Source organism: Cibotium barometz, chromosome 3, assembly GCF_041138505.1.
Source record: "Cibotium barometz isolate CiBa-2024 chromosome 3, ASM4113850v1, whole genome shotgun sequence".
NCBI lineage: Eukaryota > Viridiplantae > Streptophyta > Polypodiopsida > Cyatheales > Cibotiaceae > Cibotium > Cibotium barometz.
The window spans coordinates 61,770,893-61,842,981 of record NC_141048.1 but is presented as its reverse complement, the minus strand read 5'-3'; positions in this window follow the sequence as shown (position 1 = coordinate 61,842,981).

Genomic DNA, 72,089 nt, shown 5'->3' with positions numbered 1-72,089 from the left:
CCAAAGTTTTATAAGTGTGTCTTGCACCTTTTGAAGTAGTCGATAGTGCTTTGAAAATAGTCCAAACTTCTATACAAGTGCTAGAGAAAAAACTTTCAGCAAGCTCAAGTTCGAAGTACTTCGCAAGCAATCATTGTGTCAATAACACAAGTCCCAGGTACTTCACCCTAGGTGAAAAAAAATTCTAAGTTTTTTTTAATGAAATTTTAAAGTAGTCCAAAGTATTTACAAGTAGGAAAAAAAACTTTGCTAGTAGTCTACAGCACTGTGAAGTTATTAACATGATTTCACTTGTACTATAGATTACTTGCAAAAACTACTTTATAGGCCAAAGTACAAAAGAGGTCTTAGAAAGCTCTAAAACACTCTCTAAAGAACTTTTAGGATACTTAAAGTACTTTACAAAACAATTGCCTGCACTTTCTAAAGCAGTTTAGAGTAGTCCACAAAGAACTTTTAGGATACTTAAAGTTCCATACAAGTAGTCCACAAAGAACTTTTAGGATACTTAAAGTACTTTACAAAACAATTGCTTGCACTTTCTAAAGCAGTTTAGAGTAATTTGCAAACAGACCATAAGTAGTCCAAAAACTACTTTGCAAGTAGTTTATAGTACTTTCAAAAGTACTTTGTAGTTAATTTAAAAGTAGTTTACAGATAATTCAAAACTAGTTTACAATTAATTCAGAAGTAGTTTATAGTACTTTTTAAAAGTAGTTTATAGTACTTTCAAAAGTAGTTTACAATACTTTAAAAAGTAGTTTGCAGTAGTATGAAGCACTTATACCTAATTGTAAATTTTTTTGTCTGGCAAGTGGAGTTTTTAAAAAGATTTCAAGACCAGCAATCACATTTATAGATATCTTTGAGAAGTTTTGAGGGGTTGAAGCCTTTCTTTGTGCGAAAACTAAAAGATCATTATACTTGATGTTGTATTGCTTATGTGCAAATGATGTTTTTAAGAGATGCATTCAATCACATGTGCCATCAATCATTTGGGCTTCATAGCCCTTTTTGTACATGTAGGTGTCTGGTATGTAGCCTAGAGGCAGGTCCCACTTTATGTCGAGCTGCTTAGTATACACATCATAGTATGATAGATCTTTGGGAGTCAGTACTTTGTCCAAAGCCAACATCTTTAGAGTTCCCATGTGAAGTCTTGTTTGCTAGGAGAGTGCAATGATTATGACACAAGTAGGCTTACGCTGTGTCCTAATGAAGTGTGCAATGATGATTTGCAGCTTTCATTCAAGGTCTTTGAAGACATTGATTCAGGACACTGTGATGAAGAAGTAAACAATAAGAAACGAAAGGATCTTGTAGTCAGATATTTGAAAGGCAAGGATTTCATATCCTTGTTTTAGAAGCAAATTACTTCTTTCACCAAGAACAACTTCATAGTCAGGTGGTAGGCTCAACAATTTAAAAATTATTTGTTAAAGTTTCCAAATGACATGGTGGCCTTTGTAATTGACTTTGCAGAGAACTATTCATTCAAAGAACAAAATGAAATATAGTCAATGTATTGGTATTCTTCTCAAGTCACTATTTTGGTTCACATCACATATGTTTGCAAGGTGTCCAATGAAGTGCAGAAGGCTATACACTTCTATATTTCTGATGACAAGACCCATGATTCTTTATTTGTCTAGCACTGCTTGCTCTTACATGTAGGGTGGCTCAACCAACAAAATCTTACGCCAAAGAGACATTGGGTTTGGTCAGATGGATTTGCTTCCCAATTCAAAGCAAAGCGACCTTTTTACTTTGTTGCAAGGCACTTCCAGATGACAAGAGTAGAGATGATGTGGAATTTTTTTACCTCAGACCATGGAAAGGGCGAGCATGATGGAACTGGAGTAGTCATCAAGCGAACACTAACACATGAACAATTTAAGCTGAATGGGTGGCACCTGAAGTGCGCGAAAGATGTGGTTGCCTTCCTAAGACACAATTTTTGTGGTGCAGACAACACAGGAGTTCACATGATCTTTTGGGAAATCAAGGAGAGTAATGCACAAAGAGAAAAGAAGTGGGATTGTAAGCGTGTGATCAGTTCACGGTCAATGCATTGTGTGAATGGATACTCGGTCACACTGATAAGTGTGCCTTGAGATGCAGACAACTCACTTGCTTCGGCGATTCATGTATGCTGCAATGTTGGAGAAGATGTAGCAATCCAGCATATGTAGATGCCTGGGAAGGAATATCGTCAAATTGTTACCCTGGCCGTTGATTATTTAAATAAAGATTAGAGTGATGAAGAGGTTGATAATAACCCTATGTATGTAGGTCACCATGATGCTTTAAGTAATGCTTTATGTGTAGGAGATAACTTTGCCACCAACCCTATAGAGAAAAACGCTGATTTCTACATCCTCAAATGCTCCATGACAAAGTACAAAACAATGAGAGCATGTGAAGATGGGTGGGGTAACTATTATGAGTAGGTTAACAGTCAAAAGGACCTGTACTACATCCCAAAAAATCAACCTCTTGTACTCTTACCATTAGGGAAAAAGGGAGCTCATTTTGGGGCCTTTTACGGTTTGGAAAAATAAGCTCTCAACCAATGAACAGAGGGCCAACGTAACGTTGGAAATTCACAAAAATAAAAGAAAATAGATAAAAGAAACAATATTTTATGTAGGTACAAGCGTGCTACATTAATGTGGAGATTGGTTTTTTATTCTCACAAGATCTTTGGACATGAAGATAGAATCTAGTCTGACATTTTCTCTGACAAGGGCCTTCCCACTTTCACCTCCCTTTGAACTTTGAATTGTTGTGCTGCCTTTCCTTTGAAAGGTCTACCATTCTACACCACTGCCTCATTGTGCAGCAACCTCTTCTTTTCCAAAACTGCTCCCTTGATCCTGTTTAGCTTAGAGTAAGATGTTTCTTGTCAACTATCTGTCTGCCCACTTTCTCTTTCTTGAAACTTCACTTTGTTATCTTGTTTACATTACTTTGCTGTGGTTACAGATTCACAAGGTATCCATGGTGAATAAAAACTATGGTCGTTCTTGTGGAAGACGCTCTGTGGATGATAATGCTATGAAGGCAGAATTATACCACACATCCTTACCCCGTCGACCTGCTTCTTCTATTTCTTCGGTAGAGAATTCAAGTACAGTCAAAACGGAAGGAACTTGGGAAAGGTTTACTGTTTCAAAGGAAGCATGGGTGCTCATGCAACCTAGTAAAAGAAAGAGACCCCAGACAAAAAACATTTTCTTGGCATCATGGAAGGGAAGAGTACGAGATTTTAAAATCACCAGAGGAAAGATATCGGTGAAAGAAGTTTTGATTCAGCATGTGTACATGCATAAAGAACTTGTCTTGCGAGACTATCCAAATGATCTTCCGCAACACAGGCCTAATTGTATATTTTTCTATTGTGGTTTTGTTCTTTATGAGGTGCATGGATTTTTAAGACAAAGCTTTCTTTCTTTGCTTATTGATATTCTTGTGTTATTTTATTTCAGATTTATACCCTTCATCGTATGAGACATGGCAAAACATCGATTGTATTCTGGGATTTATAGATGTTTTGCATGGATCGATAGGAGAACAACAATACGAAGGTCGATGTGCAACAGAGCTAGCTCAATCCGGTATATTTTTTATTGATCATTTTTATTAGTTGCTGGACAATGCAAACACACATGGTGTGTTAAGAAAACAAGACCTTCCAGCATGGAATTCAGTGGATTGGCCTCTTCCACATTTTAGTGTTACAGAGGCATATAGAGCCAAGCTTTTCAAAGAAGTACAGAAAGCTCTGAGGCCCAATATTGCCACAAGGATAATAAAAATTTCTTTATGCATGCCTCTCACAATTTTTGTAGACTTGTTTAATACCTTTCCAGTGAAGGTTTCAAAAACAATATTCACAGTTAAAGCAACAAGTCTGGCATGCATGCCACAATTTTTGGATAAAGGTTGGGATAAGAAGACATGTAGTTCAGTGTTTTGTGAGGTTGTCCAACCTTCTATGCAACTGAAGTACATGGTTGCATCACAAAATTTCATTTTTTCTTTTTATTATAAGCGCAGTCGAATGCTAGGTACAAAACTAGTCCCAATGGATCAAGATGAAGATTCTTTTGGTGCAGAAAATAAACTTCTTGATATTGATGTTGTTGAGAATGGTGATGTGCTAGTCAATATCACATTAAGACAATGTTTCTCCCTAGCTCAATTGCGCAATGACATTCTATTTGAGACAGAAGGTTCTATTTCAAAGGACTTTTTATTTATCTACAACAATAAGAAGGTATACCATGTGACTTATCCTAGTCTCATTAAGCACTGCTCATAGTTTACTTTACCCTATTGTTTCATATTGCTTTTTTGCAGGTGCTCAAAAGAAGAGAGAGATCAATAAAATGCAAAGACATTGAAAATTTGAAAATTGAGATAACACAGACTCCATAAACAAAGGTATTATATTCAGAAATGTAAAATTCTGTACAGAAGTGTTTAATTATATATGTAGAACATATTCTTGACAACAATTTTCTATCTACAGGCTGATCTAGAGGCTGCTCTACATGGTCCAAGCTCACCGTATCATCTTTATTTGGAGAATCTACTTTTTGTTGCTCCATCCTGTCGTGTGTAGTCTCTTGGTGCTGCTCCATTGTCTCCTCTACTGCCCCTGGAGCATCTGTTTGCTGCTGCTCCATCATTTCCTCAATAACATCAGCAGCAGCAGCAGGTCCTTGTTCTTGTGGCTTCTCCTCATCAGCACTAGGTCCTTGTTCTTGTGGCACCACATCTACATCATCTGTGTCATCAAGATGTATGACACCTTCTCGGACTTTAGAGCTCTCACCCAACTCGATAGTAGCTGGTACAATAGGTTTGGGGAAGGCATACTTCAAAAACTTCCAAATTATATCAGCTCTGAAACTATACACATAGCTCGAGTTGAAGCTATCTTCTCTCATCTGCAATGAGATATGATGATTTAGAACACTTTGTACCAATATCAAATTTTTTGAAGCTAAATGAAAATTATTTTTTCTTACAAGCTCTGGCTGTCCTATCTCAAAATAGCTTGAAAGTATATATTTGGCACTAATCAGCACTCTCCAGCCACAGCTACTTGAATCATCTTGTTGTGGTGTCTGGATAGTTGGAAAGATATGTTAGAAACTGTTAATGTCTGAACAAAATAAAATTATTCAACAAGTTCAAAGGCATAGCATGAAATAGACATCAGTAGAGGGAACAACTTTCTACCTCTAAATCTATTGGCTCTATTGAATCCAAAAGATTGACATTAGGAGGACACTGATCCAATGCATCTAGAAGTCTTCTAATACAACTATAATACATATATTTCAGTTAGTGTGCATTAAATCCAAATAATAAAGTTTAAAGTTAAAAATAGCACACAAACCACTTACAATTTAACCTCTCTGTGTGTGTTTCTAAGAGAGTTGAATAAAAAGCATTGCTTCTGCTGGATGTCAATAGAAGCAAAGCTCCAGTGGTCACTGCATAAGGAAAAAAGCATTAAGAAATCAAAGGCTACAAGAGTACTCAATCTTGAAGGAAAATCCCAAAAGAAGCAGCCACACACATACTTGTTATGGTATGGAAGTAGCAAAATATCAACATGATCAAAATCAGAGTGTCTGAACCAATTGGAAATATCCATAGGAGTTTCCTTTGGATCTCTTAACTTGAAGGAAATTGTAGGATCAATAATATAAACTGTATGCTGTACAGCATGGTTCAGCCAGCTTCTCATCATGTTACATTGGACAAAACAATAATTAAGGTAAGGTATAAGGGAGGAGGTACAATAAGGATTATTTTGCAAACAAATGTAAAATAAAAGACACTTACTAGAGCATTGCAAGAATGATAGTATCTGAGCAATACTCATTCTTATGAGCCAATGCTGCCATGCATGCTTTTGTCAAGTCAAAATTATTCTCTGAAAAATCATCTTCAATATGGACAACTATGTTAGGGCCCAGCTCCTGCAACCTTCTCTGTATCTGTAGCTCCATCTGTACAGTCTCCACATCTATAGCAGATTTGGATTCTTTTATTTGCTGCTTCAGTGACTCCTCATAAGCACCTTTCCCTCTAGTGCTTTCCCTCTAGTGCTTCAGTGACTCCTTCACCTTGTCTGCCTTCAATTTCCTTGTAGGTGGAATTAATAATATGTCTCTCATTTTAATGTCCTGCCATTCCACAGGATGGACCAGCTTGTCATACCTCCATCTCACTCTGGATAATGTGTTGAAGTCCTTGGCCATCAGAGTTACCCTGTGAGCATGGGCTACAAGCATTGCATCTTCAAAGTACTTCTCCAAGTAATCCTCTGCCATTTCCTGTAAGGAAAGAATGGCAGTCCTGTTCCACCTGAAACCAAGGTGCCAGCTATCACAAATTTCTCTCACTAGCCTCTGAAAAGGTGCCTTGGGGATTGCAAAGCCTATAGCTTTTTGTTGTTTCCTGATCTCCTTTAGCACACCTGCAGAATGTTTTAACCTCTTGGACTTTTGCTGCAGCATGCTCATTGGCTTCCCCTTCCTGCCATGTGCAACTCTTCCTTTTGGAGGCACACTAGATTCCTTGACATCAGCCCCAGCTGCTGCTGCTGCAAGCCCTGGCCCCTTGCCAGACCTCCTTGCAGTTGCCTTAGTTCTTGCCATCACTCTGAAAAGGTCCATACAAAGCAATAGAAAAAGATTAGAACCATGGAGAACATGGAATGATAAAAGAAGGTGATGACAAATTGGATAAAGCAAAATTGAATAATTTGTAACAAAACGCGATTATGATGATTTGAAATTTCTAACAGCTCATAATCGCGTTTTTCTGCAAATACTTGAAACAACATGCTATTGCATCCCTACAATGAATTCTCTGTCTTTTCAACTATAAACAATATGTATTGAGTTTATGCAAGAACTATGCAGCCTTGAATAGCCTAGAAAGTTACAAAATCACAATGAAATGGGTGGATGAAGAAGCATTTTCAAATTTGCAACAAAATGCGATTTGGGCTGTTTGAGATTTCTAAAGCCCTCTCCTCGCGTTTTGCTGCAAATTCTAGAGATAGCATACTTCAGCATGCCTTTAGTCATTTCAGTGTGTATGCAGCTTGGTGCAACATGGATTGAGCCTATGGACATCAAGAAGTGATCAAGCTCTCATTCAACAGGCCCAAATAAAAAGTCTTCCTGCTTCTACATGCAGTGGAGAAAATCTAAAAAATGCATATAATATTTATCATAATATCTAACCTACATCACATCAATCAGTTCCTTACCCTAATATACTATTAAACAAGAAGAGAAGGAAATAGATTGTCTTACTAACCTGGAAGCTATCTGCAAGTGTGCTGTGCTGATGATGAGTATCCTGTGCTGGGGATGAACCTCTGCTGCTGGTCTGGATGCTGATGGTGTAGAGTAGGGAGGTAGAGATGCAAGAGAACTGAGTTAGGAGAGTAGATTATTACAAAATACAAATAAAGGAGTTATTAAATACCACACGTGTGAAATATAGTCGTTTTTTAACACGTGTGGATCCCACCCAGATCTTTTGGAATTTGAAATTTGTGGGTCACTTTTTGCCTTGGAAATTGTGCCAATCATGATTTCATAATTAGATCCATTAACACTTTTCCCTCCCCGTCTTCCATCCCTGCCAGCACCCTCCCATCATCCTTTTCTTTCCCACTTTGATCACTTTCTACCCAACACACTCCATCCACTCTGCAACCTGTCTGAAGACTACTACCATTACCAGATCTCCAGGTTACCAGTGCTACAGCTCAAGTTTGGAAGAGAGCAGGAGAATCTCCAGGGCTACTCCAACAGTATGGAAGAGGAAAAGAAAGGTCAGAGATCTATACCCTTTCCAATGTTTTCTGATATATATTTCTTTCATCTGTAGAATTCTTGAATCTCAGTGCCTAGAAATCTAGCAGATCACCCTAGGATTTGATTAGAGATGGATATGAATAGGATTTAGAATTTTGCAACAAAATGCGATTATAGTGCTTTACATTTTCCAAATGCTCCAAATCGCGTTTTCCTGCAAATTCTGATATTTGTTTTAGTTTTTATTTTTTCCTCCTTCTTTTGCTCTCTTTTGCCCTGGGGAATTCCTCCTGGTATCATTTACTGTCTTGAACATTGTGAGATATCCCTAGCATTTGATTGGAGATGGATGTCAATAGAAATTTAGAATTTGCAACAAAATGCGAGGAGAGCACTTGACATTTTTCAAATGGATCTGCATCGCGTTTTGTTGCAAATTCTTGTGTCCCTTTTGGTTTTTACTGTTTCCTCATTGTTCTGCTTTCTATGTCCATGGGGATGTCTTTCTTGATGATGAGAAAGGTTTTTGCTTTGGAACAGTTGATTCTCAGGCCCCTCCTTTCAAGAGGAAGCTGGACTTTTCTGCTGCTATACTCAGACCACAGCAATCACCAGGTGATTCATGTGTGCTTATGAAGAGAGTTGTTTGGTGATATCCTATACATTATCTGATTGCATATGTGAGCATATAGAATTCATGTTATATAAATTTTGGTTCAGGCAAAAGCAAGAGACTAGAGCAGAAAGGTGAGTCTTCCCTTTCAAAACAAAAGGAACCAGAAGAGGACAAATCTCCAGATTTGCTCCTATTTGACTTTCTTCACAAGTGCAAGGCTCAGAGGAACTTCCACATATACCACAGTATTTTCAACAGGGAGTTCACTATGAGCTCTCTTTTGGACCATCACAGAGATTTCTTGTCAGACCATTGGGATACCTTCAAACAACTGATAGAGGCAGGAAGGATTGTGGAAGGTGAAAAGGTTTTTGTGCATTTAAATCATATTGTCTCCATTGACAGGCTGAGGTACCATGTGAATAGAAGGTTTGACAGCCTGCCTGAGGAATATAAATTCAGCTGTAACTTGCACACCAGAAAGTGTAGAGTGCTTGAGGAAAACATGGCATTCCTTATGTACATTGTCTTTCAACAGCAATCTCTAGAAGAGCAAGGGCAGGAGACTGAAGAAGAAGATATATCTGTAGTGGAGGTAAAAGAGGATATTCCTATGGCAATAGATATGGCAGAGCAAGAAGAAGATATCAACCTCGAGGATGAGGGGCTGCAAGTGGCTGCTCTTGACCTTGTTCAACTGAGGACTGAAACTCTTAGGGCAGCACAGCCAGTTGAAGATTTTGATGTTCAGAGCAGCAACTATGCAGTGCCCATGCTTCCAGGTGTCTTGATTGGTGGTAAAGATTATGTTTTCCTCCATGATATAGAGTGTATGTTCAATTTGAGGGAGGACTATGCCATTTCCCTTATTGCCCAGGCTTCAAGGCTTGACAAGGAGGTTGGCATAGAGGATGACCATTCACTGCTAGCTTTGGAAACAACTTTTGATCCTGCAGAGGCCCTTACTATTTGTTTCAAAGAGGCTGAAAGTTTCCAAGAGCCAGATGAAGCTGCCTTCCAGCTCACCCAAGAAGCTATGAATCTCTCAGCACTTCATAAGGAAAAACTTAAAGAAGAGGCTGGACTGGAGGGGAGAGGAATAAATCTTTGGAAAGATGAACTTCTTGTTGCTGATGAAAATGAGAGGGTATGATATTATTACTTCGAATCAAATACTTTATCTTGTGTTTAAATGTTTTGTAGTTATGTATCATTGTCTCACTACAATCTTTTGATACATGGCAGCTACAAATTGAGGATGACACATTCCTCCAGAGATCAAGTGGAAGCAGGCCGGCTGGGTTTGGCAAAATGTCAAGCCTAGCTCATTATATTCATGATCTAGGCAGTGCTAAGATCTTGATTTACCATAGGCAGTTGAGCAACAATGGAGAAGCCATTGTTTACTTCTTTAAATGTTTGTCTAGGGTCTTAGGTGGACATGATCTTCCATGGCAAAAGGAAAAGATCATTTTAATAGAGAGGTTGTCCGCCATAGATATATTTGGGGATTATGTGAATAAGCAGGCCTCTAGGGCCTCTTACTTTTTGTCTTACACTTCTTATGCATTAGCATGTGGTGTTAAGGAGCCCAAATGTCTAGAGGGCTATGGAAAACACAAGCTCATAAGGTTTCGAGAGCCACCCATGATTGCATTAGGCCACACAATCCAAGAAGAAGAACACGTGGAGATAGCTGAAGACAAGGATGCCCCTCTCAGACAAGCAACAGAGGCAAGCATTGATAAACAGAAAGTCGACATCAAGCCAATAAGGAAGAAAAAGAGTCCAATCAAGTTCAAAAAGAGAGTTCCGACTCGCAAGCCTTGGGAGTAATAGGATTTAGTCATCAAATATAGCACAAACATTATGTTGAAGTTGAACTGATTTGTACAAAGTCTTTGATCCTCATCAGTTCCTCGTCCGTACGGACAATCAGTACCCTTTTGCATTTGTCCCATCACCGTACGACACTTCAGTACTCTTCCCACACTCAAAAGCTTCTAAAAGTGTTTGACACTCAGTACTTTATTGGTAAGGATCAACAGTATGTCTAGCATAATTAAGTAGTATTGATTGAATTTTTTGTGTGTTAATATATGGATGTATTGATGCTTGTTAATATAGATCACATGTTTCACAAAAGAAATACTTTTGATGGAGTCTCAAAACATATAGGCATAACACCAAGAGTCACTTGTTCCACAGAATAAAAATCTATTGATTGAGTTTGAAAACATGTGGACATAACACCAATAAGTTACAAACTGCTATTCATGTTTACTTGTCCATTTATGGTTTCTAAATATCTTCGAATCCCTCCACTGTCTATGTCTCTCTGCTGCCATTGAATTGTCCAAAGTTTGTCTTCGTCTTTGCTTTTGGGCTAGAATAAAAGCAAGCTTGACTTTGGAACTAGCTACTTTTCTTTTAGCATGCAGCCTTTGTAGAATGCCTCGGTAAAACCATTAGAAGACTTCCTTCAGACTATTTGCCTTTTGACTCCCTCCATAGTGTTGTGTGTGTCTGAAAAATGCATTACGTGCCATGTAGTGAGACTTCTCCATGCCTTGGGTAGACCAAATTGCTGGGCATCCATACTTTTTGACAAAATAGGGAAGGTGGTTGTAGATGATATGCTGTTTTCACAAAGACATAAGAATGCATAGTAAGTTATAAAAGAAAAGAGGATCACACTTAAGTAAAAGAAGAAGACATCACTTTACCATGTAGTGAGTTATATTGCAGGCTGTCCATGCGTCTTTCATTGACTTCCCAAAATGTTTAATTGCATCTTCAAAGTTCTTGTAATCACTCTTTGTCCATGTTACATTGTCACAAAACATGAAGAGTTGATCAAGAGACCTCCACACCTCTGCCTTCACATTTCGTGCTTCCCCATCTGCCTCATGATCTTTCACGGCATTATGGACTTGCTTCCACAATCCATAACTAATCCTTGAAACTGTTCTACCTTGCCTTACTTGCTTACTATTGTGTTTGGGTCGAGACAAGAATCTTCTTGCCTTAACACCACCAATAGAGGGCTTGATTGGTACCTCCTTGCCATTGGTAGACTTTTTAAAATCCTTTGTGATATGAACATCACCTCCATGCAGACCTATATCGGATAACACTTTTTCCAATGCATGAAGAGCATCCTTTCTATTTCTTTCGGGACGGAGTTTCCAAGCAAATCCAATATACAAAAATACCAATTTCTCAATAATTCGACATAGAGCATGCAATGTGCATATGTGAACATTACATAGTGGAATGTCAAGAATGGCCTTGAAGTCAGGGTCAACTTTATCTCTATTAGGTGCTCTCTTCCACCATTTGGAATCCATTACTTGCGCTGATTCTTTGCAGTAAAGACAAGGAGACTTTGAGTTACCTCCTTTACTAACGTTATACATGCACTTAAGTGTTTTAAGATCCCCCGCCATATGCCACTTTACTTGAAAATCACCTTTTCCTGCAACATGGAGATTCTCTCCTTGCACTTGTCTTTTAATTATTCTTGGTATTTTTGTGTGGTGAAACACCCAATCTAGTGTTTCATGGTCTTCTGTCTTTACCTGTGATTATACAAAACAAAAGTCTTACTATAAAAGATTTGAAAACATTGACTAAAATCAAGTACGAAATAAAAAATGATCATACCTGGAATGAGCCCAACCACCATATGTGTTTCTCCGACTGCACACTAAAATACTTCGAACTCGCTTCATTCAATGATGTATCAAGTGCTCCATTCATCAATGTGATAGTAATCCTTTCCATTTTCTTTTCCTTTACAACCTCACACTCATTCAGTTTGATAACAAATTTCAAAATGCCTTTGCACTCTTCAAATGTTATTCCATAAAACTCGACCATTCTTCTTTGAAGTTGTTGTAGATCTACAAATATATTGTTCTAAGGGTCATACACAGTGGTTCCTTTAGCACCATGCAATATTTCTTCAATATGGATATATGGTCCAATAAACTCATCTATACTTTCATTCAAATGACCTCTTATATTCCACACTGTTGCTGGATTTGGCAGTAAAACTCGTTTAATCCTTTGATCTCTCAAAGTTGAGGATATCGCATGGAAAATTGAACTATATCCCTTCCTGCTAACTCCACTAACATCAAGAGCCTCTTGGATTGTAGTACCATCAACTTGATTATTGGATATAAAGTCCTCTATAACATTGCGTTTGATTGTTTTGTATTTTTTTTCTTCAATCAAACCTTTTGCTACACCACAAGAAAGCAATCCTTTCATTTGTTTAATTGGAAGAAGGTTGGGATCCATATTTTCTTTTGCAGGCTCCAATAATTTCCTATAGTAACAATATAGTAACAACACAATATGCCTATATTATTCAACACTTCCAATCCTGTTTTGCATTAATGGACAAAATAGATATAGTCATTTGAGAGCATTTTTGAGTTTAAAAAATAAAAAATTACAAACTAACCTTGCTTCCTGAATTCTTCGCTTGCATCCACCAAACCCAGTCTTCAAATTTGCAATGTTTTTAATCTTCCTGCTTCGTTGTCTGTCTCCAAGCATGGTTCTCTTCCTTCTTGATCTTGTTAACTCTTTTTTACTCTTTGAATGCTCCTCAATTTCATTCTGCAACTGCTGCTCCAATTTTGCACGAATAGCTATCTCTTGAATCCTGGCTCCCTTTTCTTGTAGGTACATTGTTTTATATGTTTCTGCAAATGCAGACTGTGCTGAAATATAACCAAGAAGTCCATTTTGTCCATCGCCTGCAAACCTCAGTAGTGTGGTTGGATTGACAAATGGAGGTGTAGAGTTTTTTACTAGACATTTTGGATATATACTTCCATCACACCATAAGTCAATATGTTGGAGCCCTTCTCTTCTCATATTTTCCCGTTTTGTTGAGCATTTAGCACCGTATCCTTTCGTCTTTTTTGTGCTGGAGCATATTGTTCTTCTAAGTCGATGTGAAGATGGTATAATCGCTTCTTCTGAGATTGTAACTCACTAGTATCGGCCATTTTTGTGCTTCTGAGGTTGCAAAGTTGGCTTGTCAATCTCATAGTCTTTTTGTAACATGAATTGTGGAAGTGTGGCGGTATCCATACAATCATTAAGTTCAGTGATGGATTCTTTATGAGAGGCCTGCACATGTCGTCAAAAGAGATGCGAAATCTTCGAGAAACAAAAAAAATTAAGGAGATATTTAATGCAAAATCGTGTTAGTTAGACAAAAGATTATCTTATTCTTTTTTGAACTGACAGTTCAGTGGTCCTTAGTGACAGTTCTGAGCCACGTTTCCATATTTTATTATTTTTGAGATCTTTTAGGAGAGAAATAAATCGAAAAATAGTGAATTTCTTACAGGGCCCCAAAATGAGCACCGTTTTTCCCTAATGCCTCACACCTAGTAAGAGCCGTTAAGTTTGAAATGGAATGTATAAACGGTCAGCATAACCTATTTAGGTTGTCACCGGAGGTCCAAGAAAACATTTACAATAGCATGTCCCTTGAGCTCTAGAAAGATTTGTATTCATTTTCGAATGAAATTTGAAGTCATTTTGTCAATTATTTGATACAAAGTGTAAACTACCTTGGCATGCACATAAACTACTTTTTCAATATTGTAGCTACTAATTCAGTACCAAGAGCTAATTTTTAAGTACTTCAAACAATCTTATTAGGACCATAATCTTCTAATCATATATGTATACCATTTGTGAAGAGAACATAGCCTAGTTTCATATTTTTGAAACTACATGTAAAGTAGTAAACTCATCTTTTCAAGTATTATAATCTACATATAAACCACCTATATTGAGATCATAGCAAACTGCATATCAAGTTGTAAGCTCATATTTTCCAATACTGTAAAATACTTCTAAAGTACTGTAAACTACTTCAGAACCACCAGTATTGTAAAGTAGTAAGAACATATTTTCATGTAATAAAAACTACTTGAGAACCACCTGTAAAATATTTGGTACCATATACTACTTTTGAAGTACAAAAACTATTTATAGAGAAATACTCCACTAATAAAGAAAAAATACTCTCATTTCATATTATTGCAAACTACCTATAAAGTAGTAAACTTAAAACTACCTCTACTGAGAAGTACTTAAAACTATATGTAAAGTAGTAAGCTCATATTTTCAAGCACTTAAAATTACTTAAGAAGTACTATAGACTACATTTTAAGTATTGTAAACTACTTGTATATTCAATCCAAAATGAGTTTACCAAAACTCAAGATCCAAAAAGTGTTTACAAATATCCAGGGTTTGAATAAGATTGCTATAATATGAGTACATACGAGAAGCCATTTTCCAAGCTCATTTAGCATGTAATTATGCTTCCACTCTCGTAGCAAAGTCAAGTATGTACCTGGCCTATTCACCTTACACTTATAGTAGTTGTCATCAATCAAGAGCGTGTTCCTGTCGTTGTATCTTGGGAACCTTTTCCAAAAATTATAAAGGTTCTTGAAGAAACCCAGTTTGCTCCAATCAAAATTGAAATCTGCAACATCATATAACTATTGACTAATCACGGCACACAGCCACTTCAAAGCATGAGGGAAATAAAGCTCCATCCTTTTTTGAACATTTCGGAGGATGGCAGAACTCCAAATATAAACGTTCGCAAATCTGCATGCCATCAAAATTGAAATCTACAACATCACATAACTATTGACCAATCAAGGCGGCACACAGCCACTTTGAAGCACGAGGGAAATAAAGCTCCATCCTTTTTTGAACATTTCGGAGGAGGGTAGAACTCCAAATCTAAACGTTCACAAATCTGCATGCCACATCAACAAGAAGGGATATGCATCCTTGTGCACAAAGTGGATCACCTCCTCTCCTGATTTCTTTACTTGTATGTAATCATTATGTAACGTACCCATCTTCACTAATAAAGAAATGTCCATGTAATTATGAGTTTTTATGGTATAAATATCAATAATTTTATTATTTGAGTCATTTCCACTTAGAATCTTCAAATTCTGAGCCCAAATTTGGAATCTGCGCGCGATTTTACCCTAATATAGGATTTTACAGCATCCAAAACGGACACCGGATCAAGCCTATACGCTAATTTCAATCATTTTAGTTAAAAAACGGCGACCTTTAAACCTTAATAAATGCACGACCGCATGTCCGATTGACGAACGGTTTGAACCCCTGCGACCAGGAGAACCTCCCGGACAAAAAATTTTTTCGCCCCCGGGGCGGTTCGGCACGCAAATCGAGGCGGGCGCCCCAAATTTGGGTACCCCGCCCCAAAAATTTGGTCCGTACACACTTACTAAGGCGCCCGTACAATGGCCGCCCAAGAACCAAAGGACGGCCGCCCATTGTTTGGTCCACGCGTACCCTTGGGCGGACACCCAGACCGGATAAGGTACATGCGTACCACTCCTTTCCCAGACAACCAACACCGTACCTTTCCGGTAGACCCATGCAGGCCACTGATCCATAGCCTTTGAAGGTACACCGTCCTTTCGTCCCTGCTTTGCGCAGCGCCCGTACCCTCACCCCTCAGCTATATAAACCCCCGGGGTGCTCCTCAATCGGCACGCACTTCTGTGTAGCGTATGCCCTGTTGTGCTGCCGTCCGTACCGCCGTAGCGTACTTGCTGCAAGTACAGCCGCCCTTGCAGCCACCCCTCTCACACCCCCTCATTTGGCTCTTTTCAGATAAGCCAATTTTCCTCCATCCTCCTCTTGCCCTGGACCAGTGTCCTTAACTCTTCTCCCTCCCCCCCCCGTGTGAATAGACTTACAGAGAGGCTTGCAGCCACCCCTCCCAGCCCTCTCCACGTTTTTGCCTTTAGCCTTAAGGACATCTCACAATTCCCCCCCCCCATTTGCGTAGACTTTAGTAAGGGATTTTTTGACTCAAGCGAGGGTTCGTGCGCCATATTCTTTTGCTCATACGGTGAGCAAACGAGCTCGGAATTCAGATCCGACTGAAGCGTTTCGATCGCAGCAGCGAGCTCTACAAGGCGACGCCTAAGATGGCCTCATCCCGGAGACGGCAAAATATTGCCTCAAGAGGCGCACGTAACAACGAGATGGAGGGAGATGCGCCCAATGAGGCTCCAGTCCTCCCTTTTCAAGTCCCTCAAGGAAACGGTGGCCAGGTTAGCTTGGTTAATTTTCAAAAGAAGAGATTTTTCCTTAAATTAGTATTAATGAATGGTGTCTTTTTCTTTTAAAATGAGGACATAAAAATTATATAAAATTACGAATTATGTGATGTTGTTTTCGATAAATTGCGTTGAAATTGCTATCTTCATGAATTGTGAATGCTATACTTAGAAAATTGCATTGAAGTTGTTATCTTTGGAATTCAAGATTTCTTTTGGCTTCAACGCTAACTCCGTTCCGTGCTTGTGTAGCCGGGCGGCGTCATTAGCAAAGCCCGGGAATGGCCCAAGGTATCCCTCCTACCTTTGGGAGAATAAGGATCGCCGATTGAGGCGAGAGATTATGAGGCTGCCTAGTTCTGAGGGCCCAGGCTAGTGCGGTAAATAAGCCCACCCTAGTGTGTAGACATCCCTCCGAGGGGCGGGAGGATCGAGCGATGGAGCCTGAGAGGGCGACAGGCCGGCTTGAGTCCTCGCCAGCAGCCGACGATGAGGTGTATGGTCCCGTAGGGTTATGCCCAGCATGTAGAGGCTGGAAGGCCGAATTCTAGATCATCGGCAGAATAAGAATAAGAGAGCCGGATTGGCTTGTATGGAAATGGATTCATGTATAAACTTTTTATATAATTGCATCTTGTCTTTGGTATGATTGTATTGTGTAAGAAGGCTGTTATAACGAACCTTGTGAAGAAGGGCCCTAATTAAGGAATATGCTTATTTATGTCAAACAGTGTGGTAGTATTAATTAGAAAACAAATTGATGCGTGAGTAGGGTGGAAAGTGGGAGGATGGAATGCCCTGACGGCACCATCCTACGGATGGGTGGACCCGATTAGTCGGGTAGCTTTCCAACAAATTAAGTGAAAGCCCTACGTTAGATAGTTAGGTTCTTGGGCAACTCTATTCAAGAAGTCTAGGCCAGCGGCTGTGCCTTGCATAAGATGAGGAAAAAAGCGTTGTCCCTAGAAATCAAGTCTAGTAGTTGCCCAATTTTTGATCAATTGCCCTATGGGTGATTTGACGTTTAGGAAATCACGCTCCCCCTGCGGGATAGAGCTAGGTCATACCTATAAATCGTATCCTTGAATCTCTACAGGGTCAAGGTGTCGATGAATAGGAAATTTTTCCCAAGATAAGACTTAGCGGACTATCTTAAGTGTTTCTCCCCTTTTTAAAGGGAGGAACCTTACAATTGGTATCAGAGCAAGTTTGGCTCCTAGGAATTGCAGTTTAAGGACTGTTTTGTAATAAATGTTTTACCTAACATAATTAGTAAAGACATCCTACTAAAACAAATAAATTAAATTGATGTTTGAATGATTGTAGGAAGAGGAAGATGCCTACTCCAAATTTCTAGTTTTCCAATGCATCTTCGAGACTGCTAGTCACTCCTCGAATTTCGAGTTCCGCGACACCATGGTGCAGATATTAGAGAAGATATCCCTCCCTCATTTCTGTCGTATTCAGAGAGGATGGGGTAGAGATTTCTGGAGTCGTGGGCCGAGATACTTCTTCATCCGAGCAGATCAGACTGGGAACCTCACCACCGACCTTAAGTGGATTCGTTGGATTGAGAAGCTGAAGATGGTCCGCTTATTTTGGTTCGTCGGTACCCCCAGGGACGACACCTCGGTGACTATAGATGGGGTTCGCATACCTCAGGATCGTTGGGTGTATGACAAAGTGATGCAGGTCTTACGTGCTGATAGAGTAGCAGTGTTGGGACCCACCCCAATCCAGAGTTTACCACCCTTACCATCAGTTTTTAGAGTCTTAGAAACTACAGCGGAACCCCTATATTTCACATATGTGGACCGCTCTACCCTTATGTCACAGTGAAGCCTAGGAATTTCCCTTGATGTCAAATAAGACTAATTATATTAGTCTCAGATCTTTGTAATAAAACTTGTCCTTGTAAATATTTGGAAATAAAATAATTTCAATGGTTTTGCTCTCCAAAAATTAAGCGTTGTGCAAATATGAATCTTGTAATCTTAAAAATTGTTTTTACAATGATGGCCAGGATGACCACCCTCCACTTCCCAATGCGCTTTATACCGATACCCAGGAGAAGAAGCTCCTGCTCAAGCAAATGCAACCTCCCTCCTTTAAAAGGAGAAGGTTCAAAGGTTGAGAAGGATGCTGAAGTCTGGATTGAGGCGATGGACGATTATTTCTCTGCTGCCGGTACTGGAGTAGCAAATCAGTCTATGCTCGCACGGTTTCGCCTCACTGGAGATGCTAAACTCTGGTGGAAACAGTGGTGCCGTGACAAGGAAGTCACCGAGCATTCTCAAACGTGGGAAGACATCAAGCAGGCAGTGAAGGAAAGATATCTTCCTCCATCCCATGAATCCATAAAGATGAATGAGTTCTTTAGTCTTAGACAGTGCAGCTTAACTCTTGAGGACTACTATTCCAAATTCATTACCCTTCGGAAGTATGCCCCAGCTATGACTACTTCCCAGCAAGTGGCTCGTTTCTGCCAAGGGCTAAATGAACCCCTAGATTCCCGCCTTGAAGCAATGAGGCCAACCACTTTACAGGATGCTCTCATACGAGCAAAGCCCCTTGTGAAAGAAATGAAGGCTAACAAACCGAAGAATCAAAAGAGATCTTACCCTGAGGCAAACCTTAGAGATCAACCCTACAAGAAACCTCAACAGAATTTCCCCTACTACAACAGAGGGCGACAAGGCAACTCTTTTGCCCCCCGCTCGTATGCTGCTTCTTCCAGAGAAGGCCCTCTGTGTTTTGAGTGCAATGAGCCGGGACACTTTAGAGCCAACTGTCCCAAGATGGCAACATCATTCCCCCAAGGTAACAGAGGAAATCAAGGCCGTGGAACCCCTACCCACCAAGGTGCAAGAGGCAGTGGTCGTGGCAGAGGCCACGGAGGAACAGTTGCTAGAACTGCCTGTGTTATAAGTGAAGAACCAACCTTGGAAGAGGCTGAAGAAGAGCGCGCCACCGTCCATGCGGCAGTAGAACACCAAGGTCCGAATAAACAATTTGGTGTAATCCAAACCCCCGCCACTCATCACGGTAAGCCATTTCAGCTTTTGATTGATTGTGGCAGTACCCATTCATTCCTTTCTCCTAGGTGCTTGCAAAAATTAAACTTGAGTCAAAAATCAGCTAGAAAAATGATTGTAGAGTTAGCCAGTGGGAAAGAAGTAGTATCTCGCCACTCTATAGGAAACCTTGATTTTGAGCTGGGTAATGGGCAAACTCATGGTCACTTTAGAGTCTTACCACTAGGAATTTATGATGGAATCCTTGGGATGGATTGGTTAATTGCAGACAAAGCTAGCATTCATTGCAACCAGGGGAGTATTACTTTTGAAAATGAGCATGGCCAAGTAATATCTGTTCAGGGAATCACAGGAAAACCTAAGTCTAGGGTAGTCAAGGCAAAACATCTTCTCAAGGGGACACGTAAGGGTCAGCAAGTTTTCTTAGTCAAACTCAACAAAGTCATTGAACCTAGTATGGAGACAGAACCCTCTTGGCTCCAAGAATTCTCTGACATCTTCCCTGACGAGCTGACAGGGTTACCGCCTCCTCGAGAAGTCGACCATGAAATCGAGGTGATCCCTGGAGCTCAACCCGTCTCAAAAACTCCCTATAAAATGTCCCTTCCTGAAGCCATTGAACTTAAGGAGTAACTTTCCCAACTCATTGAACAAGGATTTGTACGCCCCAGTAGCTCTCCGTGGGGAGCACCTGTTCTTTTCCAAAAGAAGAAGGACGGGACTCTCCGCCCCTCTGCATAGATTATCGAGGGCTCAATCAAGTCACTGTCAAGAATAAGTATCCTATCCCTCGCATCGACAGGCTTCATGGGGCCAAAGTCTTCTCAAAAATAGATTTGAGGTCTGGTTACTATCAGATCAAAGTCAAGGAAGCAGATATACCCAAAACAGCCTTTAATACCCGTTATGGCCACTATGAGTTTACTGTAATGTCATTCGGGTTAACCAATGCTCCTGCAACCTTCAACCGCCTAATGCAAGATATATCCCGTCCTTACTTGGATGAATTTGTGCTTGTTTTCTTTGATGACATCTTAATCTACTCCAAATCAATGGAGGAGCATGAGGAGCATGTGCGTAGAGTTCTGCAATTGCTGCGCAGACACAAACTCTATGCCAAGAAGAGCAAATGTACCTTCTTTACTCATGAAATTGAGTATCTTGGATTCATCGTCTCCAAAGATGGCATCTCAGTAGACCCTGCTAAAGTCAAGGATATTCTAGAATGGCCACCCCCTAAATCAGTTCGTGAAGTTCGTGGATTCTTGGGAATCACGGGTTGGTATAGGATTTTTATCAAAGATTATGCCTTGGTAGCTGCACCCTTGACAGATCTTCTTAAGAAGGATTGCAAAATAGTGTGGCTGCCAATCCATCAAAACAGCTTTGATCAGCTGAAAGTCATTATTACTTCTGCCCCAGTCTTGAAGCTTCCTGATTTCTCCAAGGAATTTGAAGTGGTTACCGATGCTAGTAGTCTAGCACTTGGTGGTGTCTTAGGCCAAGAAGGAAGACCAGTCGCTTATACTTCCCGCAAGCTGAAGCAATATGAAGAAAACTATGCCACCCATGATTTGGAACTCTTAGCAGTTGTTCATTGCCTCAAATTATGGAGACATTATCTCTTGGGAGGCAAATTCCAGCTTGTAACTGACCACAAAAGTCTAAAGTGGATCTTCACCCAGCCTAACCTCAACATGCGGCAAAGGAGATGGATTGAAATTCTACAAGAATATGATTTCGACATCAAATTCCGCCCTGGGAAAGATAATGTGGTAGCTGATGCACTTAGCCGCAAATCTTTCTTGAATGCAATTTCAATGCCAAATAATCCCATACTGGTCAAGGTGGAAGAAGTCTCATCTCATGACCCAGATTATCAGAGGATGATAAAGTTAGTAAAAGAAGGGGGACATTCGGAGAAAGAGAAGAATCTAATCAAGGGATACTCCACTCATGAAGGAAGCCTCTACTTCAATCACAGGCTATGTATCCCTAAGGATCCTGCTTTAAAGAAACTAATCCTCCATGAAGCTCATGATAGCCCTGCTGTGCAGGACACCCAGGTTATGCAAAAACATTAAATGCGGTAAGAAGGAGCTTTCATTGGGCGGGCTTGAAAAATGATGTGCTTCGGTATTTGAAACAATGTCTCTCATGCCAAAGGATCAAGGCTGAAAGGGTCAAGATGCCTGGAAAGCTTCAACCCTTAGATATTCCCCAAATGAAGTGGGAGTGCATTAGTATGGATTTTGTCACAAGTCTCCCCACTGTTCAAGGAGGATATGACTCCATTCTAGTAGTAGTGGACTTACTTACCAAAGTAGCTCACCTTATACCAGCAAAAAAGACCTTCAAAGCTTCTGATGTTGCTCGAATATTCATCAAGGAAGTCCTCAAACTTCATGGTCTCCCAAAAAGGATAGTAAGTGATCGGGACTCTGACTTCACCTCAAAATTCTGGCAGTCTCTATTTCAAGCTCTGGGGACTCAACTTTGCCTTAGCACAGCTTATCATCCAGAGACCGATGGCCAGACTGAAAGAGTCAATCAAGTAATTGAAGACATTCTCAGAGCATACTGTGGACGGGAACCCAGAAGGTGGATTCAATACCTTCCTCTGGTAGAATTTGCCTACAATGCGTCTTATCATCAAAGCATAGGAATGTCACCATTCAAAGCACTTTATGGGCAAGAATGCTTGTCTCCTCTAAATTTCTCTGATCCGACCATAAGAGTTGAGGCATCCAGGAAAATGCTCGAAGAGATGGAGGAACAAACCAAAGCTATCCAAAGGGATATTAAAGCTGCCCAAGATCGACAAAAGCATTATGCTGACAACAAGAGGTCTGAAAGGATCTTCAAGGAAGGAGACAAAGTTCTTCTACGAGTGCGCCCCAAACGAAGTTCTCTATCACTTGGGAAATATAAGAAGCTCAGCCCTAGGTATTGTGGTCCTTATACAGTTATCAAGTGTCTAGGTAAAAGTGCCTATAAACTCCAACTTCCAGCCCATATCAAAGTCCATAATGTATTTCATGTAAGTTTGTTAAAGCCATATGTCCCCAGTCTCGATCATATTCTTGATGATGAACAAGTTGTAATCCCTACTCAAGGAGTCCTTGAATTACAGCCCAATAGCATCATAGATTCTAGGGAAAGGCAACTCCGAAATAGAACTCTTGTAGAACATCTAGTTCAGTGGAAAGATTACCCTGAAGAGGATGCAACTTGGGAAGATGAAGCTCCACTCTTAAAGGATTATCCCCAATTCATGACGAGATGAGGACATCTCGATTTCTTTAAGGGGGGAAGGATGTAACGTACCCATCTTCACTAATAAAGAAATGTCCATGTAATTATGAGTTTTTATGGTATAAATATCAATAATTTTATTATTTGAGTCATTTCCACTTAGAATCTTCAAATTCTGAGCCCAAATTTGGAATCTGCGCGCGATTTTACCCTAATATAGGATTTTACAGCATCCAAAACGGACATCGGATCAAGCCTATACGTTAATTTCAATCATTTTAGTTAAAAAACGGCGACCTTTAAACCTTAATAAATGCACGACCGCACGTCCGATTGACGAACGGTTTGAACCCCTGCGACCAGGAGAACCTCCCGGACAAAAAATTTTTTCGCCCCCGGGGCGGTTCGGCACGCAAATCGAGGCGGGCGCCCCAAATTTGGGTACCCTGCCCCAAAAATTTGGTCCGTACACACTTACTAAGGCGCCCGTACAATGGCCGCCCAAGAACCAAAGGACGGCCGCCCATTGTTTGGTCCACGCGTACCCTTGGGCGGACACCCAGACCGGATAAGGTACATGCGTACCACTCCTTTCCCAGACAACCAACACCGTACCTTTCCGGTAGACCCATGCAGGCCACTGATCCATAGCCTTTGAAGGTACACCGTCCTTTCGTCCCTGCTTTGCGCAGCGCCCGTACCCTCACCCCTCAGCTATATAAACCCCCGGGGTGCTCCTCAATCGGCACGCACTTCTGTGTAGCGTATGCCTTGTTGTGCTGCCGTCCGTACCGCCGTAGCGTACTTGCTGCAAGTACAGCCGCCCTTGCAGCCACCCCTCTCACACCCCCTCATTTGGCTCTTTTCAGATAAGCCAATTTTCCTCCATCCTCCTCTTGCCCTGGACCAGTGTCCTTAACTCTTCTCCCTCCCCCCCCGTGTGAATAGACTTACAGAGAGGCTTGCAGCCACCCCTCCCAGCCCTCTCCACGTTTTTGCCTTTAGCCTTAAGGACATCTCACAATTCCCCCCCCCCCATTTGCGTAGACTTTAGTAAGGGATTTTTTGACTCAAGCGAGGGTTCGTGCGCCATATTCTTTTGCTCATACGGTGAGCAAACGAGCTCGGAATTCAGATCCGACTGAAGCGTTTCGATCGCAGCAGCGAGCTCTACAAGGCGACGCCTAAGATGGCCTCATCCCGGAGACGGCAAAATATTGCCTCAAGAGGCGCACGTAACAACGAGATGGAGGGAGATGCGCCCAATGCGGCTCCAGTCCTCCCTTTTCAAGTCCCTCAAGGAAACGGTGGCCAGGTTAGCTTGGTTAATTTTCAAAAGAAGAGATTTTTCCTTAAATTAGTATTAATGAATGGTGTCTTTTTCTTTTAAAATGAGGACATAAAAATTATATAAAATTACGAATTATGTGATGTTGTTTTCGATAAATTGCGTTGAAATTGCTATCTTCATGAATTGTGAATGCTATACTTAGAAAATTGCATTGAAGTTGTTATCTTTGGAATTCAAGATTTCTTTTGGCTTCAACGCTAACTCCGTTCCGTGCTTGTGTAGCCGGGCGGCGTCATTAGCAAAGCCCGGGAATGGCCCAAGGTATCCCTCCTACCTTTGGGAGAATAAGGATCGCCGATTGAGGCGAGAGATTATGAGGCTGCCTAGTTCTGAGGGCCCAGGCTAGTGTGGTAAATAAGCCCACCCTAGTGTGTAGACATCCCTTTGAGGGGCGGGAGGATCGAGCGATGGAGCCTGAGAGGGCGACAGGCCGGCTTGAGTCCTCGCCAGCAGCCGACGATGAGGTGTATGGTCCCGTAGGGTTATGCCCAGCATGTAGAGGCTAGAAGGCCGAATTCTAGATCATCGACAGAATAAGAATAAGAGAGCCGGATTGGCTTGTATGGAAATGGATTCATGTATAAACTTTTTATATAATTGCATCTTGTCTTTGGTATGATTGTATTGTGTAAGAAGGCTGTTATAACGAACCTTGTGAAGAAGGGCCCTAATTAAGGAATATGCTTATTTATGTCAAACAGTGTGGTAGTATTAATTAGAAAACAAATTGATGCGTGAGTAGGGTGGAAAGTGGGAGGATGGAATGCCCTGACGGCACCATCCTACGGATGGGTGGACCCGATTAGCCGGGTAGCTTTCCAACAAATTAAGTGAAAGCCCTACGTTAGATAGTTAGGTTCTTGGGCAACTCTATTCAAGAAGTCTAGGCCAGCGGCTGTGCCTTGCATAAGATGAGGAAAAAAGCGTTGTCCCTAGAAATCAAGTCTAGTAGTTGCCCAATTTTTGATCAATTGCCCTATGGGTGATTTGACGTTTAGGAAATCACGCTCCCCCTACGGGATAGAGCTAGGTCATACCTATAAATCGTATCCTTGAATCTCTACAGGGTCAAGGTGTCGATGAATAGGAAATTTTTCCCAAGATAAGACTTAGCGGACTATCTTAAGTGTTTCTCCCCTTTTTAAAGGGAGGAACCTTACACATTAGCATCCAGATTTGGAGGTTCACCTTTCTTCAAATGGCATGTCTGTAAAAGAACCCCTTGCAAGTCAAGAACCTACGCCACTCGATCTAGATCCTCTGCAGTAGCTATGAACATTGACGAAGTCTGATACCGTGGCAGAGGAGGAATCTGTCAATATCGATCTCCTCAACCCTTTGTATTGTCACATGAGCCTTTTGGACCTCTAATAAACAAAATGATTATTAACACATTAACCTAAATTCATTAAAACTTTATGCAAGGAGACTCAATGCATTAAAAAGAGGCATAGATGACAAGGAGTTTCAAAAAAGGATGCATTTTATTAAAATAGGGGCACCCAATATAAACAATGGCAGCAATGCTTTTAGATGCACATTAAATACAAGAGGCCAAAAATTGGCAGGTGCCAATGATATGAACATGTGCATACATCAAGTACTTTACAACTTCTTGCACGCACGGGGCTTATATAAGTGCGAAGAGGGGTCAATGGGATTGGGTCTTGAAAAGTAATTTTTGAATAATTCTAGGTTCTGTTCACAATCTGAAATCTACTTTCAAAGGAATAAAAACTACCTGAAAAGTATTTTTTGGGCACTAAACTAATTCTAGGTTCTGTTCATAATCTGAAATCTACTTTCAAAGGAATAAAAACTTCCTGAAAAGTATTTTTTGGGCACTAAACTAATTCTAGGTTCTGTTCATAATCTGAAATCTACTTTTAAAGGAATAAAAACTACTTGAAAAGTATTTTTTGGGTTTTAAACTAATTCTAGGTTCTGTTCACAATTTGAATCTGCTTTTAAAGGAATAAAAACTACTTGAAAAGTAATTTTTGGGTGGTAAACTAGTTGTAGGTTATGTTCACAATTTGAAATCTACTTTTAAAGCAATAAAAACTACCTAAAAAGTATTTTTGGGCACTAAACTAATTCTACGTTCTGCTCACAATCTAAAATCTACTTTTAAAGAAATAAAATTACCTGAAAAGTATTTTTTAGATACCAAACTACTTCTAGGTTCTATTCACAATTTGAAATCTACTTTAAAAGATGTTTAAATTACGTTGGGGCTCTGAACATTATGAAAAATATTTTGTGGGTACTAAACTACTTCTCAACGTAAAAAGTTATTTTAAAGGAATAAAAACTACCTTAAAGAGAAGAACATTATAGAAGGTTTACTTTTATGGATACTAAACTATATCTAGGTGCTAGTAAATATTTGCAAACTACTTTAGAAGAAATGAAAAATACTTGGGGGAGCTAAACATTCTGTAAAGTAAGTACTTCTTATTCAACTAGGGACTTGTTCAACTAGGGAAAAGGGCACATACCTCTAAAAATGTGACGTCCCCCTTCATGTTCAACATTAACTCATTCACTCCTAGCACAACTGGAGCATCCTAGAGCAAGCTTCAATTTGAAGCTCAAGTTTGCGCATTTGCTCCATGTTGGTGTATGGGTCTACCTTCAACTCTTCCAGCTGCTGCTGCTTGTGACTTTCCATGTCTAGTATCAAGATAGTTGTAGTAGATGATGTGCCTTCATTGTGAAGTAACATGTCCCTCTTCTTATTGAAATTTGTTATTTTTCAGGCGAGCTCATGTGTCTTTTCGGACAGCCTCTCATTGGCCTTGGCAGAGCCGTGGACTCCACCTTCGGAATGTGCACGTAACAAGGATTGTGACCAAGTATTCCCGAACCAGGTTGAGCCATCTTGCTGCCACCATGCTCCCAAGTTGATTGCTTGGCCTTCTGGTTACTGCCACCTACATCACATTCTATGTCAGCCACACTACTTGCAGCTCCTAAATTTGTGGGTCCATAAGCCTTCCTCCAGTTATTATTTATCTTTTTATGTAGGCTTCCTAACTGAGCTTTATAAGTTTCCAAGACACTCTCCCCAATTTCCCATGCAATTTGGTGACCTTCGAGATCACTTTTCGCTGATTTACACTTTTCATATGCAAAACACCTAGCAAACTTGTGACCAATCTCGTTGTTTGAGAGGATAACTTGGTACACCTTTTGATAAAGCAAATGGCACTCGTTGTAACATGCCCATCTTCATTACTAAAAAAATTATCCCTGTAATAGATGAATTTATGAGTTTTTATGGTGTAAAAATCAATGATTTTATTAAACGAGCCATTTCCACTTAGAATCTTCAAAATTTGAGTCCAAATTTGGAATTTGCGTGCATTTTTACCCTATTATAGGATTTTACAGCATCCAAAATGGACACCGCAACAACAAGCTGCTATACGCAAATTTTAGTTATTTTTAGTTTAAAAATGATGACCTTTAAACCTTAATAAATGCACGATCGGGCGTCCGATTGATGGACGGTCTGTACCCCAAGGACCAAGGGAACATCCCTGACATTTTTGATGAATTTTTTTTCCACCCCCTCGGGCACTCCGGCACACAAATTGAGGTCAGCACCCCAAATTTGGGGACCCTACCCCAAAAAGGACCGTACACACTCACTAGGGTGCCCGTTCAATGGCCACGTAAGGACCAAAGGCTAACCACCCATTTGTATGGTTCACACGTACTGCCATGTGGACGTCCATGCTGCCTCTGACCAAAAGGGTACATGTGTACCATACCTTTGCTTGTGCATCACCACTGTACCTTTCCCCAAGCTCATGTAGACCAGTAACCGGTGCACTTTGATGGTATACCATCCCTTCACCCGTACTTTGCTCAGTATCTGCAACCGTACCCTACACCTATATAAACCCTCGTGCACTCCATGGCCAGTAACTCATTGCGTAGAGTACACTCCTATGCTGCACCCAGCATGAGGCCGTACCGCCACTTTGTGCAAGACTGTACCTACAGCCGTGCCTTATAGCCCTCCTCTCAGCACCCCCTAATTAGCCATCTCTTATGGGGTTCTCACCGAAGATGGGCTAGCAAATAATGCAAACAAATGTATACTTATTAGTAGGGAGGCAGCTATGTATACATTTGCAGGCAACTACACCGGCCATGTGCTAAGCCATTGTGCTACATCAATCTCCAAAGGTGTAACCAATCCTATTATTATAGCTAATAGCCTAGGTGAGAAAGCCACGCAGAGTGACGAAGCTAAAGAAGCTCTCAGAAATCTTCTCAGGAACTTGTAATTTTCTTTCTACGAAATCAATACAAAATGTATACTTTTTTAATTGTAATGTTTTTAAGAATTCTCAACCATTTCTCTTGTTTATTTGTTGTGTCAGCACTGTGCCCTATAAACTATTGGCAGGCATGTGAATGTGTAGGAAATTTCATTGATAATGATCAAATATTTGTTCAAATATTGTCAATTAACATCTAGCTGAAATCTGGCAGTACAAAATCTGAACAATTTAAAAAAAATCAAATTTTTTTTATGTTTTTTGATGTTTGTAAGCATATTTATCATCAAAAAAGTGTACATAATGCATGAAAGAGTACATAATGCATGAAAGATTATCATCTTGTTCCAGATTTCCTTTGATAGCCCTGTTCATAAGTGTTAGGCTGACTCTTTCTAATTTTTGTCCTTTTACAATTTGACACTCATCAAGCTTTAACACAAACATAGCCTGACCTTGGCACTCCTCAATGCTTAGACCATAATAAGAAATCATAGCTCTTTGAAGGGTCCTTAAATCAATAAAGACATTGTTGTACTTGTTGTATTCAAATACCTTTGTAGTACATACAAGCAGAGCATCCTCCACATGACGGTAGCCACCTAACATGTTCGCAATTTCTGAGTTTGCACTTTTTCTTGCCATGGTTACACTGTATGGAGTTGGTAGCATGGGTCGAAGAAGTCCTTTAGCATGATGACCTAGTGTAAACACCCTGTAAATGGCTTCATATCCCTTCCTACTGACACCAGCACTATCACATGCATCCATAATCTGTATGGGGCTTACCATATTTTGCAGCTCTCCAAAAATTTTGTTTCGGATTTGCTTAGATATTTTGCATGTGGGATCTTCTAGCAGCTTTGATATGTCTGATAACTTAACATGTTTCAATATGCCTGCTCTACATTCCTCAGCACCACCGTCATATCTCATCATATCCCCAGCAATATCTCTACATGGAACATAAATACAAAATAACATCAATATGTTTCACAAAACAGAATGGCCTGCAAAACAATGGCAAGAATAGAAGTTACCTTGTTGCTCGTACACGTCGTTTTCTTGCTCCACTTAGGGTTGCCAAGGTTTCTAAGGGACCGACGCTTTCTTTTCCGTTGTCGAAAGCCTACTGGAAGCTTCTTCAGGCTTGCAAGGTGTCGTTGCTTGTTTCGTGCATCCTGTTTGGCTGCATTCATCTTGTCCCGTTCAATATCAAAGGCCTACTTAAGCAACAAGTTGTTCTTCTGGAGCTCCCGATTCTGAGTTTTCAAGTTGTTCACCACTTCTTCAAGCCTATCAATGTCCTTCTTGTGTTGCTGCTGCAACTCAAGCCATAAGCCTCAAAAATGCACTCTTGAATGCGATTCCTGAGCTGCAACAAAAGAAAGCCTCCTACAATAGCCAAATAGACCATTAGCTCCATCACCTACATAACTAAGAAATGTAGTGATATTAACAAAATGAGGTGGAGCATTGGTGAGCGGGTCAATAGGGTATATGAATCCATTCGTCCAGAGGTCAATACATTTTCGCCCTTGTGATCGAAGAGTACCCAATGGCACATTGATCACACCACTTGTTTTTGTGCTCTACGGATGGTAGCATACTCAGCAGCCAAATCTACATGTAACCTGAACTTTGGTGCTCTGTTAGATATATCTTCAAGTGGCATTTTCTTTAGGGTTAGGCAATGCTGAAAAGAGCTTCTTGTAGAACACAATGCAAGAGTGAGGATAGGGTATTCTTAGGAGAGTGCAATGAAGTTTTGCTGTAAAAAATATTAGAAGATCATAGATCTTCTGATTAGGTAATAGGAGAAAGGACAAGGAAGATGGCAAGAGGCATAGAAGATGGTAGATTGAGGTTTTGCAGCATAATACATTAGAGAGAGAGAGAGAGATGTAGATTGCAGATGGAAGTAGGGGATATGTATGGTAAACAATGCAAGAATGGAAAGTGGTAAGCTCTGAAGCTATGGTGGAGGTTGACAGAGGGATTTTTTGCACTTCAATGTGGGAAAGACATGAGAGAGAGAGAGAGAGAGAGAGAGAGAGAGAGAGAGAGAGAGAGAGAGAGAGAGAGAGAGAGAGAGAGAGAGAGAGAGAGAGAGCAGAAAATGATAAAAAGATGAGGCATGGAGGATGAGAGAGTGTGAGATATCTGCATTTCGAAGTGCAGAGGTTATGGAAGCTTACTAATCAGAGATGTAGAGCCATGGCACACCCAAATGTGAGAAAGGGGAAGAGAAAGAGAGTGGTAGTGAGACGAGGGCATCTTAGAGAGAGAATGTAGAGAGAGAAAGTGGGGGGGTCCTAAAAGTGGAGGGAAGAGAGGAGGGAAGGCTTTTCAGCCATTTTGAATTTGGGGAAACCAAAAAGTTACCCCCAATTTAGCTCAAGCAAATATATATTTGAAAAAATAGAAATTCAAATAATGATTGCATAAAGATCCCCTTGTCAGGCCTAGTCAAAGTTTGCTTAGAGTTCTTAAGCAAAAGTACTTAAAAACATAATATGGCAGCTTAAAGGGCCCCCATAGACCTCAACCTTCCCCTAATGAAAGAAGATGCGAATTTTTCCATTGAAAAATGTTAGAAATTCTATGAAGCTATTATTTGAAATGATGTTGTATTTTGTAATCGATGGTTAGTATTGAAATTGCTATTTTTAAGAAAAAGAGTACAGGTATAGCGTAAGTAACCCAAGAATCACCCTTCCATACAAACCAACTATAACAAACATTGGAAGTCCCAACCATATGTCAATGTATACCAAAAATATTAATATTTATAATGGCATCACCCACCATGATATTAACTGATTTGACATGACAAAAAGATGATCCAAGCATCCGTGAATTATCTGAGAGGGTGGTATAATATGCTAAAGAGAGCTTACAATATATTCTCATAGAATTCCCTCTTTCTTGAGTTTGCAATTGCCCTCAACTGCGCCAAATATTTGATATATTGATTTCCAGTACAAGTTGATGTAGTATGATGATCAATGATAGTATTTAGAATAAAAAATTCTTTCTCACCCTTAATAAGAGGTGGTTCCTCATACACAGAATGAGTGGGAAGTGATCCCCTGAATTGTTCTAACAAACTCACATGAAATGAATTATGAATCTGAAAATGAAAAGGTAATTCAATTCTGTAAGCAACATTATTAGTTTGTTAAATCACCTTAAAAGTTCCATAAAATCTTGGGGCGAGCTTAATAGCTAGGAATTTTTCAACACTCTTAAGTGTGTGCTTCTCAATTCTCAAAAGTATCGTGAGACCCCTACCCCCTTTATGCATCGAACTTTGGAGTGCTAGCAGTAGAAGTAGCAACCTTACATGCAGAGTGGTAGAACTTCCCACTCAGGGCCTCGCCCACAAATGTTCGGACAAGAGACTAATCCAGTGGTTCTTCCAAAACCGAACTCGGAAAAAACTTTCTTTGTCCAGAAAGCATAGTCGATTCCTCTAGGAGAATCTTTTAACGTAGTCAAGGGCCTTATCTATTCTTTGTATTCCGACCGAACCCGCGGGGTCACATGGCCGAATCAAGGAGGAACTTACACTTGGTTCATAGAAATCATCGCTTTTTTCCCCTTAAGCGAGGCACCCTCTCATCGATTCTTTCCCATAGAACAAGAATCTTCCCGAGACTTACTTTAACTATCGTAACTTAAACCTAACTGAATTTTGATAGGAATCCACCGATCCAGCCTAACCCCAACCGCCCCCCATGGGTTAGCCAACCACCCAACCACTGTATTGATGGGATCCCTTTTTATAAAAATTAGGTTGTGTTTATCCCGGGTACCAGGGAAAAGAGTTCCCAGGTCCCCTAGCCAGAACTCATGCAATTTTATTAAACATACACACCACTTATGCACCCAATATAAAATTGCCTTTTCTCAGATTCAACTATCTTCAAAATAGAATTGCAATAAAACCATCGTGTTTCCAACATGATTCTCAAAGTTCTAGTTCCCTTGTTTTACAAACAAGTCTCATCCAGACTCTCTGTTGAAGACCAGCTAGTCAACCAACGAGATCCAATTTCATAGTTTTACAGTTCACTTAAATAATTATCTTGCCATCCATGAATATCTTCCTCGACATACTCATGGGTATCCTAGTAGCCACAAGCCGTGCATTGCCTGGTCAGAACCCTCTAGGATCCTCTTTAGGTGTCCTAGTACTTCACTCAGGGACCGCTTCATCGGTCCTCGTCCATGGTATCGGAAGCGCACCATTTTCAACCATATCGAGGCTGATTAAGACCTTGGTAGGCTTTGGCGCGGGAGACGTCCTTCGATGACTCTCTGCCAGCTATTGTAACACAACTCTCCTTAGATTAAACTATAAGCCAAATGCTTCCTCCAGCATTCTGGCATAAGATAGTCCTTAAAAAAAAACAGCGTTTCTATGCAAGTAAGAATTTCCCATTGATTTTGGTTTCATAGGACTCCCTTATTTTTAACCCAGGCTTTCTTAATGAAAATCATGAATCTTGTATCTTGGTGATCCACCCATCAATTTCAACGAATTTATAACTTATTTCTCGATGATTTCAGGTCTTAGGGAAAACTTCTCTAAATCAGCTTTTATCCATTCAGAAATGGGAATGGTCTCAAGACTTGGCTTAATTTCTGATTCAAGAGATGGGCAGGCATCTTACTGACCCACCTTTCTCACGCGATCATGGTCTAGCCCTGAATTACTCGAATTTAATCCTAGATTTGTTTCCTAAAGATTTTTCTCCTATTTACTTGATAAAATAACTATGATTTCCAATCGTAATGGTAAAAATCCGAAATTATGAAAATTCTTTCTTTCTTAGACATAATAGAATTATAAATAATTCTATTCATAAATAATGGAATTTAATAAGAATATTTCTTTTTTCAATGATCCTTTTTGTGAATATATATACATCATTTATTTAAAATGGTCACATAGAATTATACTAAAATTTTCTTTTCTCTGCATAAACTACTGAGAGTAACTCCAAGTCATGGACATCATAATTCCTCTCATGCGTTCTGAGTTTTTTGGATTCATAGGCTATTGCATGACCTTTCTGCACAAGTGCACCTCCTAGGACAAAACCACTGGCATCTGTCATCACTACCTCAAAGGGTAAGGAAAAATCTGGCAATTTTAGGACAAGGTTGGTTAAAGTTGTCTTCAGTTTATTAAAAGCACTCTGACACATAGCGGTCCAATGAAATAGGGTGCTTTTCTTAAGAAGGTTAGTTAAAGGGGATGCTATTTGAGCATACCTGGGTATAAAGATTCTATACCACCCGGTTAATCCTAAGAATCCTCTGACTTCTTTCACTGTCTTGGGCTCTGGTCAATCCACTACTACTTGGATTTTAGCGGGGTCAAGAGAAATCCCATCCTTAGGATCTCCAGGACTTTGCACACATGATCTTCATGATCAGCTGCATTCTTGGAGTATACTAGGATGTCATCGAAGAAGACAAGAATAAATTCATGTAAGTATTCTCTGAGGATGTCTTGCATGAGGCGATTAAATGTTGCTAGGGAATTTGTCAGTTCAAATGGCACGACTGTAAATTCATAATGCCCATATTGAGTATTGATGGCTGTCTTGGGGATATCTTGATCTTTAATTCTGATCTGGTAATATCCAGATTTGAGATCTATCTTTGTGAACATTTGGGTTCCACTTAGCCGATCCAAAAGTTCATCAATCCTAGGAATAGGATATTTATTTTTGACTCTTAATAATGGATTTAATCCTCTGTAATAAATACAGAGTGTTAACGTTCCATCTTTCTTTTTCTGAAAGAGAACGGGCGCACGCCAAGGTGAAACACCGGTCTTATGAATCCTTGCTCTAGCAGTTGTCTTAACTACTCCTTTAGTTCTATGGCTTCTGGAACTGGCATCTTGTATGTGTGCTAGGCTATTGGCTGAGCTTCAGGAGTTAGCTCTATCTCATGATCTACTTCACGAGCGTTGGAGGCATCTCAGTCAGCTCTTCTGGGAATACATCAGTATACTCACTTAGCCATTTTGGTTCCTTAGCCTTGCATTTTCTATCTACTGGATTCAATTTAACAACATAGACAATTTGCTTCTTTTTGAGTCCCTTCAGCAATTTAGAAGCTTTTACTAACTGTAGAACTGGGGATCTAAAAATTCGAGTTCCTTGAACTTGATTCCCGTGAAGGTCGAGGAAAGAGATGGTTCCATTGTGACAGTGAATGTCAGCCTGATTTTTGTGGAGCCAATCCATTCCAAGGATTCCGTCATGAATTCCCAAGGGTAAGACTCTGAACTCGCAGTCTGTTGCATTCCCATCTAGACTAAATTGAATGCAGTCTATCTCATGGTGTGTGAAAAGAATCTTCCCACTACCCAATTCTACTTGCATAGGTTTCCCTATTTTCTGATCGAGGACTAACTTACGCAAGAATCCAGGGGAAATAAAAGAATGTGTACTGCCTGAATCAATCAAAAGCTTAAAGTGCTTACCCTTGTACTCTGCTAGAGTTTGAAGGATTGAGAATTGACGATTCTACCCTCCTTGATGTTCAATGGTGGCATAAATCTTTGGTTGTTTCTACAATCTTCAGCCTGACAAGAGCCATTTTACTTTTTTCATTATATCCAGTGACATCAAACACAGCCTCGCCTAAGTGTTCCCCCTCACCTTTGAAGGGACCTGGCTGAGATCTATGAAGAGCTTTGAGAACATTAGGGTCAAGCTCCTCCTCATCTGTGAGAAGATCTGGCTATCTAACAACGATTCGCACGTCTCCTCCTCATCTGTGAGAAGATCTGGCTATCTATCTACCAACGATTCGCACGTCTCATGATTCTGCCAAAATGATACATCAACAATAGGTCTAAGAAGGCTCTTGATAAAGGCAAGAAAAAAATCAGGTGCAACTATTGTAAGGCAACTGATCATGTCATTAAGAATTGCCCTAAGCTAAAGGCTAAAGAGGCAAAGAAGAAAGAGTCAAATGCAGCCACAATAGCGGATGCTTCTACAAATGCAGATTCTGCAAATGTTGTGCAGGATACAAAATGGGCGTTTAGCATGTATTGCCAGTGTATTGCCAGTATGACCCATCTGTACATGATGCATGCTTGGCAGTTTTTGTTGACTCTAATGTATGGTATTTTGATAGTGGTGCTACAAAGCACATTACCTCGCATCGTGATATGTTCACTTGTCTTGAGGCTGTCCCTAAATACTATCACATGTGCCAATAATGCTTCTTACCTAGTGAAGGGCGTTGGTAAAATTATGCTTACTACTGCAAATGGCAGCGCTTTCACACTTTCAGATGCTTTGTATGTTCCAAGGAGAAAGAATCTATTTTCTGTCTCTGCGCTTGCTAGACTTGGACTTGTAGTCAAATTTGTGGATGACAGATGTACTATTCATGATTTGACTTCGGGTGATACGATTATTGTATCTGGCACCTTGTTTCATGGGCTGTATAGGCTCAATTCTTATGACAAGTGTATGGAAGATTCAGCAAATGCAGTTTCTGATGAAAAGGTAGTTTTAGATGCAAATCTATGGCATGCTCGTTTTGGTCATCTGAACTTCGCTAGTTTGCTGCGTTTGCAGAAATTTGATATGGTTGCTTCATTGCCCCCTCTTGAGGCACCATTAAAACATGTTTGTGAAGGCTGTATTTTGGGCAAAATACAGCATTTTGCGTTTCCAAAGGATGGTTCTGTGTGAGCCACTCGCAAATTGTAACTTGTACATAGTGATGTATGTGGGCCTATGCAAACTCCATCATTTGGTAAACACTTGTACTTCGTGACTTTCATTGATGATTACTCAAGGTATGTATGGGTATATCCACTGAAGGCAAAGTCCGAAGCGTTTTTGTGCTTCAAACAGTTTTTGCTTATGGTTGAAAATGTATCCAATTGTATTGTGGGCACCCTCCATTTTGATCGAGGGGGGGAGTACATGTCTAAAGAGTTTGATGTATTTCTGGCTAGTCATGGGATAAAACACCAATGTACAGTGTCATATACCCCTCATCAGCAAAATGGTGTTGCTGAGAGGAAAAACAGGTCACTTATGGAGATGGCACGATGTATGGTCAAGAGCCAAGCTTTGCCACATGCATTTTGGCTTGAGGCTGTCATGTGTGCTACATATGTACTCAACAGGTGTCTCACTAAGGCCTTGCAGTCTATTACTTCATATGAAGCTTGGCATGGCAGGAGGCCTTCTATTGGTCACTTACGTGTCTTTGGTTGCTTGGCCCATGCTTTAGTGCCTATGCAACAACATAGAAAATTGGATGATAAGGCTGTCAAATGCATTTTTGTTGGTTACAGTGCTGAGAGAAAGGGTTACACATTGTATCATCCACAGTCAAAGCGTATCTTGATTATTCGAGATGTTGTTTTTGTGGAAGATGCTGTGCAGCCTTTGTTATCATGTACCAAAGAGACAGGTGTGAGCTCACAGGATGTATTTGATACGTTGTTGCCTCTGTTTTTACAGGTGGGAATTCAAATGTAAGTCCTAATGAGGCAAATATTCAGCCTATGCAAATTTCAAACGATATCATAGATCAGCCTATTTTTGATGCAGATTCATAGGACGTAATTTATGAGGATAGGGCTGAAAATGAGCAGGCTAGAGGTATGCCTAAATGGCTGGTGCAAACCTTGCGTGATAGTAAAATTGATGCACCTATGTCTAGTGGTACTCGTTCAGGTTTTCAGCATGCCTCTTATGCATCAGATTGTTATGCTTTGGCTGTGTCTAGTATGTGTGAAGAGGAAGAACCTCTTTCATTTGATGAGGCACAAAAATCAAAAAATTGGTTGGCTGCAATGCAAAGTGAATATGATGCTATAATGAAGAATGGTACATGGTCTTTGTGTGATTTGCCTATTGGTAAAAAGGTCATTGGGGATGTAAGTGGGTTTTTAAGTTGAAACGAAAGCCAGATGGCAATGTTGATCGCTCTATAAGGCTAGACTGCAAAGGGTTAAGGGCATTGATTTTGATGAGACCTTTGCTCCCACTTGTCGTATGACTACCATTCGTAGCATTTGTGCATTGGCAGCTCATAATGGTTGGAATGTACATCAGTTGGACATAAAGACTGCGTTCTTGAATGGAGATTTGCATGAGGAGGTGTATGTATCACAGCCTCGTGGTTTTGTTCAAAGAGGGTAGGAAAACAAAGTGTGCAGGTTGAAAAAGGCTTTGTATGGTTTAAAGCAAGCTCCACGAGCTTGGTATGAAAAGATACATGCATATTTGACTGCACATGGTTTTTAGAATAGTCCAACAGAAAGCACTTTGTATGTTAAACATGTGGATGATGTACATCTAATCATTGCTCTCTATGTCGATGACATACTGCTCACAGGACCAAATGAGAGTCATATTGCTGATTTTAAGGCTGATTTGAATGCCTCTTTTGAGATGTCAGATTTGGGGCATTTGCGTCATTATTTAGGGATACAATTTAAGTAGTGTGATGGAGGTATTGCTTTGTGTCAGACAAAGTATATTGAGACATTGTTGTGGAGATTTGGCCTTGAAGACTGCAAGCCTAGTGCTACTCCAATGGGTGGAGACAGGTTTGAAGTTGAGTCTTCATGATGCTGGAGATCACTTTGATGTCACACTCTATCAGTCAGTTGTTGGTTGCCTCATTTATGTATGCATTACGAGGCCGGACAATTAGTTTGTAGTCTCACAAGTGAGCAGGTTTATGCGTAGCCCAAGGTCTCAGCATTGGAAGGCAGTTAAATGCATCTTTCGCTACTTGAGTGGCACCATACATCTTGGGTTGTTTTATCCCAAGGGGGGGTCGTTGCCACCAGATTTACATGCTTTTTTGGACTCAGATTGGGCTGGTTGCTATGACACAAGAGTGTCCACAAGTGGTTTTTGTTTCATGCTCGGTAGCTCATGCATATCTTGGTTGAGCAAGAAGCAACCTACTGTGGCCACTTCTAGTTCTGAAGCTGAGTACAGTGCAGCTTTCACAGCTATAGTTGAGTGTGTGTGGCTCAGACGGCTTATGGGCTGACTTGGGTGTTGGTGCCACCTCTATCTACACTGGCAGTCAGAGCGCATTGGCAGTTACGAGAAACCCAGTTTTTCATGCTCGCACAAAGCACATTGAGGTGCATTATCACTATGCCAGGGAGAGACTCTCAGCAGGAGAGATCAGCTTGGCCTATGTGCCAACACAGGGCAACCTCGCCGACCTTTTCACAAAGGTGCTTCCTCATGAGAAGTTCGAAGCTTTCCGCAAAGCTTTGGGCTTGCTCCCCTTTGTGGACTGATCTACTTTGGGCATGGCACTTCCCTATGCATGAGTGCCAGCTCTCATTCACACCATCACTCCCAGGGGGATTTGTTGCCATATACACTGATGTGTGTGAACACACTTAGGACTGCCGGGGCACTTTTTCCCTCTTTAGGAGGTTTTTTCCCCTGGCTTGTATATACGCCCATCATCCTAGGGCTAACTTATCTTTTGTACATTGACACAATCTTGCTTCTTCTTCTCCAAGCTTTGTGTGCTTTCTTGCAACCCTAATTCCAACATAAACACCTTACTGAATTGGCTCAGCCCACCCTTTCATTCTCAAAGGGACATTCACACTCATTGAAAGCTTGCTTTCTTAATACAAACACCTTGCTTCATTAGCTAACCCCAGCCTTATGTGGTCACAAAGAAGGGAAATACAAACACCTTACTTCATTGGCTAACCCATCCCTTGCCTGTCGAAGAATGAGAGGGGATTGAAGTATGTTAATTTTAAAACCTTACTACGGGGGTTTAAGTGTCTTAATGCAAAAATCTCACTTCATTGACTAACTATGACCTTCTGTGTGCAAAAAGAGGAGGGCAAGAGGAAGACACTTCTTGGCAAAAAATTCAAGCTACCTTTCAAACTTCATGAGAACTCGAATTCGCTCATTTCCCTCTCTCAACATATATATGCATACATGTGTAGGGTGTGTGTTGCTAAATCTCTCTCTCTCTCTCTCTCTCTCTCTCTCTCTCTCTCTCTCTCTCTCTCTTTATTTATATATGTGTGTGTGTGCGTGTGTGTGTTTTGCCATATGAACTTTAGCTATCTTGTACTTGGATAGCTGGGTTTGTAACATCCCTTATGTTTCCTGTATTTTTATTGTGGGTTTTTTGCTCCACTTGGAGGTTTCCCACTTGTAATATACCGTGTTACAAAAAAAAATAATAATCTGTGTGTGTTTTGCTAAAGACTTTTCTTTTGTGTTTTTTCAAGACATATGTATAGATGTGTGTGTGTGTGTTGCTGAATACCTTTCTCCCATGTTTAATAGCCATTGTACTGTCTTTAAGCTTTCCCCTATAGAAAATACCAAAGCCTACTTGGCCAATTTTATAAGATGTGGAGAAGTCTGGCGTTGCCTTGTTAAGTTCCACCATTATGAAAATGACAGCTCCAGCATCTCGCCACCGCTAATGGATGCATTAGTGGCATCTATAGATGACTCAGAGAGAACACTAAAAACCAAAACCCAAATTAAAGACAGTTTTCTTTGAGAAAAAATGTCTTTGTGTATGTTTCAAGCAGTCTTTATGGCATATACACTCTATGTTATTTGAGAATTCAAGTCTTTGTCAGGATGCTATGGTGTGTGTGTGTGCAATTGAGGTGGACTATTGTCTAATTGCGCATAGAACCATCACACACAAATCACACCTGTGAAGAGTGTGTGTATGGAAAGCTCCCATAAGTCTATGGAAATCTGTGTGTGTATGTGCATGATTAAGAAGATTCTATCATGAATTTAACGCATATTGGTTGCACAATAATTGCCATCATGCATACACCATGTAATTGGTGTATGTGTGAGCAATTCTTCCTTGTTTATCGCATACTCTAAAGGAAAGCCGCCTTAGGCAAGATTAAGGAGTAGCTAGACTGCATCTATTGATTTTTTTCTCAAAAAAAAATCTCTACTTCTAAACCTCTAGACTATTGCAATCTCCTCCAAGAAATATGCCTACAATTGACGTATACACATCTTCGAATACTTTGTAGCCCAAGCTCCTGCAGCAAATGAGTCAATTTATCATCTAATCAAAAAGAAAAACCAAACACATGCTTTAAGCAACCCATGATCTTACAAAAACAACTAAACCACCATCTTCACTTTTGCTGCACTAAAGACATAAATTTGTATTTATTTATAATAAAATGAATACACGTGTAAATATATGTGTATACATGTATGTGTATAAATTTGTAGCATGTATAAATAGATACATGCATGCATGCCCACACACACACACACACACACACTTTTCCTTTTTCTTTTTTTGCAAAACCTTTGTTCTATTGCTTTACTATACAAAGAGATACACCCTCATAAGTGTTTCTCATTAATTCACAAAACTAAAAATAGTGGAAAAACAAATCTAGATGTATCTGACCTAGCTATTGGAGCTAATGACAGTCATCTAAGGAGTGGCACAATGATTTATGGAAGTACTAATACTTGTCAATCGAGGGTGACTGGAAAGCCAGTCAATTCAGTGCAATCCAAAGTGACCAGAGAGCCCAAACTCTTGTCCATTCAAAAAATGGAGCCATTTCTGCTAGCCTTCTCTTATATCTACCAAACAATGTGTACCAAGAAATTTGGTAGTCAGCATAATCAATCCCCCTTTGAAGTGACTCAGCCTCTCCACCTGGATCTCCTCTGGGAGACTGCAGAAGGCCTACCAGTCTCCAAAGCTGCGTGCTGGGCCTGCTCTGCCAAAGGTCCCCAGGCTAGACGAGGCTGAGAACCCAGCATATGACCCTACTCTATGTGAACCACTGGGCTCCATATGAGCGGCTGTCTGGCCCGCTCCTCAACACAAGAAGGAGGTCGCTGAGAGAGGCCCAATCTCAGCAGCTCCCAAGCTCTCAGGATGCTCAAAGCAAATCTGTCCTCCCATCCTCTACTAAGGCCTGTCTTCCTCATCTCTATGAAGATCCATCGAATCTCTGGTGCCCAAGTGCTCCCTGCTGGGGGAGCCCGAGCCTGCAGATAGCTGCTACAAGAGAAGCTCTTTCCAAGGCTCAGCGCCTGGAAGCAGTCCCCAAACAATAAGCTTCCCCAATAAGGCTCTACTCTGATCGACTAGATCTATAATGCCCACCAAGCCTCCCTGAGCCAGCGGAAGTGTAATAACTGCCCATGCAACCTTTGCCCGGGTTGGCTGACCATCCTGCCCACACCACAGAAAGTTCCTGATCAGCCTCTGTACTACCTGGCTGATACAAGAGCTTGAGAAGATCCAACAAGACGTAATGTACCACATGGTCGCTAACAGCACCTGATTTGCCACCACCACCCTCCCAGCCAAGGATAGTCGAGCTGTACTCCAATACAAAAGCTTCTTCCGAATGCTCAGAAGAAGCGAGGCAATTTGCTGCTCAGGTGACAAATCTAGTCCAATCTGGCATCCCAAATACTGTACTGCTGTGCCAGGAGGAATCCATCTAAAATCGGGGTCCGGGCTCCATGCCGGAGTGGGAGCGCTGCTGATCCAAAATGCCACTGTCTTGCACCAATTGATCAATGCTCCCGAAGCTGCACTAAAAACCTAGAGCGACTGCTCTGCCCGAAGAAGATTGGCCTCTTGGCCATGCAAAAATAAGCCCGTGTCGTCTCTCAGCAGAGCAAACTCAGCATCGAGCAGGTCCTCCCCCCGGACTGGGAGCTGGAGTCCTCTCAAACCAACCTCCTCTGCTGTCAAATACATGCTCATAGCCTCCGCAAAGAAGAGAAAAAGAAAAGGGGCGAGGACGGATTGATCTGGTGGCCCCCGTCCTCCTGGCTACGAGCTGTGGAATACAGAGCCGCCACCCCTCTAATCCAACCTAGCTCAAAGCCCAAGCGAAGCATAGTTCCCTCTACGAAACCCCAATCGACTCTATCGTATGCCTTCTCAAAATCGAGAAGCATCACGACCAAGTCTCCACCAAGAAATCTAGCTCGAGCCGTTGCCTCCTAGAAGGTGAAGATGTTGTCAAGGATACTGCGCTCCTTGACAAATCCTGTCTGGGTAGCATGAATCAACTCCCCCAGGAAGGGCTGGATCCTCAAACTCAAGGCCTTTGCTAAGACCTTGTAGATAGTATTGAGGATCGTAATAGGTCTCCAATGCCGAATATCATCTGATACTCCCTCCCCCTTGGGGATAAGAAAGATCAAGCCCTCTGAAAAGCTCTGTGGCATCACCCGTGTCCAAAACATACTGAAAGCCCCTGCAGAGGCCTGGCTCCATAAGGTCCCAATAGCGCATAAAAAAGACAGGCGTCAGTCCGTCCTCCCCTGAGCAACTATGTCGAGGGCAGAACCCTCAAGGCCTCAGCAACCTCAATCTCTGAAAGAGGCGCACCAAGAACTGTACGCATACGATCTGTGACCCTCCTCTGCACATGGGCCCACACAGTCTGTCTGCACGCATCCCGATCCTTAGTGGCTGGCTCCACTGAAAGCAGGTCTCTATAGAATCCAGTGGCAATGGCTCTGATCTCTCCAAGCTCAGTAGCTACCGATCCATCCGGCCTCCCAAGCCGACGAACTCCTGCTCGAGCATGGCGGGGTCCAGTAATCTCAAAGAACTCCCCAGTCACTCTATCACCAAGCTGCGTCCACTGAGAGGCCTGACGACGATAGTAAAACTCATGTCTCTACTCCTCTGCCTCTCTAACCTCCTGGCATGCCTGGCTAAGCTGGGACGCCACCCACTCACATGCAGGTTGCTGCTCCTGAAGGCGCTGAAGCGAAGCAAGGCTGCGTCTCAGCCGATGCTCCCACGCGCGAATCTCTCCCAGCCGTGTCAAAGCTACAGCGTGCAGAAAAGAGCTAAGCTCGATGAGTCCCTGGGCACACTGGCCTGCTGCATCCTGGTCAGAGCACTGACTATCATGCCAGATCCTCTCAATGTCCTCAGCGAGACTAGGATCTATAAGTACCCTCTCTGGGATCCTAACTGCAAGCTGGGCTCCCGTGTCCTCTCCTCCAATGTCAAGATAACTGGCGCATGATCTGAAAATGAGGTGCCAGCGAGAATGCCGACGGAGCCCCCTCGCTCCCCTAACCAGTTGCCCACATAAAAGCGATCAATCCGTGATAGATTAGTCCCTCCCTGCCGGTGATCCGACCGAGAGAAACTAAGACTGTCTTGAGAGCGGGAGAAGGCCCCATGCTGCCACATGCATCAGTGATCCTCAGTGACATGCAAAATCGGTCCCAAGCTGCAAGCTCCGAGCCGTGCACTGTAACATGACTGCCTCCCACCCTATCGGCCGGGTCCTTAAGCATGTTGAAGTCTCCCCCGACACACCAATGTGCGGCCTCTGGCAATGCATCCGCTAACCTGGGTCCAGAACTCTGCTCTGGCACTAGCATGGTTGGGCGCATCGACGTTGAGCATGCCCAATAGCTCATCATGCATCCTCAGAATGACATACTGTGCTCTACCAAGCACAATGATCCCTCGATCCACAGTGGCCTGCTGCCATACATCTGCAACAATGACCATGCATACTCCTCCCTGTCCACCCCCAAAGGACCAAACCCTGCAGACCAAAAGGTGTCCCATCTACCAGGCATCACCAAACCATATCTCCGGATCCTGCTCTCACCCAAGTGGTGCTCCTGCATCATCAAAATATCAATGCTGCCACCAACTAGGCATCTCTAAATCTCCTGCCTCAAGCAACCATGATAGCGTATAAAATATGCTCCGCCAAGGCCCTGTACATTCCATGAGATGATCCTCATGGATGACCTGCAGAGGTGGATGCTGTCTTAGCCGTACGGCGGGCCTTCGCAAGCGGCTTGGATGGAGAGTAGTCCCCATCCGAGCGGCTGCGAATCTGCCCACCTAGTGTAGTGCAAGAATCACGGATCAGGCGCCAGTGGGCTGTGGCCCATGGCGACTACCTCCCACTCTGACAGAGCAACCTCGTGTATACATACATTTCTAGGGTCGCGTGCTAAGTCTGCCACTATGCGAACGACCAAATGACGAATCCCTGAGGCGTCCACACTCTCGGGATCCAAAAAAAAATGAGCCAACTCCCATAGTCAGCCTATCACATCTGTCACCTCCAGATCGCTCACATGGTGAGAAAAATCAACTGTGCCTGAGTCTTCAAGGTGCTAAGAGCGAGCTCCAGAGTCCACTCCTGGTCACATGGGCCATAGAGAGGGAACGAGAAGGCCACCGCTAAAATCAAGTTCCTCCTCCCCGCGGGCCGGAGGTCCGGAGGTATCACTACATGAACTCGGATGGGTGCTGGCTCATGGGGGTCCTCTGCTCCAAAAAGCCGTGTGAAGGAGTAATCAAAAGCCTCTGAGCGCTGTCTAGTGCCGAGGCGACTCAGTCGACTGGCGGATAGATGATATCCATGAAGCCCAAATCGGCATGCTAAGTCTCCCCTCTACGGTGTTCGATTAAGATCGGTGCTCAGAGCCCTCCTAACTGCAAGTGAATGCCAGGGGACTGCCAGGGCCTCCCGGGGAGCTGAGGCGGGCGGGGGGGAGGAGGAGGGGGCGAGGGAGGTGGAGAAGGAGCCACTGTCAAAACCGGAGCGGGGACGGGAGGCCGGCGAAGGTGGAAGCGAGGCGGTATGGGGGGATGGGGGTGGGGGGGTGAAGGAGGGGGTGCTGGCATCTCCTGGTCCTCAGTCGTCTCGCAGGGGTCTCCTCCTGGAGGGGAGAAAAGCTGTTCCTCACGGGAACCCAGTGATGCTGAGACTATGGCTGCTACTGCAACGGTCTCTGGGCGTGCTGCTGTGGCTGTCTCCCTCGACGGCGCCCCTGTCCAGGCTGCCACTCCGAGATCTCTGTGGCCTGAGCAGGTGTCCCGGAGGCTGCCTTCCGCATCTGTGGTGGGCGGCTCGGGCCATCAGGGGCCTGTTGCGCTGCTGCTGCTCTGCTGCGGTGAAGGTCGGGGTCTCCTGCGAGGACAGGCCTTGGCCAGATGACCAACCTGCCTGCAAATAAAGCACTAGTTTGGGAGCCTCGAGAACTCCACTCTCTGATCAATCCATCCCCCCTATCCTAGGTAGCTGAATGACCTTCGGAAGGGAGGAGATGTCAGACACCAAAACTCTGACTGAAGGTAGCCCAGCTGCTCTGGCCACCACTGAAACTGCTGTGGGGCCAGCCTCTAGCACCGAACCCACCAATGCTCCTAGCCTAGGAAGGAGCGGAAGGTACTCCCGGCGGAGTCCATGGAAACAAACTATAACATGGAAGAGGCGCTCTCCCTGCTCGGCCGCTGTTGGGTCAATGCCGTGCTGCCAAGGTCTGAAGAACCGAGCTCCCCTTGATGTCAAGGGGACTCATGGCGAGGACCTGGGCCACGCTCTGGGCTGTCTCGAACTCGATCTGGTAATGCCCACGGCCCAGTAGCTGAACGTCCAGGATCTTGCCCACATCTGCAAGAAGGCGGGCTTGGAGAAGATCCCGGATCTCCCCTCTGCTGGGGCGAGTGCCGACTATACGGCAGATGGTGGAATGTGCCTGGAGGCGTTCCACCTCTGCAGCGAGGCTTGCTTCCTCTTCTGGCGAAAGAGAAAGCCTGATGGGGGTACCCTCTGCTGGGGCGGGCGAGGGGGCTGCAAAAGAGTCCCTCTGAGGTGGGGTGGGAGGAGCCTCCATCAGAGTCTGAAGCTATGGCGAAGGCGAGGCGAAAGCGAAGATCTTGCAAGAACGGAGCTGCACACAGAGAGGTGGAAGACGAAGGCCGGAGAAAAAGGAAAAACCCCCCTGGGGGCGGAAATCAGCAAGAAAAGGGAGGGGGGGCGAGGCGGCAAAGGAGTAGCCCTAGAAGGGGGGGCGGGAGCTGCGTGCAAGAGGGGTGGGGGGGAGAAAACGCTGGCGGAGGGGGGAGTCGGGGCGCTGCAGAGGGGAGGTGGGCGCGAAAAGAAGGGGGGGCATGAAGGAGAGGTGGGGCAGCGGGCAGTATAGCAAGGGAGGGGGGCACAATAGCGCGGGCAGGCGGGGGGGCAAGGGGGGCGCGAGGAATGAGGGGGGGCGCGAGGGGGCGAGCAGGCGGTAGGCGGGGGGCGCAGGTGTGCAGGTAGCGCGAGCAGGGAGGGGCGGGAGCTTCAGCGAGCTAAAGATAAGGATTATACTTTGATAAATAGTTTTCAACACCTTTGGTTCTTAATGATGTATAGCACAGTGTAATGAGAATAAGAGTGCAAAGAGAGGAGAGACAATGCACGGTGTTGGGTCTCAAATACTTTCTGAAGGGCCCCCACCACGTATGGTGTATTTTCTTTACTGAATGAAGAGAATGACTGTCTAATGGTTGTAAATAGCCATGAGTGAACCAACCCTAGAGACCTTCACTCAGTCGAGGTAACTCTTTATCTGAAGATGACCCTTAATCTTCACCTTCCACCTTGCACTAGTTGTCTAGGTCGTTAAACCCTTGCAGAAATATGACATGATCTTAGGTAAGGGACTGAAAGGTGCTTATATATGCATATCTAGAAGCTAGTCGATTCATAGATGTTGTCAACCTAGTTAATATGCTCACGACTTGTGAAAATAACATAAAAGGCTGGCCGACTAGTGGTCTATGCTCAATAGAGCTGGCCGACTGGGTCTTAAGCCCTCAGTTGGCCTTTGGGCTGGCCCACATGGTTGCCCATGCCTAAGGCTCTTCAAAGCCTATATCCTATACCTAGAAGGGTGCCCGTGCATCTAGCCAGAGGCCTAATAAATTCCCAATACACCTCTACATCATTCTAGATGGTTATGAAGACGTGCGGGACATGAGAATGAAAAAAATAAAACTGGAAACAGGTCCCAACACCATGTCATCATGCCATATCATGTCGAGTTGAAATCCAAAGCTCCTTGGACCTCGAGCAAGGCCAAAGACTCAATAGAAGTAACGAATAGCCAAAAGAGAACTTTTCAGCGAAATAATTGGACTTTCTAACTCTTCAAACTTGCCCATAATCCTGAAATCCAAGTGTGACATACCTGCAAGTAAGCCATGGACAACTTTTGTGGGTTGTGTTTGGACAACCAGTTTGGAGCTGATTTGGTGCCAATTTTGCAACCCTATAGGTGCCCAAAAATGCCTAGGTAAGGCACCCATACATGGAACACCCTTAGGGCACAATATGAAAGCATTTGGAGATGCTAACCCTTCCTTTGCATGCACATGGAGACGCAGAAGGAGGGTTGCATGTGTAAATACAAACATCATATTTCATTGGTTAACCCCACCCCTGCACATGCAGGGAGAAGATGGGGGGTTGAAGTGTCTTCATACAAAGTGTTGCCATATATATAGGCAGTGATGTGTGTGAACACACTTAGGACCGTCGGGGCACTTTTTCCCTCTTTAGGAGGTTTTTTTCCCCGGCTTGTATATACGCCCATCATTCTAGGGCTAACTTGTCTTTTGTACATTGACACAATCTAATAGACTTTGTGTTGTGTGCATTCTTGCTTCTTCTTCTCCAAGCTTTGTGTGCTTTCCTGCAACCCTAATTCCAACAATTGGTATCAGAGCAGGCATCGGCTCCCACAGCTACGCCGCTAGCACCCTCCGACTCATGTCCTGCGATTGAGGTGAGCTTTCACGAGCACTTGCAGGTCCCTATACTCTGTAGATAAGCCGTTTTGGGCTCCATTTTTGCATTACAAGTTCTGTACAGGTGTTTTCGTCACTTTGTGCCATCACTTTGTGTAGAAATTTTGACAGTGCAGTTTTCTGCAAAAAAAACAGGCATACGTATTCTATTGTGGACCGTGCTACATAGCACGAGTTGTTTTCTGTTCAGTCTTTGCTTCATTACAGGTAGCTTTTGCATCAGTTTCAATCAATCACCATGGCTGATAATAGCAATGATGTATTTCGCATGTTGTCTGTGCTGATGACAAATTGGATGGAGACAACAACTACCCACTTTGGGCATACATGATGCAGCATGTTTTGGTTGCAAAAGGAGTGTGGAACATTGTGCAGGGTATGGATGTACGTCCAAGTTCTGTGGATATAGGATCTGTTGAGGATGTTGCAGGTTCTAGCAGCTCTACTATTGCTGTTGTTTTACCCACTGCTGAACAAGCTCGTTGGGATAGTAAAGATGCGCAGGCTCATGCCTTGATTGCACTTTCTGTCAAACGTAACATCACTCCACATATTCGTTCAACTAAAATAGCAAAACAGGCTTGGGATATTCTAGCTGGTTTGTATGCAGGTCGTACGAGGCTAAAATCTCTTACCTGCGTAAAGAGCTAGAATCAAAGATTATGCACGAAGATGATGACATGAATTTTTTTCTTGCTGAGATTAAAGATCTCAAAGGAACAGTTGATTTCTGTAGGTGAGATTATTCCTGATCATTCTCTTGTGCAGAATGTTCTTGATGCTTTACCTGAGTCATATCAGACTTTTGCTTCCATGTGAAGACTTGTTACACTGAGAATAGACTTGATGTTGTCAAGTATGATACTTTAGTCAACAAGCTCTTGCAAGAAGCGCAGTCCACGCAAAACAGGGCTAGGCAGCATGCAGTTGATCAGGCATTTGTTGCTGCGCCCAGCAGAGAAGAAGTGGTAAGGCAACCCCTTTCACTATTTCTTCTCCTATTAGTAGGTCTGCAACTTCTATTTGACTTCCTCTCGAGATCCTAAGACTTAAGAAATAATTACTTTAAATAAGGTAATCGTTCTTACACTAAAGATCTACGACATACGTCCGAGAAAACAGATCTTATATATTTAAACTCGATATCTGGTAGTCAAAATCACTTAAACAATAGGAATTTTTTGCAAAACATTCTTTATTTACATAAGGTTTGCAATATATACATAGAGCAACATGGCTCTAGAAAATCAATGCCTCAGTTACATACGCATGAAACAGCGATACTGTGCTGTGGACATGCCGCGATGCAATTGTTCCCTTTCCACTATTGGTGCTACAATCTTATTCCTCGGGATAAAATGGCTAAGAAGCCTAAAAAGATGACAAGCAATCCTAAAATCTCAAGAAGTGGGGTGATAAAGGATAACACCACAAACCACCTTTAACCTTAACAAGACCATGGCTAATGAGACGTTCTACGTCAACATCTGGCAATGCTGGTTGTTGTAAGAGGCGTGGATATATTGTGCTGTAAACCATTTATGCTGTCATCTCTTAATTGTGTCTAGAAAATACATATCTTGATTTCGGGTAAGATCGAGGATACCAGATAAATACGGGGCATCCATCTATAAAATCCAATTCATCAATTAAAAGTTTTCATCAATGAAGCTTAATCTGAATGAAAATACAGCATGTGAATGCATCTTTCTAGGATTTTATTATAAAATTTAGATAAAATTCATCTTTGATTGAGCTTTCAACAAGGCTCTAATACCAGTTGTGAGACCCCTGCCCCCTCTGCACATTGAACTTTGGAGTGCTGGCAGTGGAAGTAGCTACCTTGTGCATAGGGCAGAGCTTCCCACTCGAGGCCTCGCCCATGAATGTCTAGACAAGAGACTAATCCAGCGGTTCTTCCAAAACCGAACTCGAAAAAAACTTCCCTCGCCTAGAAAGCATAGTCGATTCCTCCAGGAGAATCTTCTAACGTAGTCAAGGGCCTTATCTATCCTTTGTATTCCAACCAAACCTGTGGGTCACATGGTCGAAGCAAGGAAGAACTTGAACTTGGTTCATAGAAATCACCGCTTTATTTCGCTTAAGCGAGGCACAGTCATTAATTCAACTATCTTCAAGACAGAATTGCAGTAAAACCATAGTGTTTCCATCATGATTCTCAAAGTTCCAGTTCCATTGTTTTACAAACAAGTCTCATCCGGACTCTTCGTTGAAGACCAGCTAGTCAACCAACGAGATCCAATTTCATAGTTTTACAGTTCACTTAAATAATTCTCTTGCCATCCATGAATATCTTCCTCGACATACGCATGGGTGTCCTAGCCACAAGCCCATGCATCGCTTGGTCATAATCCTACTTAGGTGTCCTAGTACTTCACTTAGGGAGATGGCTTCGTCGGCCCTCACCCATCGTACCGGAAGCGCACCATTTTCAACCATATCGAGGTTGGTCAAGACCTTGGCAGGCTTTGCCCCACGGCGAGAGACGTCCTTCGATGACTCCCCAGCTGTTGCAACATAACTCTCCTTAGATTAAACCATAAGCCAAATGGTTCTCCCGCATTCTGGCGTAAGATAGTCTTTTTAAAAAAAACTGAGTTTCTATGCAAGTAACAATTTTCCATTAAGTTTGGTTTCATGAGACTCCCTTATTTTCAACCCAGGCTTTCTTAATAAAAATCACGAATCTCATATCTCGGTGATCCACCCATCAATTTCAACGAATTTCTAACTTATTTCTCGACGATTTCGAGTCTTAGGGAAAACTTCTCTAAATCAACCGGTTATCCATTCATAAATGGGAATGGTCACAAGACTTGGTTTAATTTTTGATTTAAGAGATGGGCAGACATCTTACTGACCCCCACCCTTTCTCACGCGGTCATGGTCTAACCCTGATTTATTCGAATTTAATCTTAGATTTGTTTCTTAAAGATTTTTCTCCTATTTACCTGATAAAATAACTGTGATTTCCAATCATAATGGTAAAAATCCAAAATTATGAAAATTCATTCTTTCTTGGACGTAATAGAATTATAAATAATCCTAAATTTTGTAAATAATGGAATTTAACAAGAATATTTTTTTTTCAATGATCCTTTTTGTGAATATGTATACATCATTTATTTAAAATGTTCACATAGAATTATACTAAAATTTTCTTTTCTCTATTTGAACCTCGGCATTGACATGCCCTAAATTATCTATGTAAAATATGGTGAAACCTTCTCTTTTGTTACCAATTTTAATTTATGTATTTTTCTAATTGAAAGTATGATAAAAATTCCTCTTTTTGATAAATAAATAAAAATACCCATGTATATACATACCATGAATATACTTATTTTGAAATATGACAATTATTCCTCTTTTGATATTTAAAATGTTTGTACATAGAATATCGTGAAAATTTCTCTGTTTGAATCTAAATTTTTATGCATGCACATACTAAAACTAAATATGAGAAAAATTCATCTTTTCTCCATTTAAATATTTATGCATAAATACTACAAAATTATTTTCAAAAAATATAACAAAAATCCTTCTTTTAGCATAAAGATGTTTATTGTTGCCATATATATAGGCAGTGATATGTGTGAACACACTTAGGACCGCCGGGGGACTTTTTTCCTCTTTAGGAGGTTTTTTCCCCCCGGCTTGTATATACGCCCATCATTCTAGGGCTAACTTATCTTTTGTACATTGACACAATCTAATACATTGTGTGTTGTGTGCATTCTTGCCTCTTCTTCTCCAAGCTTTGTGTGCTTTCTTGCAACCCTAATTCCAACAATTGGTATCAGAGCAGGCATCGGCTCCCAGGGCTACGCCGCCAGCACCCTCCGACTCACGTTCTCCGATTGAGGTGAGATTTCACGAGCGCTTGTAGGTTCCTATGCGCTGCAAATAAGCCCATAGGGCTTAGCATTCTCAGAAATCGAATCTGAGGTCGTTTCGGGCTCCGTTTTTGCATTGCAAGTTCTGCACAGGTATTTTCGTCATTTTCTACAGAAATTTCGACAATGCAGTTTTCTGCAAAACAGGCATACGTATTCTATTGTGGACCGTGCTACATAGCACGAGTTGTTCTCTGTTCAGTCTTTGCTTCATTACAGGTAGCTTTTACATCAGTTTCAGTCAGTGGGGTGGCCATGGCTGATAACAGCAATGATGTATTTCGCATGTTGTCTGCTGAAGACAAATTGGATGGAGACAGCAACTACCCACTTTGGGCATACATGATACAGCATGTTTTGGTTGCAAAAGGAGTGTGGAACATTGTGCAGGGTATGGATGTACGTCCAGGTTCGGTGGATGTAGGATCTGTTGAGGATGTTGCAGGTTCTAGCAGCTCTACTGTTGCTACTGTTTTACCCACTGCTGAACAAGCTCGTTGGGATGGTAAAGATGCGTAGGCTCACGCCTTGATTGCACTTTCTGTCAAACGTAACATCACCCCACATATTCGTTCAGCTAAAACAGCAAAACAAGCTTGGGATATTCTAGCTGGTTTGTATGCAGGTCGTTAACGAGGCAAAAATCTCTTACCTGCGTAAAGACCTAGAATCAAAGATTATGCAGGAAGATGATGACATGAATGTTTTTCTTGCTGAGATTAAAGATCTCAAGGAACAGTTGATTTTTGCAGGTGAGATTATTCCTGATCATTCTCTTGTGCAGACTATTCTTGATGCTTTACTTGAGTCATATCAGACTTTTGCTTCCACATGGAGACTTGTTATCGAGGACAGACTTGATGTTGTCAAGTATGATACTTTAGTCAACAAGCTCTTGCAAGAAGCGCAGTCCAGGCAAAACAGGGCTAGGCAGCGTGCAGTTGATCAGACATTTATTGCTGCCCAGCAGAGAAGAAGTGGTAAGGCAGCCCCTTCCACTGTTTCTTCTCCTATCAGTAGGTCTGCAACTTCTTCTCCTTCCACAGGTAGCAACAATGAGTCTGAGAAGGCTCTTGATAAAGGCAAGAAAAAGACCAGGTGCAACTATTGTAAGGCAAAATGATCATGTCATTAAGAATTGCCCTAAGCTAAAGGCTAAAGAGGCAAAGAAGAAAGAGCCAAATGCAGCCACAATAGCGAATGCTTCTACAAATGCAGATTCTGCAAATGTTGTGCAGGATACAGAATGGGCGTTTAGCGTGTATTGCAAGTATGATCCATCTGTACACATGATGCATGTTTGGCAGTTTCTGTTGACTCTCATGTATGGTATTTTGACAGTGGTGCTACAAAGCACATTACCTCGCATCGTGATATGTTCACTTCTCTTGAGGTTGTCCCTAATGGGAATACTGTCACATGTGCCAATAATGCTTCTTACCCAGTGAAGGGCATTGGTAAAATTATACTAAATGGCAGCGCTTTCACACTTTCAGATGCTTTGTATGTGCCAGGGATAAAGAAGAATCTATTGTCTGTCTCTGCGCTTGCTAGACTTGGACTTGTAATCAATTTTATGGATGACAGATGTACTGTTCATGCTTTGACTTCTGGTGATAGGATTATTGTATCTAGCACCTTGTTTCGTGGGCTGTATAGGCTCAATTCTTATGACAAGTGTGTGGAAGATTCAGCAAATGCAGTTTCTGAGATGAAAAGGCAATTTCAGATGCAAAACTATGGCATGCTCGTTTTGGTCATCTGAACTTTGCTAGTTTGCAGAAATTTGATATGGTTGCTTCATTGCCCCCTCCTGAGGCACCATTGAAACATGTTTGTGAAGGCTGTATTTTTGGCAAAATGCAGCGTTCGGCGTTTCCAAAGGATGGTTCTGTGCGGGCCACTCGCAAATTGCAACTTGTACATAGTGATGTATGTGGGCCTATGCAAACTCCGTCATTTGGTAAACACTTGTACTTCGTGACTTTCATTGATGATTACTCAAGGCATGCATGGGTATATCCACTGAAGGCAAAGTCCGAAGTGTTTTTGTGCTTCAAACAGTTTTTGCTTATGGTTGAAAATGTATCCAATTGTAATGTGGGCACCCTCCATTCTGATCGAGGGGGGGAGTACATGTCTAAAGAGTTTGATGCATTTCTGGCTAGTCGTGGGATAAAACACTAATGTACAGTGCCGTATACCCCTCATCAGTAAAATGGTGTTGCTGAGAGAAAAAACAGGTCACTTATGGAGATAGTACGATGTATGGTCAAGAGCCAAGCTTTGCCACATGCGTTTTGGCTTGAGGCTGTTATGTGTGCTGCATATGTACTCAACAGGTGTCCTACTAAGGCCTTGCAGTCTATTACTCCATAGGAAGCTTGGCATGGCAGGAAGCCTTCTATTGGTCACTTGCGTGTCTTTGGTTGCTTGGCCTATGCTTTAGTGCCTGTGCAACAACGTAGAAAATTGGATGATAAGGCTGTCAAATGCATTTTTGTTGGTTATAGTGCTGAGAGCAAGGGTTACAGATTGTATCATCCGCAGTCAAAGCGTATCTTGATTAGTCGAGATGTTGTTTTTGTGGAAGATGCTGTGCAGCCTTTGTTATCATGTACCAAAGAGACAGGTGTGAGCTCACGGGATGTATTTGATACGTTATTGCCTCTATTTACAGGTGGGAATTCAAATGTAAGTCCTAATGAGGCAAATATTCAGCCTATGCAGATTTCAAACGACATCATAGATCAGCCTATTTCTGATGCAGATTTACAGGATGTAATTCATGAGGATAGGGCTAAAATGAGCAGGCTAGAGATATGCCTAAATGGCTGGTGCAAACCTTGCGTGATAGTAAGATTGATGCACCTATGACTAGTCGTACTCGTTCAAGTTTTCAGCATGCCTCTTATACATCAGATTGTTATGCTTTGGCTGTGTCTAGTATGTGTGAAGAGGAAGAACCTCTTTCATTTGATGAGGCACAAAATTCAGAAAATTGGTTGGTTGCAATGCAAAGTGAATATGATGCTATAATGAAGAATGGTACATGGTCTTTGTGGGATTTGCCTATTGGTAAAAAGGCCATTAGATGTAAGTGGTTTTTTAAGTTGAAACGAAAGCCAGATGGCAGTGTTGACCGCTATAAAGCTAGACTTGTTGCAAAGGGTTATGCTCAAGAAAAGGGCATTGATTTTGATGAGACCTTTGCTTCCACTTGTCGTATGACTACCATTCGTAGCATTTGTGCATTGGCAGCTCATAATGGTTGGAATGTACATCAGTTGGACATAAAGACTGCGTTCTTGAATGGAGTTTTGCATGAGAAGGTGTATGTATCGCAGCCTCGTGGTTTTGTTCAAAGAGGGCAGGAAAACAAAGTGTGTAGGTTGAAAAAGGCTTTATATGGTTTAAAGAAAGCTCCACGAGCTTGGTATGAAAAGATACATGCATATTTGACTACACATGGGTTTCAGAATAGTCCAACAGAAAGCACTTTGTATGTTAAACGTGTGGATGGTGTACATCTAATCATTGCTCTCTATGTCGATGACATGCTGCTCACAGGACCAAATGAGAGTCATATTGCTGATTTTAAGGCTGATTTGAATGCCTCTTTTGAGATGTCGGATTTGGGGCATTTGCATCATTATTTGGGGATACAATTTAAGCAGTGTGATGGAGGTATTGCTTTGTGTCAGACAAAGTATATTGAGACATTGTTGCGGCGGAGATTTGGCCTTGAAGACTGCAAGCCTATTGCTACTCCAATGGAGATAGGTTTGAAGTTGAGTCTTCATGATGCTGGAGATCACTTTGATGTCACACTCTACTATCAGACAACTGTTGGTTGCCTCATTTATGTATGCATTTACGAGGCCGGACATTCAGTTTGCAGTCTCACAGGTGAGCAGGTTTATGCATAGCCCAGGGTCTCAGCATTGGAAGGCAGTTAAACGCATCTTTCACTACCTGAGTGGCACCATACATCTTGGGTTTTTTTATCCCAAGGGGGGATCGTTGCCGCCAGATTTACATGCTTTTTCAGACTCAGATTGGGCTGGTTGCTATGACACAAGAGTGTCCACAAGTGTTTTTTGTTTCATGCTCGGTAGCTCATGCATATCTTGGTTGAGCAAGAAGCAACCTACTGTGGCCACTTCTAGTTGTGAAGCTGAGTACAGAGGGTAGCTTTCACAGCTACGGTTGAGTGTGTGTGGCTGAGACGGCTTATGGGTGGCTGACTTGGGTGTTGGACAGGAGTCTGCCACCTCTATCTACACTGACAGTCAGAGCGCATTGGCAGTTGCGAGAAACCCAATTTTTCATGCTCGCACAAAGCACATTGAGGTGCATTATCACTATGTTAGGGAGAGACTCTCAGTAGGAGAGATCAGCTTGGCCTATGTGCCAACACAGGACAATCTCGCCGATCTTTTCACAAAGGCACTTCCTCGTGAGAAGTTTTAAGCTTTCCGTAAAGCTTTGGGCTTCCTTAAGTACTACGTGTGTCATTTGGAACACCAAACCATAGTTTCCACTTGCAACTATGAAAGATGTTAATTAAATACAAATTGCTACTAAGGCATCGAATAACATCATGCCTTTAGTATACACCAAAATTCTCAAATCCTCAAGAACTTCATAATGAATGTACTTCGACATTCAAGGAATTTTGTGACATCAAAGATGTTTTTCTCTTGTGGTTAGAAACCACATGGACTTTAATTCAATAAATTTGTGCATGCAACAGTTTACAAGTATTTCTAAGCAAATTGCTTTATATTGTGGTAAAGTTCACTTGAACTTACATATAGTCTAAGGAAAGCTACACTTTCCTCTCTTCAAAAGTTCTTGTGTTCTTCCAAGAACAATTTACACATAGTCTAAGGAAGCTCCCCTTTCCTCTCTTCAAAATTTCTTGTGTTCTTCCAAGAACAATTTACACATCTTGAAACAAAGATGATTATTTCCACATAAGTACCCCCGATAAGTTTTATCACCCCCATTTGGCACAAGGTCAAGTGAGCTTGAAGGGTTCACCCCTCAGTACTCCGTCTTAATACACAACCCAAGAGATTCGTCTGATCACTCCGGAACAGCACTCACTCTTCTTCTCATAGAAACCTAGGCTAATCTCTCTGGATCAACATAGTAGGTGATGATTGTTGAAAGTTTGCATACATACAATAATATCTTGCCTAAGTATAACAAATGATCAAGATAACTGCTAGGCACTCCATGCTAGCATCAAGATCAAGATCTGCATAGTGTAATCACTTTGGGGATTATCACCAGATCTACCACGGTTTTCCTCTGATCTCTCCAAATCAGCTCCACTCCTGGATTTTTCTTTGAACCATCATGTCCAGCCTTAAAACTCTAATATCCATGTCAAGAGACCCATCTGTTCACTCCGGATCAGCATTCTACTTGACATTGTAGACAACCACCAATGTCAAGCAGGATGTTGATCACTTCAGATCAGCATCCTACTTGATATAGTAGACAACCACCAATGGTCAATCAAATAACATAGATTGTGCAGACATGGTGACTACGCACCACAATCAAAAGCCAAGAAAGTTAATTTGTTCTCTTCACCTTGGTATCCCATACCACCAAGGTCACAAGAATTTCCATGGAAAATTTGATGTTGTTATGAGAATACAAAAATGTTTCTTGCAAGAAGTTTGACAGTCGCAAGGGAGGGAGTTTTACAAAAGGGAAAAATTTAGGTTTGTTAAATTTGCAACAAATTACAGAAAAGCTTATATTTCTCCTTCAAAAAATTAGATAGCCTTTTCCAAGCAAAATTTTGGGCATCATCAAAGGGGATCAAAAATCAAAAGTTTTTGGAGGTGTTCTCTTTGATTCCACGCTCAATGAATTTAAAGTGGCTTTAAAAATCTTGTCAAAGTTGACTTAAACTCAAGCTTCTTGAGACCACGCTCCAGCATTCATTCAAAATTGGAGTAAAAGGACAGTGCTAAGGTCAACCTTTTGACAAACTTTAAACTCGAATTCAACACGGTTCAAGAGCTAAGTTTCTCTTTTTTTTAAATCCGTATCATAAAATTACACTTTCTTTATTTATTTAGCTACAATGGCCAATCTACTTGCACAACCCAATATGCAAAAGCACATTTTTACACTTCAAGAGCAAATTGCAAGTGAGCGTGAACTCCGACGCAAGTTAGAGCATCATGTGAAGCATTCTAAGTGCAAGTGTGACTCTTCAACTACTCTGACCATGAGGAATGTAATCATGTTAGGCGCACTATCAAAGCTACTTTTGCATGCTCAAAGTTCAATGAAAGATTCACAAATTAGCCGAAAGGCATTCACTTTCTAGAACTATGATAGTAAGAAAGATGCACGAGTACTTATTGCATGGCTCAATCAATTGGATGACTATTTTTCAAGCAAAGAGTTCTCAGAAAAGGGCAAGATTAAGTGTGCTTATAATCACTTGATTCAAAGTGCTGCTTTATGTTGCTTTATGGTGGTAGAATGTGATCAACCTATGACATGGAAGGAGTTCCAGAAACTTTTAAAGAAACACTTTCTACCTTCTCAATGCAAGGCTAAAGCTAATCACTGATGGGATACTTTACACCAAGTCAAGAAAGAGAATGTCCAAGCCTACATTAACAAATTTTAGCACAGTCTATTACACACTCAAGTGATTGATAAAGTCAAAGAAAGAGAGAAAAGAAGAAAATTCATTGTTGCTAGTCTCAAGCCTACTATTAGGGCTAATGTCAATATGTTTCATTCTCATAGTCTTGCTCTAAATTTTGAACACAAAATATCTATTTCTAGAGATTGCTCTAAATTTTGAATGCAAAACATCTATTTCTAGAGATTCCAAAATGCAGGAAAAGTCTTTTACAAAGTCTTCTAAACCATCTTTTCCTTCAAGTAATTTTGATAAATCAAGGATGCAGAAGAGTAAAGATATAGTCAAAGGAGTTGCTCGGAAAGACAATAATAACAAACCCTCGAACGATCAACTCAAGAATCGCATCGTTAAGTGTTTCATATGTCATAAGGAATGACACCTTGCACCACATTGTCCAAAGAAGAAAAAGAAATCCGCACCTATGGTGGCTCAACTGCTCAACGTTATCGAAGAGGATGACGATCATGATTCTTTCAAGTAAGAGGGTAATTCCAATCATGACTATTCATGCTTTATTGAGAATTCCAGGGGAAATAAAAGGAAAACCAATTTCTATACTGTAGCTCACATGACCATCTCTAGAAAGGCATTCAAAGCACTTAACCTAGATGCATTGTATGCTAGTTATAAAGTGAAAGCTGCATTTCAAGGAACTAAGTACAATTGCACAAAAGAGGTTAAGAATCTAGATTTGGAAATGGATTCACTGAAAGAAAAGAAAACATTTCTAGTTGCTCCTTTGCAAGGTGTTGATGTTATCTAGGAATGCCATGGAGACATGAAAATAATCCCCATATTGATTAGGTCATACGAACGAAATGGAAGGTGACAAAGAAACGTGGTTAATGGAAGGTGACAGAGAAATTTGTCTCCAATGTCAAACCAAGGGTGACTTAGGTCCACTTTTAACTCATACTACCCAAGCAAAAAGAGCTATAAGGAAAAAGGAAAAAACATTTTTTATTCTTGTCAACCAACTTACTGCTCGGCCTAACTGTAAACCAAATGTGTCTCATGATCCTTTCATTTCTAAGTTCTCTAACTGCTTTATGGATGACCTACCTCCTAGCTTACCCAAATCTCGTCCAAAATACCATAAAATTAAAATGATCCCACAAAGCTCTCCACCATGTAAAGCTCCTTCTTGAGCTAGCATACTCGAGAAAAAAGAGATTCAAAGACAAGTTGAAGAATTGTTAGAGAAAGAATTGATTAGACCCAACAGTTCTACATTTGGTGCTCCAGTACTTCTTGTTAAAAAGAAGAATGAGACATATCGAATGTATATCGATTATCATGATTTAAACAAGATTACTATCAAGAACTAATATTCGATACCATGAGTGGATGACTTGCTAGATAAGATCAAGGGAGCACAAGTCTAGCGAAATTGGCCTCAAGTCTGGTTACCACCAAATTTGAATGGATGAAGGGGATATTTTCAAAATTTCTTTTAGAACCCAAACCGGTCACTACTATGAGTTTTTAATTATGCCATTTGGTTTGACTAATTCTCTAGCTACTTTCAACAAAATGATGAATAGAATATTCTTGAAGCATCAAAATTTTGGTATAGTGTTTTTTTAAGATATCTTAGTTTTTAGTAGGAATCATCAAGAGTATGAACAACATTTAGAAAAAGTGTTCTCACTTCTTCAAGGGAATCAGCTCTATGTCAATTCTGAAAAGGGAAAATTCTTTCGAGAAGAATTTGAATTCTCAAGAAATATTATTTTTGTTAATGGTATTTAAGTAGACCCCAAAAAGATTGAAAGCATTGCTAATTAGCCTAGACCGCATGATATTCACGAATTCTGATCTTTTCTTGGATTGTGTAGCCACTATAAGAAGTTCGTTAGAAATTTTTCATATTATATTGCACATCCTCTAACCAAAATCATTAATAAAGCTAGACATTTTGATTGGACTAGTAGTAGACAAGGCCATTCCTTCTCTAAGCTTAAGAAAGCATTGACTTATACACCAATTCTTACACTACTAGATTTTCAAAGACCATTCTTTGTTGTAGTTATACTAATGCAAGTGGACATGGTTTTGGTGTTGTTCTCATGCAAGATAAACATCCTATTGCTTATGAAAGTCATAAGCGTAGACCAGCAAAAAGAAATTATAGTACATATGATAAGGAATTAGTTGTTGTTGTACATGCTTTAAGACTTTGGAAATGTTATTTAATGAGACATGAATTTTTAATGAAGATAGACCAACAGAGAATTTGTCATTTATTGACTCAACCATTGATTTATGAGACTGAGATCAAATGGGCTTCATTTATCCATAGTTTCCAACCCATGATTCAATATCAACCAAGTAAAGAAAATATTGTGGCAGATGCTTTAAGTAGACATCCTAGTGTTCAGAACATATCTATCATTTAGAGTGAACCTTTAAGTCCTATGAGAGAATCCTATGAATCTGATCCAAATTTTTCTAACGTTTGGACTAAGATTAGAGATAATATTTGGAACCCTATTGTTGATTATTCATGCCATGTTCTAGAAGAGATTGTGTATTTTACACAACCTTTCAGATAATTCATATTGGAGGAAATGCATCAAGTGCCATACATGGGTCATCGAGGTGTTTTGATAATTAGTCTCTAGAGAATTCTTTTGGCCTTATCTTAAACAAGATGTAGCAAAATTTATGGCTGAATGTACAAAGGTAAGACCTAAGGACTTCTTACACCTCTACCAATCCCTAATGATTGGTAGAGGTGAATGTACAACTTGGTAAGACCTAAGGACTTCTTACACCTCTACCAATCCCTAATGATTGGGAACAAATATCAATGGACTTCGTTTGCCTACTACAACTGATTATAATGACATCATTTGGACTATAGTTGATCGTTTAAGTAAGCAAGCTTATTTCTTACCATGTCAGAAAACATTGACTTCTCAGCAAGCCGTGATTATGTTTGCCAAGCAAATCTTTGTACATCTCACGAATTACCAAAAGTCATTGTTTCAGAGACTCTAGATTCTACATTAACTTTTGGATCACTCTTTTCTCCAACTTAGGCACTAAGATATATTTTTCCATGACTTTCTATCTAGAAATGAATAGACAAATTGAGGTTACTAATAACACTACCTTGGATCTACTCAAAGCCTATGTTTCCTAACAACCTAATTCATGGAATCAATACATTCATATTCTTTAATTTGCTTATAATAACACTCCTCATTCTGCTACTAGTCAAGAACCTTTCGAAATTGTGTCTGGAAACCTTTGCCTATCTAGCTACTAGACTTTCCCATAAAATCGAAGCTCCTGATTAATTCACTGTCGATTTTAGTAGCATTTTGAATGATGTAAAACATTCTATTGCACATGCTCAAGAACAGTATGTTAAGAAAGCAAACCGTAAACGTAAAGATATATCTTTTAAAATTTGAGATTATGTACTTGTAAGGTTCCTTCTCAGTCCTAAGAGATGGATAAGCTCTCCTCTCAGTCCCCTGTAATCATCCCCTATGAAAGAAAACATTGTTTTCCTTTGTTTTTGGTCTAGATAGAGAAAGTATTCTAGAGAGAGATACCCTATTTTAGAATGAAAGAAAACATTGTTTTCCTTTGTTTTTGGTCTAGATAAAGAAAGTATTCTAGAGAGAGATAATACAGTTTTGAGATATTTTTGGATATAAAGTTATCCCTTTTATTTATGATAAATTCCCTTGAAATAGAAGTTCAAAAAAAATCTAATATGCATTAGAAATTAATTGAATATGTGTATTAGACACCTTAGCCTAAGGGTCCACATTTAAAAAAAAAATTGATTAAGGTCTAAAGAGTGTTCTAAAGGGCCAATAGGATTAATCCAAGTATTGAAATAAAAAAAATTCAAAGAATAAAGAAAAATCCCCAAAAAAAGAGTAAATTCTCACATAAGATGAAGAGTTGACTAAGTCTTGGGTTTATTACTTAAAAAATGAGGTTTATTACTTAAAAAATGAGGTTTATGTGATGTGTGTCCTGCTTTCCTTGTCGTAATACTTAGGGACATTAGGCATCGATGACCATATGGTCTACACACACAGACCCTTGTTTACAACTTTTTGAATTGCTTTTGACGAAAACTCTTCTTGAAGGGAAGAGTAAATAGGTTGACAATGTTTCTTCCAACTAAAAAGATGTGAAAACATCTGAGCTCACTAGACTCTTTATCAAACTTCTCTACAAACGATTTGGCCTGCCCACAGATATAGTGTTGGATAGAGATAGGAGGTTTGATAGTCACTTTTGAAGGGAAATCTTTAAAATCTTTGAGTATATGGATGATAATCTGGAGTTCAATGGTCAGATTGAAAAAGTCAACTTAGTTCTAGAGAATATGCTTGTGTATATGGTAATAAAATCAATCAAGTTGAGAGTACCTGTCACCTATTATTATTATTATTTTTCTATTCAAACATTTTTGTCAACTTGATTTATTCCATTCAAGTTGTTGCATGGATTCTAGTCTACATCTCCTATGTCCGTAGAGATATAAAAGGAGAATATTCAACTCTTTGGTAGCTTAACCTAGTAGCGTAGTCTACAAACTTGAGTTATTAGAGAGAGCTCTCGAGTACATCTAGTTTTTCATATCAGTGGCATGTTAAAACAATGTATCACCAAGGCAACATAGTTTGTCTTAAAGTTGTAGTTGAGTCCTTAGAGTTACCTCACTTCCATATGAACCAAGGAGACTTCTTAGGTTCAAAGATCGAAACACGAGGTGTACTGTGTACCAATAGGCAATTATTAAGTGGAAGGATAGGTCAAGTGGTGGGAACAAATAAATGCGCTTACCAAAAGCTTTCCCTAGTTTGTTTTCACAAATGAAAAACTCTTTAGGAGGGTTTCTAATTTCATGTAGCCTATAATGGTGCATGGGAGCTCGACCGGATGCGAAGCCTAAATGTCGGAGTGTAGATGGTGAGTGCATCTAGGGTCTAGGGGTGAGGGCCCCTAAGTCAAAGCACTTGGGCAACTGGGAAGGCTTATGGGGCAAGCAGGCCTGGGAGTGTGGAATTATCCACATTCCCCTCTATGGCTTGGTGGTGACTAGAGCTCCATGCCCTTCTCATCTATGGTGGATGCTATGGCGATGTTACACTCCTTCTCCTCTTTTAGCTCTCTCTCATTGGTCATTTAGAATATTCAAAGAGTTACTTCAACTCATTTACCTTCAAAGCATGCCCTAAAATCTTGTTGAAGTGTATCTAAGGTATTTTCCAACCCTTGCATGGCTTGGTTAGAGATGCCTACCGTCATCTCAGCTTGGATCCAATGTCTATGAGTATTGTAATCTTGATGGCCAAGTCTTAAGCAATAACCTAATAAACCATTTTGACCTTCACCACCAATGAAACAAACAATATCATGTAATGATACAACAGGATTAGGTTTATGTGTGCATGGATCTAATGGATATAAGATTCCTTGCACCCAAAGATCTATGTGCTTCTTTCCTTCTTCTATTGTAACCTCTGTTCTTCAACCTCATCTCACAATACCCATCGATGAGAGATCCTCCATGTAGTATGACATGATATCTACAGGAGCAGTAAACAAAAAAATAGATGAAGATAGAGAGAAACACAAAGACATATATTATGTAAAGAAAAAAAATATTAGAAATATTGCGAGATAGAGGGAACATTTAGGGGTGCCTTTGCAAGTGCATGTTGTAATGTATTTGTGTGGAGAGGATTGCTATAGGAAGGACTTGCAAGGTGGGAAAACACCTCAAAAATGGCTAGTATTTGTGTGGAGAGGATTGTTATAGGAAGGACTTTCAAGGTGGGGAAACACCTCAAAAACATTGAGAAATGGCTAGAGTATAAACAAGAGCCTCATAACTTACAACTTGCATTGGGAATGGATGGAGTGAACTCATTTGGCATGAGGTCTACATTTTTGTCCGGTGGATGGGAGCCTTTACACAGTTGGAGATCCTGATTGCTGTCAGAGCTTGCATTGAGGATGGCAGATGCCTCTACTATGAGATTCAGGATGAGGGCAGACTTCAGAGAGTGGAGGTTGAGTCGCCGTTGGTTGCAGAGTGCACCTTTCAGAGGATACGGGTAGTGGCCGCCGCTTCTCGGAAGTGGCATATTGACCCAGACCCTGCAGATGTGCTCTCGGATTGGGGCATATGGGAATATGCAGCGCGCCCCTTGGCCCAGCTATAGTGGGACCCTGGGGAGTACGAGTGGCATGATCCTTATGCATCCCTTGAGGCCACAGAGATCACCTTTTTCCAGTATACTGTTTGGCTAGGGCGGCATATTTTGATGGCAAGGAGGATGGTCTCTCTAACTGCAAGGCATTGGCGGCTCTACAGGGACTCTCACAGGAGTTCCTAGAGGATTTTTGGGCCCAGCTCTGGGCTAGTTGACAGGCCCGCAAGATCTCGACTTTCCAGTGGGCTGTTCGTCCACAGGGGCTTAGCAGTTGGCACCTGGCTTGTTTTCAGCGGTCTTCCGGCGGCCTACATCCCGATGCGGCCACCCTATGGAGACACAGAGACATTGCCTATGGGATTGCCCTCAGGCGCAGCAGATTTGGCTCTGCGGATGCTGCGTATTCTAGCCCCCTCTCTCCAGAGGGTACGTTTACGTGGGGTGCCGCTATCGTGGGGTGCCGCTACTTGGTCGACTTCGTCAGGGCCTGCTATGGGTTATGAGATGGAGCAGGACAATCAGGCCATCAGATTCATTAGGGGCCAGCCTCGCCTTGTTCCATCACCGGATTTCTCGTCCGTTAGCTGGACACCTAGCTGGACACAGGAGAGGGATTTACGATGGGAGCTCCTCAGCAGCCTCACCATCTGGTTCACCTGGAGGGCCCGGTGTTTCAGGGCCTTTGAGGGGAGACTGGAGCCTCCAGCAGAGATTGTACGGGGGATTTGGCAGGAGTTGATCCACACCCTGCGAGGACAATATGACCGCATCTTGGATGAGGCGAACTTGTGGCGCCAGGCCTTTCACACCACCTGGCGTGGCGGCCCCTTCTATACCCTACATGCGAGATCCCCCCGTTGGCACTACAGGCCACCTGTTTGGCTTTCCCCCCCTCCTATTGTATGATTTAGCCCCTCAGTTCTTTGTACTGATGCTTGTATTTTGCAACACCCGGGGAGAGTCTCCCGGGCTGCCTTGCTTTGTTCACTACTCTGTTTTTCTTATGAGCAGGAGAGGATCTTTTGTAGCCCTATGGGCGTTTTTGTATAACTAATGAAAGGATCTTTTCTCGAAAAAAAAATCCTTATCTTTAATCTTTGGCATGTTACAGTGGTATTAGAGCTTTGCCTTTTGGTGAAGAGATTCAGCCATTTTTATACTCACTATGCTATACATCATTAAGAACAAAGGTGCTGAAAATTATTTATCAAAGTGTAATCCTTATCTTTAATCTTTGGCATGTTACAGTGGTATTAAAGCTTTGCCTTTTGGTGAAGAGATTCAGCCATTTTTATACTCATTACACTATGCTATACATCATTAAGAACAAAGGTGCTGAAAACTATTTATCAAAGTATAATCCTTATCTTTAATCTTTGGCATGTTACAGTGGTATTAGAGCTTTGCCTTTTGGTGAAGAGATTCAGCCATTTTTATACTCATTACATTGTGCTATACATCATTAAGAACAAAGGTGCTGAAAACTATTTATCAAAGTATAATCCTTATCTTTAATCTTTGGCATGTTACAGTGGTATTAGAGCTTTGCCTTTTGAGATTCAGCCATTTTCCCCCCCTGCTTTTGTGGTTGGTTTAAAGAATCCAGAAGTGGTGTGACTCTTGTCCCTTGAAGGATGATTAGTTTTCAGCCTCCGAAACGCGACAAGACAAGTATCCCACACACATAGTGGATGGTTTGTTTCGGTTAGGAAGAACCTTGATCACTCCCACTATGGCAACCTGCGACGATGAGAGAGAACAATAGATCTGAGAAGAGACTATCACTTCTACAACAATGGCATCAAACGAGCAGCACTCTTGGTGGTGGGAACAGATGACAATGATGTTTCAGAGTTTCATGCAACTCATGAAGCAACATGGAGATCATATGATTGAGCAAAAAGCTATGATCGAGGCCTTGGAGATGAGATTACCAATTCCAACCTCTTCTTTGCCCATTTCTACTTCCCCCCTCTCACCAGTTTTATCACCTAGATTCCTACCCCAGTTCCTCCTCTACTAAGTCTGATGAGGGGTTAATGCAGCGCGCTTTTTCTCAACTTGAGTTGTCGATGCAAGAGATGGAGGTTCTAATGATGAAGGCAAGCCGTGAAGCAGCACCCCACATTGCTGAGCAAGAAGACAAAAGACGACACAAGGAACACGAGTGATTACTCGGAGCTTTGAATGCAAGGGTGATATTGGTGACTTCCTCAACTCCTCTTCGTGAGAAGGTGAACTTCAAAGTATATGGTATACTCGATACCACCACTTGGTATTCTTGGATTCATCAATTTGAAGCTTATTTTGCTGTGGGTAGAAAGTCAGATGTGGATAAGGTAGTACTAGCTAGTTGCTACATTGAGGGTGAGGCCATTTCAAGGTGGACTCATTGGGCCCATGCCAATTCCCATTTCGGAGTTGCGACTATGTATGGAATCAGTTTGTCATCGACCTCAAGAAGCAATTTTTACCTCATTATTTGAGTGGCTTGAGGACAAGTTCACGGGATTGTGCTAGAACGTGCATCTAGTTTTCCCGTTTTCCAGTATTTCCCAACATAGCTACTGCAAGTGGCAAGGGCCATAACCAATCATGGTCCACACCCTAGGCAGCTCTTCTCCATGACACCCATGATGCCATCACTAGTGGTCACAAGGGCATGAACTCGACTCTGGAGAAGTTAGAGTGGTAGTTTTATTGGCCAAGAATGAGGTGAGATGTGTTCACTCATGTGTAATAATTTGAGATTTGTCAAAAAGTGAAAGCTTCTCACGGGAAGAAAGCAAGGTTGCTTCAATCATTGGCTATTCCTGAGGTGTGTTCACTCGTGTAATAATTTGAGATTTGTCAGAAAGTGAAAGCTTCTCACGGGAAGAAAGCAAGGTTGCTTCAATCATTGGCTATTGCCAGATATATAGGCAGTGATGTGTGTGAACACACTTAGGACCGTCGCAGGGCACTTTTTCCCTCTTTAGGAGGTTTTTTCCCCCAGCTTGTATATACGCCCATCATTCTAGGGCTAACTAATCTTTTGTACATTGACACAATCTAACACTTTGTGTTGTGTGCATTCTTGCTTCTTCTTCTCCAAGCTTTGTGTGCTTTCCTGCAACCCTAATTCCAACAATTGGTATCAGAGCAGGCATCGGCTCCCAGGGCTACGCCGCCAGCACCCTCCGACTCACGTTCTCCGATTGAGGTGAGTTTTCACGAGCGCTTTGCATCTGAGGTCATTTCGGGCTCCGTTTTTGCATTTCAAGTTCTACACAGGTGTTTTCCTCATTTTTTGTAAAAATTTCGACAGTGCAGTTTTCTGCAAAACAGGCATACGTATTCTATTGTGGACCGTGCTACATAGCACGAGTTGTTTTCTGTTCAGTCTTTGCTTCATAACAGGCAGCTTTTGCATCAGTTTCAGTCAGTGGCCATGGCTGATAACAGCAATGATGTATTTCGCATGTTGTCTCCTGAAGACAAACTGGATGGAGACAGCAACTACCCACTTTGGGCATACATGATGCAGCATGTTTTGGTTGCAAAAGGAGTGTGGAACATTGTGCAGGGTATGGATGTACATCCAGGTTCTGTGGATGTAGGATCTGTTGAGGATGTTGCAGGTTCTAGCAGCTCTACTGTTGCTGCTGTTTTACCCACTGCTGAACAAGCTCGTTGGGATGGTAAAGATGCGCAGGCTCATGCCTTGATTGCACTTTCTGTCAAACGTAACATCACCCCACATATTCGTTCAGCTAAAACAGCAAAATAGGCTTGGGATATTCTAGCTGGTTTGTATGCAGGTCGTAACGAGGCAAAAATCGCTTACCTGCGTAAAGAGCTAGAATTGAAGATTATGCAAGAAGATGATGACATGAATGTTTTTCTTGCTGAGATTAAAGATCTCAAAGAACAGTTGATTTCTGCAGGTGAGATTATTCCTGATCATTCTCTTGTGCAGATTGTTCTTGATGCTTTACTTGAGACATATCAGACTTTTGCTTCCACGTGGAGACTTCTTAATGAGGATAGACCTGATGCTATCAAGTATGATACTTTAGTCAACAAGCTCTTGCAAGAAGCGCAGTCCAAGCAAAACAGGGCCAGGCAGCGTGCAGTTGATCAAGCATTTATTGCTGCCCAGCAGCAGCAGAGAAGAAGTGGTAAGGCAGCCCCTTCCACTGTTTCTTCTCCTAATAGTAGGTCTGCAACTTCTTCTCCCACAGGTAGCAACAATAAGTCTGAGAAGGCTCTTGATAAAGGCAAGAAAAAGACCAGGTGCAACTATTGTAAGGCAAATGATCATGTCATTAAGAATTGCCCTAAGCTAAAGGCTAAAGAGGCAAAGAAGAAAGAGTCAAATGCAGCCACAATAGTGGATGCTTCTACAAATGCAGATTTTGTAAATGTTGTGCAAGATACAGAATGGGCTTTAGCGTGTATTGCCAGTATAACCCATCTGTACATGATGCATGTTTGGCAGTTTCTGTTGACTCTCATGTTTGGTATTTTGACAGTGGTGCTACAAAGCACATTACCTCGCATCGTGATATGTTCACTTCTCTTGAGACTGTCCCTAATGGGAATACTATCACATGTGCCAATAATGCTTCTTACCCAGTGAGGGCATTGGTAAAATTATGCTTACTGCTGCAAATGGCAGCGCTTTCACACTTTCAAATGCTTTGTATGTGCCAGGGATAAAGAAGAATCTATTGTCTGTCTCTGCGCTTGCTAGACTTGGACTTGTAGTCAAATTTGTGGATGACAGATGTACTGTTCATGATTTGACTTCTGGTGATACGATTATTGTATCTGGCACCTTGTTTCATGGGCTGTATAGGCTCAATTCTTATGACAAGTGTGTGAAAGATTCAGCAAATGCAGTTTCTGATGAAAAGGCAGTTTCAGATGCAAAACTATGGCATGCTCGTTTTGGTCATCTGAACTTTGCTAGTTTGCTGCGTTTGCAGAAATTTGATATGGTTTCTTCATTGCCCCCTCTTGAGGCACCATTGAAACATGTTTGTGAAGGCTGTATTTTTGGCAAAATGCAGCGTTCGGCGTTTCCAAAGGATGGTTCTGTGCGGGCCACTTGCAAATTGCAACTTGTACATAGTGATGTATGTGGGCCTATGCAAACACTTATACTTCGTGACTTTCATTGATGATTACTCAAGGCATGCATGGGTATATCCACTAAAGGCAAAGTCCGAAGTGTTTTTGTGCTTCAAACAGTTTTTTCTTATGGTTGAAAATGTATCCAATTGTACTGTGGGCACCCTCCGTTCTGATCGAGGGGGGGAGTACATGTCTAAAGAGTTTGATGCATTTCTGGCTAGTCGTGGGATAAAACACCAATGTACAATGCCGTATACCCCTCAGCAAAATGGTGTTGCTAAGAGGAAAAATAGGTCACTTATGGAGATGGCACGATGTATGGTCAAGAGCCAAGCTTTGCCACATGCGTTTTGGCTTGAGGCTATTATGTGTGCTGCATATGTACTCAACAGGTGTCCTACTAAGGCCTTGCAGTCTATTACTCCATACGAAGCTTGGCATGGCAGGAAGCCTTCTATTGGTCACTTGCGTGTCTTTGGTTGCTTGGCCTATGCTTTAGTGCCTGTGCAACAACGTAGAAAATTGGATGATAAGGCTGTCAAATGCATTTTTGTTGGTTATAGTGCTGAGAGCAAGGGTTACAGATTATATCATCCGCAGTCAAAGCGTATCTTGATTAGTCGAGATATTATTTTTGTGGAAGATGTTGTGTAGCCTTTGTTATCATGTACCAAAGAGACAGGTGTGAGCTCACGGGATGTATTTGATACGTTATTGCCTCTATTTACAGGTGGGAATTCAAATGTAAGTCCTAATGAGGTAAATATTCAGCCTATGCAGATTTCAAACGACATCATAGATCAGCCTATTTCTGATGCAGATTAACAGGATGTAATTCATGAGGATAGGGCTGAAAATGAGCAGGCTAGAGATATGCCTAAATGGCTGGTGCAAATCTTGCGTGATAGTAAGATTGATGCACCTATGACTAGTCGTACTCGTTCAGGTTTTCAGCATGCCTCTTATACATCAGATTGTTATGCTTTGGCTGTGTCTAGTATGTGTGAAGAGGAAGAACCTCTTTCATTTGATGAGGCACAAAATTCAGAAAATTGGTTGGTTGCAATGCAAAGTGAATATGATGCTATAATGAAGAATGGTACATGGTCTTTGTGTGATTTGCCTATTGGTAAAAAGGCCATTGGATGTAAGTGGGTTTTTAAATTGAAACGAAAGCCAGATAGCAGTGTTGATCGCTATAAGGCTAGACTTGTTGCAAAGGGTTATGCTCAAGAAAAGGGCATTGATTTTGATGAGACCTTTGCTCCCACTTGTCGTATGACTACCATTTGTAGCATTTGTGCATTGGCAGCTCATAATGGTTGGAATGTACATCAGCTGGACATAAAGACTGCGTTCTTAAATGGAGATTTGCATGAGGAGGTGTATGTATCACAGCCTCGTGGTTTTGTTCAAAGAGGGAAAACAAAGTGTGTAGGTTGAAAAAGGCTTTATATGGTTTAAAGCAAGCTCCACGAGCTTGGTATGAAAAGATACATGCATATTTGACTGCACATGGATTTCAGAATAGTCCAACAGAAAGCACTTTGTATGTTAAACATGTGGATGGTGTACATCTAATCATTGCTCTCTATGTCGATGACATGCTGCTCACAGGACCAAATGAAAGTCATATTGTTGATTTTAAGGCTGATTTGAATGCCTCTTTTGAGATCTCAGATTTGGGGCATTTGCATCATTATTTGGGGATACAATTTAAGCAGTGTGATGGAGGTATTGCTTTGTGTCAGACAAAGTATATTGAGACATTGTTACGGAGATTTGGCCTTGAAGACTGCAAGCCTAGTGCTACTCCAATGGAGACAGGTTTGAAGTTGAGTCTTCATGATGCTGGAGATCACTTTGATGTCACACTCTATCAAACAGCTGTTGGTTGCCTCATTTATGTTTGCATTACGAGGCCGGACATTCAGTTT